General features: G+C 37.4%; 5 protein-coding genes across 5 annotated transcripts in view; 4 read left to right on the plus strand and 1 right to left on the minus strand.

Annotated features, from left to right (window-relative positions):
- The first annotated feature begins 1,741 nt into the window (after positions 1-1,741).
- LOC111921183 (tetratricopeptide repeat protein SKI3) lies at positions 1,742-8,254 on the plus strand. The gene is made up of 22 exons (XM_023916785.3): positions 1,742-1,989; positions 2,503-2,598; positions 2,679-2,885; positions 3,115-3,237; positions 3,379-3,462; positions 3,552-3,602; positions 3,681-3,773; positions 3,960-4,100; positions 4,170-4,250; positions 4,335-4,579; positions 4,659-4,830; positions 4,909-5,024; positions 5,101-5,158; positions 5,270-5,335; positions 5,428-5,634; positions 5,719-5,770; positions 5,871-6,244; positions 6,331-6,425; positions 6,552-6,788; positions 6,873-7,507; positions 7,592-7,795; positions 7,884-8,254. Exons 1-22 carry the CDS (start codon positions 1,987-1,989, stop codon positions 8,057-8,059), a joined length of 3,516 nt encoding a protein of 1,171 aa, XP_023772553.1. The 5' UTR covers positions 1,742-1,986; the 3' UTR covers positions 8,060-8,254.
- A 743-nt stretch (positions 8,255-8,997) lies between these two features.
- Positions 8,998-11,746, plus strand: LOC111921090 (histone deacetylase 19). The gene is made up of 7 exons (XM_023916702.3): positions 8,998-9,178; positions 9,641-10,616; positions 10,707-10,937; positions 11,028-11,095; positions 11,195-11,252; positions 11,325-11,393; positions 11,478-11,746. Exons 2-7 carry the CDS (start codon positions 9,648-9,650, stop codon positions 11,571-11,573), a joined length of 1,491 nt encoding a protein of 496 aa, XP_023772470.1. The 5' UTR covers positions 8,998-9,178; positions 9,641-9,647; the 3' UTR covers positions 11,574-11,746.
- Positions 11,747-31,585: 19,839 nt separating this feature from the next.
- Positions 31,586-35,598, plus strand: LOC111920927 (uncharacterized). Its single transcript, XM_023916525.3, has 6 exons — positions 31,586-32,643; positions 32,727-33,325; positions 33,420-34,451; positions 34,526-34,694; positions 34,853-35,010; positions 35,103-35,598. Exons 1-6 carry the CDS (start codon positions 31,872-31,874, stop codon positions 35,343-35,345), a joined length of 2,973 nt encoding a protein of 990 aa, XP_023772293.1. The 5' UTR covers positions 31,586-31,871; the 3' UTR covers positions 35,346-35,598.
- An 82-nt stretch (positions 35,599-35,680) lies between these two features.
- On the minus strand, positions 35,681-37,441 carry LOC111921014 (protein BOLA4, chloroplastic/mitochondrial). Its single transcript, XM_023916618.3, has 3 exons — positions 37,087-37,441; positions 36,707-36,774; positions 35,681-35,974 (listed from the first exon to the last, which is right to left on the minus strand). Exons 1-3 carry the CDS (start codon positions 37,342-37,344, stop codon positions 35,821-35,823), a joined length of 480 nt encoding a protein of 159 aa, XP_023772386.1. The 5' UTR covers positions 37,345-37,441; the 3' UTR covers positions 35,681-35,820.
- A 32,425-nt stretch (positions 37,442-69,866) lies between these two features.
- Positions 69,867-72,089, plus strand: part of LOC111920844 (dual specificity protein kinase YAK1 homolog) — a 7,727-nt gene continuing 5,504 nt past the window's right edge. The window contains exons 1-8 of the mRNA XM_023916448.3: positions 69,867-70,644; positions 70,785-70,984; positions 71,060-71,213; positions 71,295-71,404; positions 71,492-71,561; positions 71,648-71,730; positions 71,839-71,917; positions 71,991-72,089. The exon at positions 71,991-72,089 is cut by the window's right edge and continues 65 nt beyond it. Coding sequence (XP_023772216.1) covers positions 70,489-70,644; positions 70,785-70,984; positions 71,060-71,213; positions 71,295-71,404; positions 71,492-71,561; positions 71,648-71,730; positions 71,839-71,917; positions 71,991-72,089 — 951 coding nt within the window. The 5' untranslated portion in view covers positions 69,867-70,488. The remainder of the gene's footprint in view (positions 70,645-70,784; positions 70,985-71,059; positions 71,214-71,294; positions 71,405-71,491; positions 71,562-71,647; positions 71,731-71,838; positions 71,918-71,990) is intronic.

A 72,089-nucleotide genomic window follows, 5' to 3' on the forward strand; every position in this document is an offset into this window, starting at 1 on the left:
ACTTGGTCAACTATGGTCAAATTCAAAGTCAACAGTCAAGGTCAAAAGTCCATGCTGACCCAACTCGTCGAGTGCATCTACTGACTCGTCGAGTTCCTTTCAGAATTCAGAAAAACCACGAAAACCCAAGTCAACTCGTCGAGTCGTCAAGACAACTCGTCGAGTTTATATAGTGTCCAGAAGATCGAGGAAACCCTGGGCCAACTCGCCAAGTTGGCAGAGCAACTCGTTGAGTTTCCCTTGTCTTAACTCATTCAACCATCTCCTAAGTGAGTCTAATGATCCAAACTATAGATCTGGTCCCCTATGACTGAGATACCACGTAAAGTTGCTAACTTTACGTCCATGCATGACATCAAAGGGGCTAAAACACTAAATCATAGCTTAATAAGAGGCTTAGGGCATGAAGGAGGGCCAATACTTGATAAAGCTTGGAACTTTAGGCTCAACGAGCCACAAAACATCCAGATCTGAAGTGGCAAATTCAAACAATGCATCATTCCAGGAATGACTCCAATATGGACCAAGAATAACAATATCTTTCCATAGAAGTAGATCTAAGCAATAAGAGGCCAAGGTATCGACTTTATACCTCAAAATGGTTGCCACAACAGAGTAAACACTGGATCTACAACATCTCCCTTCAGCCAACTTCTTCAAGCTTCTTGTTCCTTCCAAAAGAGCACCAAAAATCACTATCTAAGCTCTTACACACACAATGAGGGCAAAAACACGAACTAGGGTTTTCTTTGGACAAGGAGGCGATGAGGGAGGCCAACAATGAGAGTTAAGGCCTTTAAATAAGGTGCAAACCCTAAAAATTAGGGTTTTCATGTTTAGCCTTCAACTCGTCGAGTTGGAGCCTTCTAACTCGTCGATTAGACATTGAAAGATACGCGTGCATTAAATACTCTACACAACAAATTGGAGCCTTCCAACTCGTCGAGTTGCCCTGAAAATATAAATAATAAGCTTTAAGTTCATACCTAAATATTGGGATGTTACAATTTTCATATATTAAATTGATTATTTAAAAGGCTGAACGGAGTTGTGTAACACCTACCGACTCCACATCATAAAAAATGGGGGGGGGGGTTGAAGTTCGGAAGAAGAAGAGAGGGAGAATAGAGGGGCTATTTGCCGAATGGGAAAGAAGGAAGGAGGAAGAATGGAGAAAGAAGAAAGATACTCAACACATTTCTACCAAGTTTGGGCTTCGAGCTTGGCATGCCGAGTTCCCGACCTAGTATTTACCGAGTCCACATCAGATCTGTCGAGGGTCGCCGAGTCCCACTCTGCCCATCCTAAAGCTATAGAAATAGGGTTGTAAACGAACTGAATGTTCGACAAACTGTTCAACGGGAAGTTCGTTTATTTAATAAATGAACAAACATGAACAAAAATTTCTGTCCGTTTAGTTAAACGAACGAACATGAATAATGGTGTCGTTCGTTCAATTATGTTCGTGAATATTCCTTTACGTTCGTTTATGTTTATTCATATAAGTTCATATGTTTATATATGCTTAATTATGTTTGATTATATTACTATATTATATGTTCATTGATGTTTATATATGTTCAATTATGTTTATTAATCTTTGTTGATTTACGTTTGTTCGTTTATATTCCGTTAGCATGTTCGTTTATTTGTTCAACTAACTTAAATGAATGAACATGAAGTAGCCCCGATTTATGTTCGTTTGGTTTGTGTATAGAAACACTTTCATAGTCCCGACCCGACCCGGAGCACATGAGGAACACCGGAAGTCTCAAACGGTCAAACATTCAAACTATCTCGTCCGCATCCTTCTCTGAAACTGCATTCTGCAGCTCCTCCGCTCGTCCCGGCCGGCCGCCACTTGCTGCAGTCGTATTTTCGTCTCTCCATCCCATCACATAGAAGTCTCTTTTTCTGTCTGGCTTCCTCGCATCCTCCTTATCGCACACTTGTATCGCACAGTGCGTTGCCCTAAGCGGATCCTGAATGGCAAGTGTCGAACTTTTGCTTCCAAAATTTCTTACTACTATTGACTAAATTTTCATTTATTATCACCAATTTACATAATCACCATAGTCTAAAAAGGAAGAGAAAGAGAATTGGGTTCTTCAAACTTTGAAACCCTAATAAAATTGCTGTAATTTCAGCTTACTTATTACTGTTAACTTAAGCGTTTTCTTATTGCTCGAAGGGTTTGATATCGTAAATTGTATAATTTGCATGGGTTCTTAATTGTCTTTGAAACTCGGAGCATTTTGTGCTCTTTAAATGACGGTTTACTAAGTGCATTATGCTCGTAATTGGTTTTTAACACTTATGGTAAAACCTTGTGTCAATAATCATTGAGTTGTAGGCATCAAATTAGCAATTGTGTATAGGTATTCCACCCGTCTGTCATTATGTATGAAGCAATATAAGCTTACGTTTATCAAGCGTGTTCTATTTCTCCGGGGATAATGATTATGTATCTCATATCTTATTTAATCTCAATTTTAATTTTAGGCTGAAGAAATGGACAGTCAAGAAGACCCTGTTTTCACACAGTTAACGGAAGCTGTTGCTGCCAACCCGGATGACCCTTCCCTCCATTTTAATCTTGTAACAAAATCTTTAACCTCTTCACTGAATATAACTTAAAATTCTAGGTTTCCTTTTAATAGGTTTTGTAATGAATTCAGGGTTTGTTCTTGTGGGAGGGGATTGGGTCAGAATCTAAGGAAAAGGCAGCAGAGCATTTTGTGATTGCAGCAAAGCTAAACCCACAAGATGCAAATGCTTTTAGGTATTTGGGTCATTATTATAGCAAAGTTTCAGTTGATACTCAGAGAGCTCTCAAGTGTTATCAGAGGGCTCTCACTCTTGATCCTCAAGATTCTGAATCTGGGGTTAGTCTTATTCTTAACTTCTCACCTATCTTTATACATTCGTTTAATTTCCTTTATTGTTTATTTATGTTTTCCTGTTGCAAGATTTTTCCAACCCATTCAAGTTTATTGATTTTGGACCTAATTGTTCATAAAGATTCCACTAAGCTTTATTTCAAAACTCAAAAGTGCAAAATTTTATACCCATATAGATGGTAAAGAATTCTATATTGTGTCCCATTGTTTGCAGGAATCAATGTGTGATTTGTTGGATAAAGAAGGAAAAGAGAGCTTGGAGGTTGCTGTTTGCCGTGAAGCTGCAGGGAAGTCGCCAAGGGCATTTTGGGCATTTCGTAGACTAGGTTTTCTACAGGTGTTTCATCATCTTCTTTGCTTATCTTTTTTTTTTTTTTTTTTTTTTTTTTTTTTTTTTTTTTTTTTTTTCCATTTCTGGCTTAAAATTTGGGCCCCAACTCCCACATGTTTTCCATTGACATTTAGGTACTTCTTGCAGGTCCATCAGAAGAAATGGTCTGAGGCAGTTCATAATCTTCAGCAGGCCATTAGAGGGTATCCTACATCTGCAGATTTATGGGAAGTATGTACTCTCTTCTCATAATTGTCTATTATACCCTTCTCTTGTTGGTATTACTCAAGATTGCTCCCTTATTTTTGTCTTTACTTTAGGCTTTAGGTCTTGCATATCAGCGATTGAGCATGTTCACAGCAGCTATTAAGGTACTTTTCCCCTACAAATGTTCATTTCTCCCTCATTTGATCACTTACATACATTTGACTTCTTTTTTCATTGCATAGTCATATGGTCGAGCTATTGAGTTGGAGGAGTCACGAGTTTTTGCAATGGTTGAGAGTGGATATGTCTTCTTGATGCTTGGTTCACATCGAAAGGTAATATTTTGCCACATGTAGTTGCAACTAACTAAGATTCCTTGTGTGATTCTGCTATTAGTTCAGTTAATTGTAGTTTGCTTCTCACTTACTCCCTTATACCTATAATCTTACTTAATTGATCATGTTTATAACTTATAACAATACATCTAATGTATATTTCACTAACTAGCTCTATGGGTGAAGGGAGTTGAGCAGTTTCAGCAAGCTTTACAGATATCACCTGAAAATGTAGCTGCACACTATGGACTTGGGTGTGGGCTTCTTGAGTTATCAAAGGAATGTATAAGTTCAGGTGCATTTAGATGGGGAGCTTCAATATTAGAGGTAAATTAATTCCAATACTTGTGTCAAAATTAATACAAAACATCTAAAAAACTCTTTATAAATTTTTAGGAGGCATCAAAAGTTGTTAAAACTGGTACTTTCTTGGCAAAAAATGTTTCATGCATGTGGAAGTTGCATGGTGATATTCAGGTATGCCCATATTTTTTTGATCTCGTTATGAAAGTTCTGTTATGTATGTGTGAACTTGGTATATGACATTTTTGCCCTTGCTAGCTTACATATGCGAATTGCATCCCATGGATTGATGAAGACCATGTGTTAGAAACAGAGAAAGCTTTGGCTGATTCCATTCTTTCATGGAAAAACGCGTGTTCTTCAGCTGCACTGAGTGCCAGGCGTTCATATCAACATGCTCTACATTTGGCTCCATGGCAAGCTAACATCTACACAGATATTGCCATCACTATAGATGTCATAAACTATTTTAAGGAGGAAAAGAAACATGATCCTATCCAAAAGTAAGTACTTTCACTTGTGATCTTGTAACCCAATTAAATCTTGTTTAGGTACAAATTTTCTTTTCCTTTTCATGTGCAGGCAATTACCTGAGAAAATGATTTTAGGTGGTTTATTACTTGAGAGTTCCAATAATGAATTCTGGGTTGCATTGGGATGCTTATCACATCATGTTGAGTTAAAGCAACATGCTTTTATCAGATCATTGCAGTTAGATGTATCATTAGCTGTTGCATGGGCATATCTTGGGAAGGTAGACCTTACATTGAGTAAATCTCCTAATTTTTTTTTATTGTCAATGAAGCTATGGCTAAATGTTGACTTTCTACAGCTTTATAGAAAACAAGGTGACAAGAAATTGGCACAAAATGCATTTGATCGTGCCAGGAGTATTGATCCTTCACTTGCATTACCATGGGCTGGCATGTCAGCAGATATGTCCATTAGGCAAGTTCATCTCTTTTTTCAAAACCAATAATAGCAATGTACTTTTCACCTTTATTTAAATAGTTTCTTTTCTCAGAGCACTTAAGGCAGATGAAGCTTATGATTGCTGTTTAAGAGCTGTTCAAATACTACCTGTACTCTCTCTCTCTCTCTCTCTCTCTCTCTCTCTCTCTCTCTCTCTCTCTCTCTCTGTGTCTCTCTCTAGTTTTGTGAAGAAGTGTTCTGAAAACACCATTTTTGTGCAGCTTCCAGAATTTCAGATGGGTCTTGCAAAGCTTGCTTTACTTTCTGGTGAACTTTCATCTTCAGAGGTACTTGTTATATGCAAGAAAAGGTTCATACTCATAGTCTTACAATGGGTCCCACATTCATAATTACACTTACATACCCTCATTTGTCACAGGTATTTGGACCCATAAGCCAGGCTTTGCATCATGCACCTCAGTATCCAGAATCTCACAATCTTCTAGGGCTTGTTTGTGAGGCAAGATGTGATTATCCATCTGCTATTACATCTTATAAGTTAGCACGTTATGCACTCAACACTTCTTCTCGTGACGCCTCAAAACTCCTTGATATATCAATTAATTTGGCAAGGTCACTCTGTAAGGTAATTATTTAATTTCCTTTCTTATATATTATATATTTTCACAATACATTTAAAATTTTATGCCTTTATTTTACATTGATGCAGGATGGTAAAGCTTATGAGGCAGTGCAAGAATGCGAAGAACTAAAGAAGAAAGGTTTGAATCTTCATGCATCTTTTTTATTTGCCCACTTTTTTTTTTTTTTTTTTTTTTTATATACATATGTTAAGGAAAAACAACTGTTTTTAAAAATCAGGTGTTCTGGATCGGGAAGGTTTGCATATATATGCTTTATCTTCATGGCAACTTGGGAAGAATGATCAGGCTTTGTCTGTGGTGAGGATTTTAGCTGCAGGTGTTAAATCATTGGAACCACAAAAGGCATCCACCTCCATAAGTTTTATATGTAGATTACTTTACTATATTTCTGGTCAAGAGGCAGTGATGACAAGCATTTTAAAAATGCCAAAAGATTTATTTAAAAGTTCAAAAGTTAGTTTTGTGGTATCTGCTATTCATGTTCTGGATCAAAGCAATCAGCTTGAGGCAGTTGTTTCAAGTAGCCGATCTTCCCTCATAAGTCATGAGGAAATTACTGGAATGCATTTTTTGATAGTATTAAGTAAATTGGTACGTTTTCCTAACCCATATTTTTTATTTATTTATTTAGCATGCCAAACTTGAATATGTGATGAATTTATAATTTGTTTTTGCAGGTGAAAAATGGTTCAGAGCATTGCTTGGGAATTCAGAGTGGAATTGATCACCTTAGAAAAATCCTCCATAAGTACCCCAACAGTTATTTTCTAAGGTAAATCTTGATTGATATAATCTATGTTCTGAATTATTCATCATTTCTAAACTTCTGATAATCAGTAATTTGATTAATTTCTATCTAATCTTGTGGAAATTTCTAACAAAAATTTGTTGCTAACAGGAATGTTCTTGGTTATCTCTTAATATCTAGTAAAGAACAAAAAGATGCACACTTGTCCACTAGATGCTTTACTGTAAGAAGCAGCCAATCAGAGTGTAGAAAAGAAAAAGGTCTAAAATGCGCACCTGAAATCCTTGGTGCAAGTACAGTTGCTTGCTACACCAACAATAAACACACCTTTCCCACCTGTAAAGACCAATCTACCCCTCAACATGGATCGCTCAAACTATTACAAAAGTACCACGCTTTCCATCTTTACCCTTTACGAAAATTTACTTCTAATCCATGAAAAAAAAGCTTATACAACTCTGATTTTTACAGGTGGTGGCATCAAGAACCATGGAATAAAAATGCAAGATACCTTTTAATCCTCAACTACATTCAAAAAGCACGTGAAGAGAGATACCCTCAACATATAAACACAGGACTCGAAAAGTTAATTACTTTAGCTCTTTCAGACGAATCCCTATCCTGCCCCTATCAAAAGTTCCAGCTGTCACTTTGTGCATCTGAAATAAGTTTACAAAGTGGGGACCACATGAACTGCATAAAACATGCTAAAAACGCTTCAAATCTTTCTATCCCAGATGACTATCTCTTCTTTGCACACTTGCAATTATGTCGGGCATATGCTGCAGAAAACAACCATGTCAGCTTACATGAAGAATACACAAAATGTATAAATTTGAGAACCGATTATCATATCGGTTTAATTTGCCTCAAATACATCGAATGTCAATATGGTCTACAAGGAGATGAGAATATAAATATAATCGAATTGAGATTTGAAGAATGTTCAAAAGATATAAAATATTCATGGAATGTATGGACAGCTGTATGGAAAATGGTCCAGGGGTTGATTGCGGTTTCAAATCGTGATTTTGTTGGTGCTGAAGAGTTTTTTGCATATGCGTGCTCGTTAAACGGTTCTGAGAGCTGTTTGTTTTTGTGTCATGGTATTTATTTATTTATTCCTTATTACTAATTATGTAAATTTTTTGATGGGATTATACATTTATACATATGACACTGGTTTACAGGTGCCATTTGTATGGAACTTGCAAGACAACAATGCAACTCAGATTTCTTGCTGCTTGCTGTTGGGAGTTTGAAGAAAGCTAGAGACAATTGTTACGCAAGTTTACCTATTTTGCAACTTTTATTAGGGCAAGCAGAAGCAAGTCTTGGATATAAAGGGCAATGGAGTCAATATCTTAAGTTTGAATGGTCATCTTGGCCTCCAGGTTCGAATTTTCATTATTTACTGGTTACTGAACGGTGTGCAAAAGACGTAAATGCCCTTGTCATTCTGATTGTTGAAAATATGTGCAGAGATGAGGCCGGGGGAGATTTTTCTTCATATGCATTTGGTTTCAAAACAGTTGCAAGAAGGTGGCTACTCTGCATCAAGAACAATACATGGAAAAAATCCATTGAGATGGATTCTACAAGCGATACATTTGAATCCATCTTGCTCAAGATATTGGAAAGCTTTACAGAATTCGTAAATACCTTACTTTACTTATGTTGTTCATGTCGGATTTTAGACAAGTGTGTTTGGTTAATGCATTTGTTCGAATGATTTACCACATGTAAAACCGAGTCTTTGGAATCTGAGTCTAGAGAAAACACGATAGTTGTTGATTATTAATATACATATTATTGGCGTTGCATGAAAGGGAGAATGGATAGCTTGGCATTGATTCTTGTTTGTTTGATTAGGTGAAAGTTAAATTTGCCGGATATGATTTTGTAGTGTTTAATAAAACTGATTCTGATTCTTTATTTTGTTTTTTCTACCTTTTTTATGGGATAACATAGTTAGGCTTGAAGAAATGGGGGGTAGCAAGCTGTAAGAAAATTGTTTGTTAGAAGGTAAATCTGTATTTATTTAATTGTGTGTATGATTGTTTGATTTGATCATTTTTTTTACAAATTCGAATAGACACATGTACAATGTCTAAATCTTAAACCTTATAACCCTAACATTTAATAAACTGTGTTGTTGGATAAAAGATACCAACTCAATAAAAGTTATGCAAAAAGTTAAAAGAATTAAGTTTTTTCAACCTAGAATGAGACTATACGTTTACCCTTCTACTTGTCAAAATTTGCAACTTAATCCAAGCACTTAAAGCCTTCGCTTTTAAGCTCTCAAATAACATCTATTTAAAAAAATACTTCACTCATTTAACTTTAGAAAATAGGCTCTTGAACACGTTCCATTATTATATTGAGGTGATTTAATGTTCTTTAAAAAGATTTAAATTATTAATAGAATTGGTTGTTTGCAAAATTGCAACAAACATTTCCTTTTTTAGAGTTTGGACTTGGACCTTTCTGATTTGCTTATAAATGACCCAATCCTGATAAAAAGTCCAAAGGTTGTGCGTCGGCCCATTTCTCCTGAACTGTCCGCTATGCCTATTACTACTCACATTCGGTCACAGTGGTAGCCATTAGCAAACTTGGAGAAATACTCATATTCAAGGAGAGCGTAGCCACCGGATCTTTCTCGATTGTTCCCATTCTCTTCGTCACCCTATTAATCCTTGCAGTTGCAGGTATTTGTTATGCAAACCTGTTCACTCGTTCAAAACTGGCCGGATTAACCACCGCGGTTGCAGGTGTTTCTCTTTTACACTTTTTTATTGTGATTTTGTTTTCGATTTCTGTATACAGTACTTCAGTACGTAGTTCGGTGTATGATTTACGTTAATAATTTGTTCCTTCTTAATTTTGATGTATTGTTTGTGTTATGAAAATCTCTCGGTTCGTGGCCTTCTCTAATTAGGGCCTGACTCGGATTTTTTTTTTCGAATTGCTATGTTCATTAAGTAGGGAAGGGAGGATAAATCTAGTCGTGTAAGTTGAGTGGTGAAATTAGGTCAGATTGTTTTCGTTTAATATTCTTACGCCTGATACAAATATACATTCAGTTTGAAATGAAGATCTAGAAGACGAAATATACAAACGTCGTTGTTTGAGCTTAATATGATGAGTGGAGATCTCTCTTTGTGTACTAAGCCAATTAGGTCAATACTCCAAAAGCTGTCCTAAATTTGCCTCTAATGTGCTATCTTTTTCAGATTTTAGATGGAAACTGGAGGCAATTCCTTAGCATCTGGGCCAGATGGAGTGAAGAGAAAGGTGTACTACTTCTATGACCCAGAGGTTGGAAATTACTATTATGGACAAGGTCACCCAATGAAGCCACACAGAATTCGCATGACACATGCTCTGTTAGCCCACTATGGTTTACTTCAAAACATGCATGTTGTAAAGCCTGTTCCAGCTAGAGACAAAGATCTTTGTAGGTTTCATGCTGATGACTATGTTTCTTTTCTAAGAGGCATAACCCCAGAAACACAGCAAGATCAATTAAGACAACTAAAAAGGTTCAATGTTGGTGAAGATTGCCCTGTGTTTGATGGTCTATACTCCTTCTGTCAAACCTATGCAGGTGGCTCTGTTGGAGGAGCAGTGAAGTTAAACCATGAGTATTGTGATATAGCAATAAACTGGGCAGGTGGACTTCATCATGCTAAAAAATGTGAAGCTTCTGGTTTTTGCTATGTCAATGACATTGTCTTGTCAATTCTTGAACTTCTGAAAGTGCACCAACGTGTGCTGTATGTAGATATTGACATTCATCATGGTGATGGTGTAGAGGAAGCTTTTTACACTACTGATAGAGTCATGACTGTTTCTTTCCACAAATTTGGTGATTATTTCCCGGGGACAGGGGATATAAGAGATATTGGGTATTCAAAGGGAAAGTATTACTCACTGAATGTCCCTCTAGATGATGGAATTGATGATGAAAGCTATCAGTCGTTGTTTAAGCCAATAATTGGTAAAGTTATGGAAGTGTTCAGACCTGGTGCTGTTGTGTTACAATGTGGTGCAGATTCTTTATCAGGAGATAGATTGGGTTGTTTTAATTTATCAATTAAAGGGCATGCTGAGTGTGTGAAGTATATGAGATCTTTCAATGTGCCTTTATTGTTACTTGGTGGTGGAGGGTATACAATACGCAATGTTGCTAGATGCTGGTGCTATGAGGTATTCTTGGTTTTTTTAATAACTATATGAATATTAAATGGTGTGATTAAATAAAGATTTATATAATGCAATCTTGATTTGGTTTTGTAGACAGGAGTTGCACTTGGGGTTGAGTTAGAAGATAAGATGCCTCAACATGAGTATTATGAGTACTTTGGTCCTGATTATACTCTTCATGTAGCTCCAAGTAATATGGAAAATAAGAACTCTCGCCAGCTGTTAGATGAAATTCGGTCAAAGCTTCTAGATAATCTCTCTAAACTACAGCATGCGCCAAGTGTCCAGTTTCAAGAGCGCCCACCTGATACAGAATTCCCAGAGGTTTGTTATTTGTTACAAAAAGTTCACTTTTTGAATTTGTATATCTCTAATCATGAGAAGCTAACAGCAGTCAAGTTTTCTCGTATTCAGGCAGATGAAGATCAAGAGGATGACGATCGAAGATCAGATGATTCTGATGTTGATGAAAACAACGAGGGGTAAAATCGTCTTTCCCCCAAACGTTATAAAGAAAAAAAAACAGTTTCTTCCTCAATTCTCCTCCCTGAATTCTGATATTCTTGTATTTGCCTTTGCAGAAAGCCTTTCATTGGACGTGTGAAAAGGGAACTCCATGATATTGAGTCCAAGGACATGGTATGTGCATAATAAGTTAAAGACTGTAGTGTTTCTTTTTTGGACTCATGGTTTCATTTTGTATAAATTCAGGATGATGTGAAAGAAGGTGAACGAGCTAATAGAGAGATGGATGCTTCATTTGCTGAAATATCCATAAAGGTTAGCAAACAAATGCCTTTCTATCTATTTTCATAAAAGAAAAAGGACAAGTGTTTTTAAGTGTTTGTTTGTATGTATTTTCAGGGTTCAAATTCAGTGTCAGCACCTGCAGATGTGAAACAAGAACAAGGAAACTCAAACAAGCCGGATCAGCCTTCTACTGCTGAGATGAATTTATAGTGTATGATGATATGTCAATGTCATGTTTTTTACTTTAATTTTTATGAATCTATTTTAAATTTGTGTTGAGGATTGGTGTATTATGTTGTACAAAACTGACTGGAACATGTGCACAAGGTTGTTTAGTTAAAAAGATGAGTAGATGAAATTAAATGACAAATGTTTTATTATCATTTTTTGGTATTGACTATCCTGATGAGGGTATGATTTACCTTTAAAATTATGACAAAATTACATGATTCGTTGTATGCTTGCAAAATGTATCATGTTGTCAAAAACACTATGCATGTGTTAGCCATTCTAAAAGAAATGTGCATGTGCAAATAAGGAGAAGTCCATATCCCTCCCCTTTCTTGCCCAATACTACTTATCAGCTAACCCTTCTTCTCCACCGCCTACCTGGCATTGATTCCGACACACATGCATCTTCTTCTTACCGCCTACATGCATCGATTCTGAGCCCTAAACTCAATTTAGATTTTGTGTATTTTTTATACCTTTTCATTTCTTGTTTCTTATTTGAATACATATGTTAATAAAGAAAGAATCGAACTCAATTTCATAATCTACATGAGAGAAAAGAAAAACAGAAACATTTTGTTCGTCGATGGTCAAAAAGGGGAAGGAGGAATAGGAAAGTCGTTCATCGCATGTTAGATAAAGCATAGTAATCAATGATTTGCTTTTGGTTGCAGTTCAATGAAGAACATGGATCTGAAGGAAAAGATATAAAATGCATTGGGGAACTTGTATGTTAGGTACTATGTTAGCTTTAGCTCGGTTGTATTTCTTTGTTCTAGCTACTTGCTAGAGTTCGTTTTTATTTATATCATACTAGTTGAACACCTATGCGTTATGCATGAAGAAAATTATATTGTGAAAAATATAAACATATATATATATATATATATATATATATATATATATATATATATATATATATATATATATATATATATATATATAATATGACAAAAGAGATGCTTATTAGAAGACTTGACATTTAAGACTTATATTATAATATTTATATTCAATTGTATAATTTTGATTATATTTAATAATATTTTATAAATTCCGATATACAAATCTCCGCGAAATGACATTTAAAGTTTCACGATTAATTGGCTTTAGATTCAACAAATTTTATGAATATGATTTTGGTCAAGATTGAAGATTTTGATAAAAATGAAATAAAATAATAGACCATAATCTGAGTTCAAAAACGTGCTAAAAAACGATTTACGAGGTTTGTAGCTATTCCAAACAAAGCAGAGCACGGTTCGTTTCAGGAAAATCAGGTAAATAATGATTTTATAACTTAAAATGAGTCTGACTTCTTCATACGGTCTCCATTTTGGATGTTATTTATATCCACGAAATTAGGAGAACGTAATCTATTCAAATTTCTTACCCATAACTCTCAACTACACTTAATGCAAAAAAAAAAAAAAAAAAAAAAAAAAAAAAAAAAACGTCGCAAATAAGTTTAATTTTTGGTGATTTTTGATTTAATCTTCAAAGATAGATGGTTTGAGCAGTTTGAGATGTTCTAAAAGTAATTATAAATATAATATCTTTAATATAGTTTATAAACATAAAATTACACACAAATTGGTCTTTAATACACAAAGGTTTGCGGTGGTTTGACCACTGAACTCTGACCAATTTTTATAAATTGCTATAATCTTAAACTCATTTTTGTCTTTTTGGTGGTATTTTTTAAGAAGAAGAAGGTGGTAGAAAGACTTTGGAGCTTGGAAGCAACTTGGATCTGGGATTCTGTCCTTACTAGCAACCTCCAGAAGGTAAAAAAACTCCTAACTTGATCATTTTATCTTATAGATCTAGCCATTTCTTCATTTAGGGTATTTTTGGTCCCAACTATGATGATTCTTGAGCATGACATGCTTTTAGTCGAATAAGTCATCCTTTCAGACCTAATGAGGGGTCTTGAGTCATAAAAATGTGGTCTTGATGCTTAGCTTTTCTCCATGCATGCTTTAGAAGGTCTTAAGGTGTTAAGAAGTTGGGATTTTGTGTATTAAGCACTTAATGGGCATGCAAAGTCATAAAGTTGGAAACTTTATGACTCTTAGTGGTATTTTGGCCTTGGATCTGACATTTGGAAGTGAGAGCTTAATGCATTAAGCTCTTGTTGAGGAAAAAGAGAGTATGCACGTACGTCATGCGTAACCCAGCGTACGCCACTCGAACGGGGTCAACCGCCCGACTCCAGTCAAAGCCTAAGTACATCCAGCGTAGGTGCTAAGTATGCCCCAAGCACTCAACTGAGTGGATCGAGTTGACCCGTTGACCTTGACCTTTGACCATAAGTTTTGACCAAATTGACCTAAGGCTATTTTAGGTATTTTGAGCCGATTAATTGAGATTAGGTCCTTGGTTTTGGTTACGTGATCGTTGAGCTGATTTTCGGGACCGAGATTTATTTAGCTTGCATTCAGACTGAGAGGTGAGTTTTTCTTACTGTACACGTGGGTCAAAGGCACCAATGCCGACCCACTAGATTATTTATCCTAATCGGGATAGTGATATGATAGTTGGTAGCCGTTTAATATATCCGTCTGATTATATGTATATGTTGGTTATGTGTTTATGTTTATTTGTTGCATATGTTAACATTTTGTGTTGGGTTGAGGCGGTTCTGCTTTATGTTGTAGGCCAAGACACCCGGGGACGACCAGATAGGCTGTAGGCCTTGCGATGCGGTCCAGTCAGGCAGGCGGCCCATGGAGCGGTCTGGATAGGCTGTAGGTCATGTGAGGCGGTCCAGTCATTCTGATGGCTCGTTGAGCGGTCCAGATAGACTGTAGGCCCCGCGAGGCGATCCAGTTAGGTTGGCTGATCATATAGTATGCTTATTTGTTATGTGGTGTGCTGGTACTTTGGGGGAACTCCCTAAGCTTTGACTTACAATTGAGGTGGTACTGCTTCGTGCGGTAGACCAACAAACCCGAGATGGTTAGGTTGAGGCAATATGCCAACAAACCTTGTATGGTTGGGTTGAGACAATATGCCAACAAACCCTAGATGGTTGGGTTGATGCCACGTGCCAATAGGGAAATCTGAAATCTCACATCTTAAACGAATCAACTTTGTTTATGTAAAAACTGGGACTTTTATGTATATGAAATTTATGGAAATTAATAGGGAAATCTCTAGAAAAGTCCTAATATTTTACCTTAATTTACAAAAAAAGTCCCAAACTAAAATTTGTTTACGAAAAAACATGAATTACCGGTAAAAATGACGACTTGACCCCTTGTTCCCGATTTACCAGTTTGATTAGTTACCTAGTTCCATTAAAGTCTTATTATTTTACCATAACTTATGAATAAGTCACAAACTAAAATTAAGTGATGGTTTGACAATTTTCTCCATGTAACATACATTTTACCGGTTTCATTGATGACGTTGACGCCTAGTCATTAAATGAGCTGAAAAGATATGAGTACGATGGTTTATCATAAAATTTGATATCCATCATATCGGCTCATTTAAGACTATGTATCCATGTCAACAATGAAACCGGTAAGATGTTTGTTACTGGAAAATATGCGAGAAATGAACTGATGAGATGAATATATTGGGTTACATAACATTAGATAGACAATTTAAAATTTCTTATAAACTTAAAAAATGACGAAATTGTTGCTAGTTTATATAATTAGTGTAGTCTTTGTTAGATACATTTATATTCCAAAAATATATAATACATTAGGATATAAAGTTTTATGTTAAACACAACATTATATAACCCAACATATACATCTCTTTAGCTCATTTAATGACTAGGTATCTTGGTAAACAATAAAACTGGTAAAATGTATGTTACAAAGAGAAAATAGTCAAATCACCATTTCATTTTAGTTTGAGACTTATTTGTAAATTATGATAAAATAATTGGACTTTAATGAAAATAGATAAGTAATAAAACCGGTAAACCGAGAAAAAATGGTCAAATCGTCATTTTACAAGTAATTCATGTTTTTTCTTAAACAATTTTTAATTTGAGACTTTTTTTATATATTAGATTAAAATATTAGGACTATTGTGGAGATTTCACTAATTATTAACCACCAAAGTAACAAATAGAGAAAAAAAGGCACAAATAACCTTCATATCACATTATCACTCCCCGAGTAGCTGTCATATTATCCACCGCTTCAAGATCACTATCATGTACCAATTCCTCTTTTGCTAATATCGCTCTTAAAATCTTCTCCATGTTTGTGGCATCCGGTAAATTCACCATCAACCTCACAACATGCATCACAAAACAACACCTCATATTAACTATATGACATGTCATTTACCCAAAATTCCCTTGGGACAAAATATTATTTACCTCCGAGGTATTGTCCTAATCACAGCCTCATCAAGATCAAATTGCCTATTGGTTTCACCGAGTAACAAGTACACGTTCTCTATCTTTTGTATTTGTATGCAAACCATCCCAATTTACCATCCCTTGGATTTTCACGTCTACCCAACATGTTGTCCACCTGCAAATTACAAATAATAAAACTTCAAACATAAATATCATGAATATGTATAAGAAAAACTAGTAATTATAAGATTTATATTACCAACCTCATCAACAAACATGACTCTGGGAACGATTTTACTAGCAATACTGAAAACGACTTTCACATACTTCTCCCATTTACCAAACCACTACAAACAAGCATCAAGGATATGTTAATTAAATTAAGAAAAAGTTACACAAATGGTTTATATGGTTGGCAAAAAAATACCGGTACAAGTCCTTATGCATATTTTTTTGACACATATGATCCTTGTGGTTTCCAAAACTTGCACGTGACAATTGATAACACGACACGACAAAAATACACGATACGAAATGAAATTGAAACAAAATTGAAATTTGAATTCGTGTTCGTGTCGTATTCGTGTCACGTGTAAAAAACACGACGTCGTGTCGTGTCGTGTTCGTGTTCAAAATTTGACACGAAACTGACACAATTTAACATTTTTTGTCGTGTTTTTCGTGTTTTTTGTGTTTTTTGTGTTATGTATGAATAAATATTAATTAAATACATTGATTTTTATTTCATGTTATCTTTATCGTGTCGTGTTTGTCGTTTTTTAATCGGTTCGTTTTCGTGTTAGTTAAAAAAAACCCGAGATCGTGTCGTATCGTGTTCATGTTACATAAAACTTTGTCGTGTCATGTCGTGTCCGACAAAAACATGTCACGATGACCCGATTTGTCACCCCTACTTATGGCTAACATCTTTAGTGGACTTTTTGCCAACCATAAAAACCATTTGTGTAACTTTGTCTTATATTCATTTCAACAAAACAATGAGATGTTCTTGTACCCAGTAAGAAAAAATAAGGATACCTTTAAAGTAATGGTTAGCATGGATATGTTGATAAAATTTGCACCTGCCTCAGTTGCAATGACTTTTGCTAGCAGTGTTTTACCAATGCCTGGTGGCCCAAAGAGCAAAATTTCTTTGCAAGACTGGAATAGAAAAAATATTTAAGTTTACTCATATTAGTAAAAAAATATTATATAGTCTGGTTTTACTATGTTTGCTAACTGTCATTTACAAAATAATATAGGCCTTTAGAGAGGTGGCATGACAAATTCTTTTAAAGCATCCTTCACTGTTTCTAAAGCTCCAATATCATCAAAAACTAACACCAATTTCAATTGGAGGAATATCTTCAAATAGGATATTCATTTTATCAAATTCATTTTCAATAGCCACATCCTGCAAGTAATGCCATTTTTAATAAATTCATATTTTTGGGTCCTATTTAATTATATTGTTTTAGACAACACAAGATGTGCTTATGAGTTTTGGTGTCATATTGGAAAGAATAAGGCTTTAGTTTTACCTTTAGCGTCGTTAAGAATGCCTCGAACCCATACTTGATGCTATAATATATAATATAAAGGGATGATTATGCGCCCATCCAACAACCTTGTCGGCATCTAATATAAGAAAAGAAGAAATTACTTACAAACTTAAAAGATAAAATTAAAACACAGTAAGTCATTAATAATCAAGGAAAAAATGAACTAACCTTCCTTTGTCACATTTTGGTCTTTTGTGCAGGTTGCTTCAAGATCTGAGCAACCAAGAACTATTTGATTAAGAACCTATAATCATGACATTGAATGAAAACATTGCTATAAATTGTTGGTGACTAAATTTATAGTATAATCAAAGGAATTATTAAGAATTTAAACTTCAACCGGGTTAACTTGTAGAACAGAACACATACCTAGGATGAATACTTCATGTGTCCCAATCTATAAGTATGAGCTTTCCACATTGAATTCAACTCCTAACATTATATTAGGAGGGAATTGGGTGTATCATCATTACAAAATTAAGTGGACTTTAATCCCATCCTGATAACAGACTTGTGCACTAAGTCTCTTGTCAGACCTTTAGTCAAGTGATCTGCTAAATTTTGTTGCGATTTCACAAACTCAACCGAAATCACACCGTTCATGATTAGTTCTCTAATCATACTATGTATAACAACTAGGTGTCTAGACTTGTCATTATAAACCTGGTTGTATGCCTTAGCCAAAGCGACTGCACTATCACAAAAAATAGAAATAGGTGCTATCGATTTAGACCACAAAGGAATCTCATAGACTAAATTCCTTAGCCACTCTACTTCATTACCACCAGCTGCTAACATAACAAACTCATATTCCATTGTTGAGTTTGTAATGTAAGATCGCTTCTTGGAAGCCCGAGAAATGGCACCTCCCCCTAGCAAGAATACCTAGCCAGAAGTAGAGGAATGGTCTTCCATGTTGGATATCCAACTTGCATCTAAATGACCTTCTAAAACCGAAGGATTCCCTAAATAACTCAAACCATAATCCATGGTTCCTTTGAGATACTTAAACACTCGATTCACTGCTTGCCAATGTTGAGCACTAGGATTACTTGTGTACCTACTCAACTTGCCCACAACAAAAGAAATATCAAGTCTGGTACTTGTCATGGCATACATCAAGCTACCAATAGCCTTAGAGTATTCCAATTGTGAAATGGGAATCCCATTATTTAGCATTAATTTCACACTTGGATCTATAAGAGTACTCACAGGAGAACAATTGGTAAATTAAACCGCTTGGGAATTTTCTCAATATAATGACTTTGAGTCATTACCAAACCTTTGTTCATCCTTTTAATTCTTATTCCAAGAATTACAACAACCCCTCCTAAATATTTCATGGAAAACTTAGATGATAACAATTTCTTTGTTTCATCTACTTGATTTTGGTGGGTACCAAAAATCAACATATCATCTACATATAAGCAAATGATCACTCCAGCTCTAGCAGCATCATCAAATCTACTATAAACACATTTGTCACATTGGTTTGTATTGAAACCATAAGACAAAATAACCTCATCATACTTTTGATTCCATTTTTTGGGCACTTGTTTTAGCCCATACAAAGATTTGAGAAGTTTACAAACGATATGCTCTTTATCGGGCATAATGAAACCTTCTGGTTGTTTCAGGTAAACTTCCTCGTCAAGATCACCATTTAAAAAAAGGCTATTTCACATCCATTTGGTGAATAACCAGATTGTGGATACTTTCCAAGGCAATCAACAATCTTAGAGTAGAAATACGTGCAACTGGAGCATACGTATCAAAATAGTCAACATGGGGTTTTTGTCTAAAACCTTGAATGACTAACCGGGCTTTGAATTTGTCAATAGTCCCATTAACATTCATTTTCTTTTTGAAAATCCATTTGCAACCAAGTGGTTTAGAACCTTGAGCTAAATCATACAACACCCATGTGTTATTCTCAAGGATTGATGACATTTCATCATCAACTACTTCCTTCCAAAAGGAACTATCGCAAGACTGCATGACCTCTTGATATGTCTTAGGATCATCTTAAATACTATAAGAGTATTCAAGATTAATTTCATCCCTTGAACCTTCCACCAAATAAAGTTGGAGGTCGAATTCAAATTTTTTTGCAATATGGCCTCTTTTGCTTCTACGAAGCTCTTGTGGTTCTTGCATATTACCAACATCTTGACTTTCTGAATTTTGCACTTTATTAGTACCAAAAGTCATCCTTATGCCTTTGAATCGATGAAAAAAACATCTCATCAAAAATTGCATCCCGTGATTCGATAATTGTGTTAATCAAAACCGAATCATTAGGTTTTATGACATAAAACCTATGTGCCTTGGAATGTTCAGCATATCCAATGAATATACAATCAATTACACATTCTCCCAAAATTTTCTTTTTGGGCTCGGTGAGTTTTACAACTGCCCGACATCCCTAAACTCGAAAAAAATCTCAAATTCGGTTTTTTCTTGAACCAAAGTTCATATGAGACTGTTTTGTTCCTTTTATTTGGAACCCTATTTAATATATAGCAGGCTGTTAACATGGCCTCTCCCCACAATCCATCACTCAATCCCAATTATGACAACATTAATTTTACTATTTCCTTTAAAACTCGATTTTTGCGTTCAGTAGTACCATTATGTTGGGGTGTGTAAGGTGTCATGGTCTCATGAATGATACCCACTGATTGGAAGTATATGGGATCCATATATTCACCTCCCCTATCAGTCCTAAGACATTTAACTGGATTGTCCAATTGTAATTCCATCTCGGTTTTGTATATTTTGAATTTTCTAAGGCTTCATGCTTAGAATGTAACAAGTACACATAGCAAAACCGAGTGCAGTCATCAATGAAGGTGACTACATACTTTTATTTCCAACAAAAGGAGTGGAGTGAAAATCACACTGGTCACTATGTACAAGTTCCAAAGCAGTTGAATTTATAGTGACATTAGGAAAGGGTTCTTTTGTCACTTTTGTAAGCACGCATATTTTACATTTATCAAAAGTCATAAAAGGATGGAATTAATCCATCTTTTGACATCTCATGCATCCTTTTAAAGTTAACATAACCTAATCTTACATGCCAAATCAGAGATTTATCAACATTAGCTAAGATGAACTTATTCGACTCAATAACTTGTTTAAAACCATCATAATTCAAACAACTAGAACTAACAAGATTCTTACGAATCTTAGGAACAAAAAAAACATCAAAAAGCCTAATTGTCTTTCCAAAAGTAAATTCAAGAAACACGACACCAACACCACAAATAGGAATGAAAGAATCGTTTCCCATTTTCAACACCACCCATCTTCAAGCGGAGTTAATGTTTCAAACATCCGTTTATCCTTGCACAATGTTTTAAAAACCGGTTTGAACCGACCGGTCGAACCGGTTGGACCGGGAATCGGGGGAGGAAGCAGTTCAACTATCACCGGTTTTACATTGATTTTTGAACCGGATTGAACCGACCGGTTTTCAGAAAAAAAAAAAACCGGTTGAACCGGTCAAAATAAACCGGTTGAACCGGTTAAACCAAATAAAAACACATGGACATGAACTATTTGCATAATAAACTTTGATGATTTTTTTTCAAATCTATTTAATTTTCTCAAAATAAAAATATATAGTAAATGTTATAAAGTTGTTTGTTGTGTTTGTATTCATCTAAAACTATATTTTGTTTCGATATTATACTTTATTTTCTTTTTGACGTATATGAATTGATGTAAAACACGAAAATTTATTGTTATGTGTTATTTTAATGTATTTGGATTGATATTTAACTTTTTTTGTATATTTTTAATGTTTTAACTTGTAAACGTCAAATTCATGATTTATATATGTATGTATGTGTAGGAAAATAGGAAAAAAAATGAAAATTATAGAAACCGGTTGACGCGCCGGTCGAACCGGTTAAACCGAGAACCGGTCACCATACCGGTTCAACAAAAAAACTGGTTTTTAAAACATTGTCCTTGCATACATGGTTCGTTACCCCGGAGTCGATCCACCAAGCAACATCATCATCTTGTACATAGAATGATTCAGGAATGAATGAAACATATTAAACATAATTCTGATTAGAATTATCAAAGTTAGTCAAAAACTGACCTCCTTTAACTTGGGACAAAGAACCATTCACCTTTCCATTGGCTCCACTGTTTCCAATACCATTGTTGGCTAAGTTCACACGACAATCACGCTTGCCCAACCTGATTGCACCTCCAATAAACCATATCCTTTTTCTTTTTGTTGGAGTTGCTTGGGACATGTTCTTGCTTACATTTTCCATATCCTTTGTGGTTCTGATTTCTTGGTTTGTTTTCAACCATATGAACCGAGGGCTGTCTAGATTCAACTTTCCCTTTGGATTTATCAGATTTGTCACTTTCCTTCGCACAAAGAGATTCTTCGATACGAATATGACTAGCAAGTTGAAGCAAAGACAGTTCCTCCTTTTGATGTTTTAAGTTATGTTTAAAATCCTTTCAGGATGGAGGAAGTTTGTCAATGATGCTTGACACAACAATACATTCATCCATATTCATACGGTGCAGTTACACTAACCATATATGCCAAGGAGTTCAATGTATTGTTCAGTGATTGACCTTGAATCGTCCATCTTAAAATTATTAAAATCACTGACCAGACACTTCTTATTAGAAGCGTCCTCAGTGATGCATTTCAATTCAAGAGTGTCCCATAACTCCTTGGCACACAAGGCTTCACTATGGATATCAACCAGAGCACCATACATACCGTTCAGAATGTGACCTTATGTAAGATATCAGTTAGACCCAATCTTGACTTAGATTAAGGGCCAGCCACACATACACACCAGCTGGGTCTAACTGATATCTTACATAAAGCACATAAAGCGCCAGCCACACATACACAATAGTTGGGTCGAACTGATATCTTACACAACATAATGTAAGATATCAGTTAGACCCAGCTGGTGCTTTATGTAAGATATCAGTTAGACCCAATTGTTGTGTATGTGTGGCTGTCCCTTAATCTAAGTCAAGATATCGGTTACGTAGCTGGCGCTTTATGTGCATTGAGAAATCGCGACACTCTTGCCTTATATGGTTCTAAGTCTTTTCTAAGGTAGTTTTCGGCCATAGTGCTTTATGTGCATTGAGATTTCAGTCCTAGGCTCATCCCAGGGTGTCTGTTCGGTCCTAGTAGTATTCTGGACTTAGTTTTCGGTCCTAGTTTGTCTCCATAATGTGTTTTCGGCCATAGTGGAGTTCTAGGCCGTAATTCATAAAGGTAATGTTTAATGTGTGCTATCTTGTTGCCTTGTCAATGTACATTCAATCATGGTTCCACAAAGCTTATTACACATATTATATCTATATATGTTAGCTTATAAGGCATTGTACTTATGGCTTTCAAATGTTTTAGGGTGGGTGGGATACTAGGCTAAATACTAATAAACAATATTTTAAATCCATGATTCCTATTCCAATTAATTTTCTAGTTTTGCCTCGATAAACTTGTTTACTTTTAAGAGGTTATCTTATATATGATTTCCAAAGTGTGTGTATACATCCATATACATGCACTTACGCCCTTTTGGTTTTCAAGGTTTTTATTGTAATAGGGTTACAATTTAGACCTTGCTTCATCCAAATCTTTTGGGTTGTCACATTGGAGTCGCACCAGGAACCAGGTCAATCCTAAACTCCACCTGCCTCTCTGGAGGCACTCCAGGCAATTCCTCCGGAAACACATCTGGGTACTCCCGTATAATCGGCACATCATCCATAGTAGCCTTACCCTTATCCTAGGTATTCATAATATAGGTGACATATCCGAAACAACCGTGATGAAGATAGCGTCTGACCTTAGTTGTTGAACATAGAATCGGCCCACGTTTGAGTACTCTCTCCATGAACTACTAAATCTCCCCCACTTAGAGTCCGAATAAATACAATCTGATGCTCGCAATCAATCATCGCCCCACTAGGGCTCAACCATTCCATCTCTACAATAACCTTGTTCCCGCACAAAGGAATAGGAACCAAATCGATCGGAAACTGCTCGTTGAACATCTCTAGAACACAACCCCGATGAACCCTCGATGCTCGAACGGATTGATCATCTACAATCTCAACCTCTAATGGACAATCTAGCTCCCCTGGAGCTCCATCAAACCTTTTGTTGAGCGCAAGGAACGATCCTACAGCAAACACATACTCATAAGCAGAGTAATCAACATAAATAAAGAGAAAAGGAGAAGATACATATCCATTACGACATCAGGTGTTGCGCGAGCCTCCTCGGACATCATCTGAAAAGCCCTGCTCCTCACCACAGGCGCATCCGCCATTAATAATTCGTAGAGTCGTTGGAGCGGGTGCTACCACTGGTCCTGCTACTACCAAACTCGAAAAATGGGCCATATTGTGGCCCCTCTTATTGCAGTGGAAGCAAATCAAATAAGATATTGGGTTGTGATGGTAGTGGTAGCAATGCAATCCCTACTAATATGACTTGTTTGACCACACCTGAAGCATCCAGAACCATCCACCCTTCACGCCACATCGTACATCTTGCCGCATTTGCCACTGTGGCCTCGACCCTGCTGGCCTCTCGATCTCGAATCAAATACCTTGGGCATTTTTCCCAAACCCCTTAACCTGATCCTGACCCGAGTTTCTCTTCCTCTCCATATCTAGATCAATCTCCCTCTCTCTGGATCTTGCAATCTTATCCTCTAGTTTCTTGCAACTGGATCGACTCACAAACTTCCAAATATCGCTCCTCAAAAACTCATGGTATCTCTCCTTCTTCATCTCCTCATGTATCACATACTGTGGAACCAATAAAGCCCTCTCGCCAAATATAGCGGTAATCTCAACCACCATCTCCCTCACCAACTGTTGCACCTTAATCACCGGTGCAAACTCAACTCTAAACCTCAACACAAAATCATCACATGTTTTCGAATCAATTTCCGCATAACCCACGAAGCGCCCAACCTCCTCCCACTAATCTCGTGCTCCGTCTTTCAGAAGACAGGAAGCAAGTCTGACCTTTTCCCCATTAGGAAAATTGCTAGTGCTGAAGGTATTAGAAATATCCATTAACCAACCGTTGCTCGCTATCGAGTCCTTCTCCCCGAAGTAATCTGGAGCTCCACGGGCCCAAAACTCCCTAAATTTCAACGTGTGAGATCCCATCAATGCCACCATCTTAGACCGAAAAGCGCTCAAGCGCACATCCAAAATTTCCAAAATACCCTCCTTGACTGTACCAAAGATCACAGGAATCTGGTCGAGTATGCAGCGTGTTGGGTCTAAAATTGGTTTATACTTTGCTTTACTAAGCATTTATTGTTTTATCATTTGGGCCGAAAACTAATATTGGTATTAATTGTAGCTTGGACCGAAAACCCATGAGTTTTCGGTCTAGCATTGGGTTTTCGGTCCGGCCTTGAGTTTGTGGCCCATGTATATATAGGTGTTAGGTGGGTGAGGTGATGAGATTTCTCCAGGTGCTTAAGTGTGTGTTCGTAAGGTGAGAGAGAAAGTTAGAGAAAAGAGTGTGTGTGTGTGTGTGTGTATGAATCTATGTGTAAGGAGCTTCATTCCAACATTGAATACATCATAGATTCAAGTTATTCTTCTTCTCCTTCTATTCTATTTTGATTTGAAATCATCCAATTGATTGGGATTCCACACCATCAATTGGATCTGATTGATACACAAGCAGATTTGGGGACTTACACAGCGGGTAATCTTAGACAAAATAAACTCCCACGTCTGATCATCCAACTGCCTAACTCCAGAACCCGATCCTGAACCCTCACCAACACTAGAACCACTAACTGGTCTACCTCGAAAAGTCACCATACTAAAAATAGACCATACAAACCATCAGAACACGCATAAATATATATTGAGGAGTCTCACACTCTACAAGCTTCCTGGTTTCATCGCAGCTCTCCTTGACTCGAGCAGATCCTCTGCTTCCAGTAGTACATGCCCATACTACCTTCCATATCTATCCGTACTTTCCTCAAGGATTGATTTGAATCCCCCTAGTCACTCCTTATCCAAACATACATCCTCCGCAAGACAAGGCTCCCAGCACTAAATATATTCCTAGGGCAATCACCACTCCACTCTCTGCCATCAGCTATAGAAGGAACTCCTACTAGCACCCTCTAACTAGCTCATGGATACAATTACATCTCACTGACACCAGATAATTCTTCGAGTGGAAGGTCTCACACTACAACGGTTGGACTCAAACAAGAGTTGCGCAATAGAGCTAAAACCTAACCTTATAAAATTATTTATTCTTTGTAATATGTAACTTAGCATATTCGCTTACTAGTTAGCTGAAGTTAGCGAGAACCCCTAAAAATCATAAAGCAAGCAACATTCAATCATTGAGTAATCGGAATCAAGCGTAATCTAAATATGACATTCTATCACTAACTGGTTAGTACTAGCATGCAAGTCTACAACCTCATATAGCAGACATACAAAGGCATCTCTCTTAGATCCTTAGCCCTAATCTAGCATGTGATTCAAAGATTCATAGAACAAGCATATCATAAAACATGTATGGGTATTTTAGGAAAACTTACTTGAGCTCAGTCGATTGCATGCACCACACCCCTTTTCTTTTATTAGAAACTCCTTATACAAAACATTTTCTTTTTGAAAATTCTACCAAACCCTTAGTTTGAGTTCAAACACACCCGAGAGTGTGCCCGAATCCCTCAAACTAAGGCTCTCATATCAACTTGTAACGTCCCAAAAATTAAGACAAAAAATTTCTATGTTTATATTAAATAAACCATCAACCCAATCAATATCATAAAACCATAGTGAAAATCAGAGTGTGTCAAATAATATCCAAGTACATCAGAGTCATAGAAAACACGGAACAATGTGGTGCGTGTAATGCAGTCATCCCGAGCTCTTCCCCTTGGAACCAGAAGTACCTGAAACATAAACTGAAAACCATAAGCACAAAGTTTAGTGAGTTCCCCAGAATACCACATACCATACATATAAAACATATAATGGGCCCCACCCGACATCGAACCCACTCGGAAAAGATATGTCAGTCATCAGGCCATGTATGGCATTAGGACCCCCCCGGTATACATATAAACATATAAACATATAATCATATAATCATATAAACACATGCAATAATCAAAAAGGTAAATACAATACAGGCAAGGTTCTAAAAGGCGTGAGGCATGGCGTGGCGGCAAGGCCAAACCTCAAGCTTAACGAGTTATGGCGAGCCATGATGTTTTTCAAGGCGTGATGTAAGGCGGCGATTTTGTATTCATTTATAATTATATTACCGCATAAATATAAATTTATATCAAATATACCTAGTTTTTAGAAGTGTTATATCAACAACTAATAACAGAAAGTTAATAAAAAACACAATACTTGTATGTCCGATTAGAAAAGGTATAAAAAATAGCAAAAAAACGTGTCTCAAACGAAAAAACACGCGCCATAACGCGCCATGGCACGCCATATCACGCCTTGCCACGCGCCATGCCTAACAGCAACGTTATGAAGCTTTTCGTAACGGCGACGCCGCGTCTCACGCCATGGCGCGCCTTTTAGAACACTGCATACATGATAGTCATCCCCCCCCCCCCCCCCCCAATATACATATCAATATCATACATGCAAGAGTCACAAAAACAACTAGCATCCTAAACATAATAAACCATGGGCTAGCATTGGTATTTCCGACCCGCTAAACATAGTGAGGAAACTCACCTCCAGCTGTTGAATCTCTCAATAAATTTCGGTCTGCTGGTCCAGAAAATCCCTGCGCTAACATCATCAAATAATATCAAATTAACTGTTGGATCTCGACCCATAATCAAGAATCTAATCTTCTTGCCCAATATCCGGGGTAAAAGACCATTCTACCCTTTTTCTTAGTTGGTACAAAACCAAGGCCCAACTCATTTGTTCAAAAGGCTCAAATTCCTAAATGCCATCCTAAGGCCCAATACGGCCCAACTTCTAAATTGGGCCCAAAAATCGTTATGGACCTAATCCCAAGAAAGTTCATAGTCTATAGATGGCCTAAAGTTAGATATCTAATGTCCCAACAAGGCACAAACCCTAAAAGCCCAAAATATATCCCAAACCCGAGGAAGTCAACCCAAAAGTCAAACAGCTGAGTGCGATGGGCCTACTCAGACTTACGCTTAGCGTACTCTTTTCGAGGCCAGTACGCTGCATACTCTGCAGACAGCCAACCCAACTCATTAAGCACTTATTCGGTTAACCCAACATGCCAAACTCTCATATCTGATTCTAGAAGGTGACTTAACACGTAAAGTTGGCAACTTTACACCAATGTATGACTTAATGGGACCCAACACTCAAAAAGAAGCTTAATAAGAGTCTTAACACTTTCATGGACCAATAAAACTTATAAAGATTAAATTTTTATGGACAAAGTTCCTCAATGGAACTAAGATCTTACATCCCAAGTTGCTAGAGTAGCTCATACCCCCCAAACAAAGCTTAAAGGATCCAAAAATGAATAAACAATGCCTTAAACTATATATAGCATAATGAATCATCAAGTAGGGAACATTATACCTCAAATAGCTTGCAAAATGATGATGATTTTGGATCTACAAGCTTAAGCTACCCCAAGGCAATCTCCAAGAGTTCTTCCTTCAAATCACCAAAACTCACTCACAAGCTCCAAAAATCACAAAAGGCACTAGGGTTTCGTTCTTAGGGTTTAGGGGAGTGGAGGCTGACCAAAAGATACCACCAAGACAACATAAGTTGTATGTCTAATAGTGAAAACATAGATACAATTAGGGTTGCATGCACACATAGGATCGTTTGTATAAAAACAATCAGTGGTATCAGAGCTTTTGGTTTTTGTTTTCAATTGGATTTGATACAAGAGTATGAACATGAAAAATTAAGGTTTATGGCTAATAAGCCCTAGGGCTTGGATTTTCGAAATTAGGGTTCCAAAACCCTAATTTTCGATTTTGTTAGGGTTAGTACGCCCAACGTACTCAGTCTGATGGCATTTCGATGTTGGGCCTTGGGTTTGGGCTTCGTTTTGGGCTTAAAAGGTTAGGGCTTAGTTGGGCCATCTGATTTTGGGAGTTTTGGGGCTAGGGAACATTATTGGGCCTTGGGCTAAGGCCCATGTGAAGGAATTGGGACCAATTGGGAATTGGGACATATTTTGGGCCTTGATGGATTGTGTAACTTTTGGGCCCATTGGATTGTAGTTATGGGATCCATTCTTGGACCAAGCTAGGTTAGGGTTAAAATGGTCTTTTTACCCCAAGTAGGGATTTTTGGTTATGATGTAGATCCCAAATGTTAATTAGTTTTTATTTGGCAATTAATAGCTCGGGGAGCTGCAGGACCAACAGTCAGGGATCATTTGTTTCATTCAGCTTTTCGAGGTGAGTTTTCCCCACTGGGTTTACCGGGTCGAAGGCACCAATATCGAACCATGTTTATGCTATGTTAGTATGCTAGCTGTCTGCGTGACTCTTGCATGTGTTATGTGATTATCGGGCTAGGACTTGATGTCGGGCAGGGATTGATGACCATCTATATGTTATGTATCTTTGTGATTATTGCATGTGTATGTGATTATTTTATATATGTTATATGTATGTTGGGCGGGGCCCGATGCTGGACGGGGTCCAATGCCGAGCGGGGCCCGAAGACAGGGCGGGGCACATTATATGTTTTTTGTATGTATGGTATGTGGTATTTTGGGGAACTCACTAAGCTTTGTGCTTACAATTTTTAGTTTATGTTTTAGGTACTTCTAGTTCCAAGGGGAAGAACTTAGGTTGACTACATCGCACACATCATATAGATTTTGTTTATGGGACATACTCTGATTTTTATGATGTTTGACATATTTATTCTAGTGGAATGTATGAATAATGTTTTGGAATACTGTTTTTACTTAAATCAAAAATGAAATTTTTGGGTCATAATTTTTGAATGTTTCACATATAACCATTTTGTGTGATTCATGTTGTTAAAAACATACATGACATTGGATGGGATTTACAAGACAACAAATATATGACCATTTGTGTGATTCATGATGTTAATCAATTGCTTTCAAATGTTTAACATTAAAAATATATGTTGGATTTGAATTTTATATGATGGTTTGTATTTTTTTTAATTTGGTTTTTATATGATGTTTTGTATTTTTTTCCTTTAATGATTTGTATTTTTTATAATTATTCAGTAAATCCATTCAAATCTACTCTAATAAATGAATACTTTTTTTGCCACTTGTCACAGTTATTTAATTTGTCAAATGTCATTTTATGGAATTAATTTTTTTTTCACATGTCATTTTATAAGTTTTTTCTATTTTTTTAAATTTCACATAATATTTTAATATTATAATTGCAATAAATATAATAATAAATGGATATCAATGTCATTAATGAACTTACCTATTAATTTCAAAATTCTCAAAATTAAAGCTCATTAGTTTTTTTTTTATTTAAATTATTTGTTTAAATTTAAAAGATAAAAAACATTTTCATTATAATAATTCATTAATTTTCTTATTTTCTTATAAATTCAAAGTTCTCAAATATTTAGACCTTTATATATATATATATATATATATATATATATATATATATATATATATATATATATATATATATATATATATATATATATATATATATATATATATATATAAACTCATGTAATATATGGATCTCAAAACTAGTACTTAATCAAACAAAACCATTTCATTCAACATCAATTAAAAATGTTAAAGATGATTCTTTTTATCATTTATCTAAAAACAAGTTTTTAAGAGGCAGATAATAGATTTTTATTCTGAGACAAAATTAAGCCTCTAATCGTTGTCAAAATCCCCTTTTTTTTTTTAACGACGGGCAAACTATTATTAAAATAAGAGAAACAACAGAAAGGCACAAGCAAGAAACTCGAGCCTAATTACAAAAAACAATCTAAAATAGGCGAGGAGTTCCAAGCATGCCAACTTAAAGAATTACAATTGGACCTCTTTTTAATCCAATTAAAAGTAATTAAGCTAATATCATCAGTCGTAAACATGATCGTCCGCCTCCCATTTCTGAAAATCCAAGCGTTCCTCGCCTTCCAAATCAACCAAAGAGTGGTGTAAACTAAAGATAACATCAGCTTCCTCACATTTTTACTTCCGGTAGTTGATTTGAGAAGCTCCATCAAGTCATCAGAAGAGTTCGGCAGCCTAACAAGAGTAGACCATCTCGACAACTAATTCCAAAGAACCACAACAAAACTAGGACAGAAGAAGAAAACATGATCTACACACTCCTCAAGAAAGAAGGGACAAAGGTAGGAAGACAAATCAATACCACGCCTTTGAAGGTTCAAAAATGTGGGAATCCTGTTTTGAATTAACCTCCTAACAAAACAATTGACTTTTAACGGGATCCAATTGACCCACTTAAAAGACTCCATGATGCCGCCCCTATTGGAATACTTTGTTAACAGGCTTCTAATGTTGCTAACAGAGAAGACATCACCCCCAGCATCTCCCCAAATCCATATGTCATCTCCGGTAGCAAACCGAAAATCAGCCAATTGATCCAATAAAGTAAAAACTATTGGGTTTCCCTTCCCTTTTTGATATACCTTGACCAATCCCATGAGTGATTCAAGATTTGACTACTAATAGTGATTACTCTCTCATCCACACAACAATCTTTCTTATTCTCAATAGCATAAATACTAGGAAAAACATCTTTGAAGGCAATATTACCGCACCGACGATCCTTCAAAAGAAAGTAATATTTGCTATTTGTAATTACTCTCAGTTTAATTAAATTAGCATCTTCCAAAGTCCAAAGTCCAAATGCCTCTTGGTTACGCGTGGAGGGTGATTTGGGCTTCCAGATTCCAAGTTGTTCACTGGCCTTTTGGAGGAAAATGGAAATGGAAATGAGAGGAGAGCAAAAAGACACGTCGACTAGACGTATACACAAACAAAAACAAGACACAAATGTCGCTAATCAACCACACAGTCACAGTCTACCCAACTTGTGACTTGTGATCCCGCTCAAGCCAGGGAGGAGATTTTGTATTTCTTCCATTTTTATGTCCAGGGTCGTCTCTAAAATAAGAGGAGCCCGTTACATTTACAAGAATCTTTATCTTCCTCTAAAATTCTGAATCAAAGAGAAAGGAGATTCCTTTGCCACGTGGCTTCCACCTTCCACCTTGCACCTTCCTATTCAAGGAGTGGAGGAGGCTCAGCTTGCTGCTTACTTAAATATTCTCCTATACGACAACTGGCCATGCCGGAACTGCCGGAGGTATAAGTCGAACACGATCTAGATGGTGATGCAGGTAAGCGGTTGTGGTGTGGGAAGTGTGAGTGTAACAGCAAATAGAATTGTGGGTATTGAAAGATGGAGGATGGAAGCGTCGCCAACCCTCCTCCGATTCCGTCACTTTGACTTGAATATTTCCTCATTCTCATCTTCTTCCTATCATGGATGCTCCCCTTCGCAATCGTCTTGGACCTTTCCGTTACGATTCAACATCCGGAACAGTTCCGATAAGAAAACCGCCGTCAGTGTCAGCACCGTTAAGAGAGGACGACGCACCGGCAACAACAACAAGAAGAAGAATCGTACGGAAATCACCGGTGAACCTGTGGTGACTGATAATTACTCAGAAATCAGAGGAAAGCAGGAAGACAGAGCCGAAGATAGACCATTCAGCGTGCGTAGTTTATCCCAAAACGGTGATCCTCTTGGCAGGAAAGATTTGGGGAAATCTGTGGTTAAGTGGATAAGCCAGGGGATGAAAGCAATGGCCACCGATTTTGGGGAGGCGGAGTTGCAGGGAGAGTTTTCCGAGGTCAGACAGCGAATGGGTCCAGGTCTCACCTTCGTTATACAAGCTCAGCCTTACCTCGGCGCCGTTCCAATGCCCTCCGGCCTTGAATCTGTATGCTTGAAAGCCTGCACACACTACCCTACACTCTTCGATCATTTCCAGAGAGAGCTAAGGGATGCCCTTCAACAACTTCAGCACAAATCCTTAATTGAAGACTGGCAAAAAACCGAATCATGGAAATTGCTCAAGGAACTTGCAAAATCAGGTTCTTTTTACTCTTTCTTTATTCTATACCATTCGATAATCAAATCCTAAACAATCTTATAAAGTTTTTATAATCACTTTCAGCTCAACATAAAGCCATTGCAAGGAAAGCATCACTACCAAAAGCTGTTCATGGTGTTTTGGGCATGGAATTGGAGAAAGTTAAAGCAATTCAAAACAGGATTGATGATTTCACAGAAAGAATGGCTAACCTCCTTCGTGTTGAAAGGGATGCTGAGCTGGAATTCACCCAACAGGAGCTAGATGCTGCTCCTGCTCCTGCAACTACAACTTCTGATTCAAATAAACCGATTGAATTCCTTGTAAGCCATGGACAAGCAGAACAAGAACTATGTGATACAATATGCAATTTGGTTGCAGTGAGTACTTATACAGGATTAGGTGGGATGCATTTGGTGTTGTTTAAAGTGGAGGGAAATCACAGGTTGCCACCTACAACACTGTCTCCTGGAGACATGGTGTGTGTGAGGACATGCGATAGCAGGGGTGCAGCTGGAGCAACTTCTGGTATGCAAGGATTTGTGAATAATTTGGGGGAAGATGGATGTAGTATCACTTTGGCTTTAGAATCCAGACATGGTGATCCCACTTTTTCAAAGCTATTTGGTAAAACTGTGCGCATAGATCGGATCTATGGATTGGCTGATACAGTTACATATGAGGTACTTGTTAATTACTATCAACTATTGTTATTAATACAAAATACGATGCTATAAATATAATTTATTTACCATTCTTTTTTCATCTTCATTTCAGCGCAATTGTGAAGCTCTAATGATGCTACAGAAAAAAGGTCTACACAAAAACAACCCTTCAATTGCAGTTGTAGCAACACTTTTCGGGGACAAAGATGACATCAAATGGCTGGAAGACAGCAATTTCACCGACTTAAGTGAAACAGAACTGTCCGGAATCAAATACATAGAAAATTACGATAACGCCCAAAGAAAAGCAATTGCGTTAGGTTTGAACCAGAAACGTCCTGTGTTAATCATCCAAGGTCCACCTGGCACTGGAAAAACCGGTCTGTTGAAGGAATTAATAGTCCGTGCTGTTCAACAGGGTGAAAGGGTGTTAGTAACAGCACCTACAAATGCTGCTGTTGATAACATGGTTGAGAAATTATCAGATGTGGGGATCAACATAGTAAGAGTTGGTAATCCTGCGAGAATATCTCCGGTTGTTGCTTCGAAATCTTTAGTTGAGATTGTGAATGTGAAGCTTTCGAAATTTCGATCTGAACTTGAACGGAAGAAGTCGGATCTCAGAAAAGATCTGAGACAATGTCTGAAAGACGATTCATTAGCAGCTGGAATCCGACAGCTGTTGAAACAATTAGGGAAGGCGTATAAGAAAAAAGAAAAAGAAATGGTGAAGGAGATTTTGGTCAATGCACATGTTGTGTTGACCACAAACAGTGGGGCAGCTGACCCGTTGATCAGACGTCTTGATGCTTTTGATCTTGTGGTTATAGATGAAGCAGGACAAGCTATTGAGCCGTGTTGCTGGATTCCAATATTGCAGGGGAAAAGATGTATTCTTGCTGGTGATCAGTGCCAGCTGGCACCTGTGATTCTTTCTAGAAAGGCGTTAGAAGGTGGACTTGGGATTTCTCTTCTAGAAAGATCCATAGGTTTACATGAAGGTGTTCTTGCCACTAAGTTAACAACACAATACAGAATGAATGATGCGATTTCAAGCTGGGCTTCAAAGGAAATGTATGGAGGATTGTTGACATCTTCACCTACAGTTTCTTCTCATCTTCTTGTTGATTCTCCTTTCGTTCAGGTTTAATTTATTTTTTTTAACATTAAGATTTTTCGCCAAAAATGTAAATTTTACATGTTCTTGTATTATTTCAGCCAACATGGATAACACAATGCCCACTACTACTCCTTGATACACGGAAGCCTTATGGAAGTTTATCACCTGGTTGTGAGGAGCATTTGGATCTAGCTGGCACCGGCTCCTTTTACAATGAAGGAGAGGCGGATATTGTTGTTCAACATGTTCTTTCATTAATATATGCTGGTATGTGGATATTTGGAGCAATTAATATATATATATATATATATATATATATATATATATATATATATATATATATATATATATATATATATATATATATATGTTTTCAGGGGTAGTTTGGTCATTTTACATTGTATTGGTAATGGTACACAACACAGGTGTGAGTCCAGCAGCAATTGCGGTGCAGTCGCCATATGTTGCTCAAGTGCAGTTACTAAGGGACAGTCTGGATGAGATTCCATTGGCTAATGGTGTTGAGGTGGCAACTATTGATAGCTTTCAAGGGAGGGAAGCTGATGCAGTAATCATATCCATGGTATATATCATATATGTTTAATCTTGAATAGTTTCTTGAAATTTTTTTTTATGGTGTATAAAAAGACTCTTTAACATTTTTATCTTGTTTAGGTTCGATCAAATACTCTGGGGGCTGTTGGGTTTTTGGGGGATAGTAGAAGGATGAATGTTGCAATAACAAGAGCAAGGAAACACGTGGCAGTTGTATGTGACAGCTCAACAATATGTCATAATACGTTTCTGGCAAGGTTGCTGCGTCATATCAGGTATTCTGGTAGAGTGAAACATGCAGAGCCAGGTGGATTTGGTGGATCTGGACTTGGGATGAATCCTATGCTGCCATCTATAAGTTGATTCTGATGCAATCTTCCAATACTTTGTGTACATCTTTCTTTCTTTTGGGAGATTGGTTTTATTCTTGTATAAGGTTATATTCATATCTGTATATAAGAAACATAGATACTGTCAAATGTAAATTGCATTAAAACTTCCATAATTTGTGTTTTCATTCAATATAAGAAGTTTGTTTTTTATCTGATGGAATGAAATAGACCAATCTTGGTTGAGTTGTTCATTCCATTAGAATGAATATAAGCGATTTGATTCCTTTCCTTTTGTTCATTTTCATATAAAGATTAAAGGTTCATTTCATTTGATTCCATTTCCTTTACTTCCATGCAACAAGAAAATAATAGTTGAGCTATTTTCGTAGTGTTCAGTGAAGAATGTTGAAAAGATTCTACATTTATGATCCAATGATTACAAAAGAAGCAAATAAAAGTGAATTTATCAGACCAGATGTATAAGATCATTCATATAAAAGAAGACTTCATTTCCCTGATGCTGCTTCCTCAGGGGTCTTGGTTGTCATTTGGTCAACTGCATGCACCACGTTTTGAAGTTCCTCCCATATGGCTTTGTATACCATCCGCTGTCTATTCACAGCAGACTTTCCCTCAAAAGCTGAAGACACAACATCAATGCTGCAAAAGAAAACAGAATAAGGTTTCAAATTGAAAGAATCATTTGTATATTTTTGCATTCACTTAGAAATGTTAACAATAATAGCAACATAAGTTAACTATTGATGTTCAATCAACATCATTGAACTTAGAGATGGTATATGAAAGCTCAGAGACTAGAGGTAATGAACATGAGGAATTTGCACAATGATTAGTACAAAATGGGTAAAAATGGCATGCACAAGTTGAGGTCAAAGAAGTACATAAAATAAAAAATAAGCAAAGCTTTAGGCTTTTGTTATAAGACTCGCTAGAAGATAATCTCCTGTGATTCTTAAGGCAGAGAATCAACTATATAATCGGGAAAGAGAGTAGTTTCATCCAACACTACAAAAATAAAGGAGATACGTATAATCCATTTGATGAAAGTAAAGTAATATAATTAAGGAAGAAAGAAAGTTTCATATGGTGTTTACTGAAATAGTGAAACAAGTGATAGGGTACCAAGTGACATACATGCATCATACAAAGTACAAACAGCTTTTTTTCATGCCAAACACTACCCTAATCTGTGATGGTATTCCAAGAAAGATCTCTCTGAAATAACAAATCAGTCTGTTTCATTACAAGATGGAAAGAGCAGTCTTTCATGTTCATAATTTTAGCCAAACAACTACTTAGTTGAACATAGATGCATAATCAGACACATAAATTCAACCCATCTTTTGAGTGAAAATTCGAATGCAAACTCACCTAACATGCCGCCCATCACCATAAGCATCATTAACTGTTACTAACTCCGCATTCAATTCTTCTTTAATCTGTCCAAAATAAAATGCATAGTTAGCCATGTCCAATAAGGTTCTCTTAGATTTCTGACAGCCCCTTGTAACATATCGCAAAATAAAGGATTTTTCATCTAGTTCTCAACTCGTTTCTTATTGAACAAATTCAAAGATTTCATATATGATCCATGGGGGTAATAGATTAAAGATATTAATAATCGAATGGAAGACACACAAGTAGCATGATAATTAATACCTTCAAACTTTAAAATGAACCAAAAAAAACACGGTAAAAACCAGGTTTTCAATTCGTATCCAGTAATTTCATAAGCTTAGAAATTATCAAACCTTGTTCTGCATCGACTGCATCAATGGCGAATCGATAGGTCCAGAAGCGTTTGAGGGAGACGTAACCCGGGTACTGATGCTCCGACGACCCACCATGTGAAGCTTGGGCATGATAAGCTGTTGACGACCTAACTTCTCCACTGGAACAATTAGGCGAACAAGAGCTTGAGACTTGTAATGGCGCAGACTGTGGCATCTGAAGAGATGGGTACCGTAGGCACACAAGGCCGTGATATTGGGGCGGGTGAGCATCGCCATCGTCGTAGTAGCTTGTGGCAACCTGCTCTGTTGACTGTTGAGTATACGATAATAGGGTAGCAAAAGAAGGCCACGCAACCTTCCCCACGATATCAAGTTGAGAAATTACCCTTTGTTCAAAGTGTTACAAATGTTTTGTAGTTTTCGTCCATGAATAGTAATTTATGGCCACTTTTAGTCCTTCAGCATCAAAAATGTGAACATTCAGTCCTTAAACTGATTTTTTAGATGTCATCGTGTTCTGTTTCGTTTTCCAAATATCCTCGCGATTCGATTCTTTGTTTGATTCAGTCCAATTGAAAACATGACGATTTTTCTTTCTAAACTTTAATGGTCATTTATATTATAATAGAGGTTATTCGATTAATCCATTGAAAATAAATATTATATTTTATTATATTATTTTGAATACTTTTAGTATTCAATAATACTTTAAGAGTGAGCATCACATATATCCATTGAAATATCCCAAAGTAGAAACTTATGATTTCCAGAATTTTGTAACCCATGCCTATGCTGGTTCAACCAAACAAAAGAGAACAACGATATAAGGGACGTTGCTTCCCATTTATTTATGTTTCTTAAACAATATGTGATAATAAAATATTAACTTACTTTTATAAATATTTGATTTTTCTTTAATTGTGTCATTTAAGTGATATGAAATAGGAAACATGATAAAAAAAAAAACTCATCAGATATAAACAATTTTGATCCACATCGTTGTATTAAACAAACTTAAAAGAAATTTTTATTCTATAAATAAAGGATAAGTTTCATAATATAATTAATTATAACGTGGTTGAGTTCTAAAAATCCATATCAAAATATCTATCTTGAGCTAAATAGTTGGCAAATATAATATTATTTGACTAGTTTATAACTCGTAGGACCACGGTTATATAAATAATTAAACATTCATATTAAAAATTCAAAATTATTAATCAATTATTTTAAATAAATTTTTAATTAAGAGATATTTTTAGTTATATAAAATTATAATCTTTAATTTAAATAAATACGTGACCATATAATATGTATTAAATTTATATTAATTTTCATTCTAATGTTATTAATTTAATGTAATTAAAGTGGAAATTTAAAATTTAAAATTTAAAATGAAAAATCAATAGGTTGACAAGTTGTATGAAATTAATTAGAAAGCCTCATAGAAGAATAAACTTATTTTTTATTAAAATATAGAGATTTTCTTGCAATTTAATTCCATTAATATATCACATAAGGTAATTGAATTATAAGTTACCAAAATATAACTATTTAGGGACGAGTGAGTCCTTTTATTCCAAGACACTCAAATTAGTATCACATCAGTTTTTTTTCCCTTTTTTTTCATCTTTTTCAACTCACAACACATGAAAACTTTATTTTTTTTCAATCCACTCAATTTTTAATTTTAAAATAAATACACATAAATTAAAATCATTCGATATTAATTAACAAAAACATTAAAAACATACTAACACAATTTAGTACAAGTTAAAGCATGGATATATATATATATATATATATATATATATATATATATATATATATATAGAGAGAGAGAGAGAGAGAGAGAGAAAAGATGAAGAAACGGTTCTACCAACTCGTTGAAAAAGAACAAATATTTGAACCATTTAACCCATTTGTTGAAGGAATGATATCTTGAATGTACGATTCCCTTACAATTGAAATGATGTTACAACCGAAAAAATAAAAGGTTTTGTATTCAATAATTAATTTATGAACATATCATATATGATATATGGTATAAAATTGCACATGATAGAGACAAGTTATCTCACATCATCATGTTAAATAAAGGTCTTTCTTTTCAAAATTAAAATAAATAATTCAAAGTAAAATTAATTATGTAATTCATTCGTATGTTTATCCTTATAAACTTTTTAAAATATTAAAGTTCTAAGAAATATATATTTAATGTTATATTATTTTAAATGAAATTGATGTAGCGAGGTGATTATGAGTTGATCTTTGATTTCCTTTAACAAATCACACATGGTTGTCTATTCAGGCAACATGATGTTGTTTAGAACGTTTACGGTGTGGTTGTAATTTTCAACAATCTGAAAACACACACGCATTATGTTTTACGATTTCGATTATAAATTACACTATGAACACCCTTAAAAGTTTTTATTTTTACCCTAAAAGTGTTTTTTTTTTTTTTGGAAATATTTGAATATTAATGAAAGCCTTAAATTATAGTGAAATACATACATAACCCTTCAAGTTTGTTCAAATTTGCATATTTTATCTATTTATATATAATATATTCTTTAACATTAATGGTATAAGGTGAAGATTTTTTCCTAACATTATCCATCACATAAAAATGATGGTTAACAATTTTCGTTCACTTCAACATAAAAGGTTTGAGAAAATTGAATAAAAAGAAAAAAAAAATCTTAGGTTAGAGGTTAAGAACGTTACATATTTTAGTGTTATTTTTTTGTTATATCAGTGAGCTTAAAGCCAGTATTGTTTGTAATTGTGAGTGTTAGTTTGATTTTACTATACTAACAATAAAATAAAGATAATAAAAAAATAGACAATGAAACCCAAGTGTGGAGGTTATTGAGATCATGCGGTTCGAATATATACTAATTACTAAAGTTGGGAAAAGAATACACCAATTGTTTTAAGTCATTATATTTATATAAGTTTGATTTTTAGCACGGCTTTGATAGGATGTTGCATTGTTATCCACACAATTCTATACGTAAGTACTTTATATAATAATTATTAAAAAATAATAAAATATATGACAAACTATTTAACAATGTTAGCAAAAGAAAAAAAAAAATAGAAAATGATTGATCCCACGTCACCAACCTTTGGGAAAATATGAACGAGTTTGTTTTATATAAAATGAAAAGAATGAAGAGAATATGCAATACAAGATTATGATAGTGACTTAGAAAAAATAAATAATGATTATGGGTGCTACATTTGTTGTATTTGAATTTTGAACTACCTTAACATTAATATGACAACAATGATAATTTTGATAGACCATTGTAATTTAACATGAACTAGTTCGTTTATTTTATTTCATTTGTCAAACATGTAAGTTGTATTAAAAATGCAAAAAATTTATACCTAAATAAAGACGTTACAATAATAAATATCATGCATTACAAATATTACATTATTCTTTAATAATGTTGTGAAATTAAGAGGTTTTTGTGTACTGTATTAATGAGTTTTTGGATAAATACATGTTCCGACCTTTTTAGTCTCTTTTGTCTAACTCCGTTATTTTCACTAGACTTCATACTTTAACCTACTCCTCAAGTTAGTAGTAGTATTTTAGTGGTTTCTTGAAGAAATAATACCCTGTCGATATTTAGAAAAAGGTAAATTATACCAATTGTCCTTGTGCACATATCCAAAAGTGTGTTTAGTCTCTATTTTCAAAAACTAACTCGCACCGTCACTCGTTTCTTTTAAATTTGCATGTTTCATCCCTATTGACATAAAACGACTATTTTGTCCTTAATAATTTCCTTTTTTTTTTCTTATTTATATATAATTTTTTATTAAAAGATAAGAATAAAATAAATACCCCACTCCTCCCCTTTCCATTTCCATTTCCCATAACCTTCCGCCTTCGTCTCCTTCTTTCCCACTCGATCCCGACGCCAACGAAAACCCCATCACTGCCACCTTCACCAACTTTGTCATCATCACTATCATCTCTAACCCTTAAAACGTGCAACAAATTCGACCATAGCCACCATATTCTTCACATATTACCCACCCTACGAGGAATCCATCGAAACAAAATCAAAATCAAAATTGATCGGGACATCCATGGTGGTGATTTTGCCAGATTTGTTAAGGTTATACCTGTTGGGGTTACTTTCTTCATAGAGCTTCAACAAAAGAATATACTCAACTGACCATAACTCTATTTGATTTGCCAAATTGCACGACAAAAAATTGAGTTTTAAAATTCCGTATATACGAAGCCCTAATTTATTCTCGATATGATGTGATGAACTATCAGGGTTCTTTAACAGTAGAGGGAAATCCATGATGGTGATTTTTCCAGATTGGTAAACTCATATATGCTTAAAGGCTAAACTAATACAAGTGTATGCTTCCAGAAAAAATCATCGAAACAAAATCAAACCTAAACAACCTGAAACTCAAAATCAAAATCGATTTAGGAAGGACAGAGAAGGGGGAACGAGGGAATGGAGATAAGATGCTCAATTAAACAATTGGTAAGGGAAGTTGTCGGAGAATAAAATTTCACCCGTTTCCTCCGATCTCCTATTTCCCTCTCATCGGAAACATAAATTTGTGATGGTGTGTTCGTGGTGTTGCTAGAAGGGTGTTCATCAGATGGAGTGTGGAGGTGGGAAAAGATGATCTTGACACCGGAACCTTCATCCTTTCCATAGACCTGAATGTTGGAAACTACCTCCATATATGTTGGAAATTGTTGATCTAAATGTTGTTGAAATATTGGAGGTTGAGGGTTTGATGTGTCGTCGGAATACGTGGGTGTGAGGGTGACGTTTAATGAGAGAACTTATAAATAAGGGGAAGGACCATTTTTTCTAAATATGATTTATAATTAATAATACTAAATAAAAAAAAATTGGAAAATAAATAAATAAAGGGAATTATGGTCATTTCAGATCTAGTATGGACTAAATTCGCAACAAAACCACATATTAGGGACGGAGTGTGCAACTCTTAAACAAACGAAGGACGGTCCGAATTAATTTTTAAAGATAGAGACTAAACACACTTTCTAACATGTGCATGATGACCATTGGTGTAATTTACCCTTTAGAAAATTATATATATATATATATATATATATATATATATATATATATATATATATATATATATATATATATATATATATATATATATATATGGAATGGTACATTTTACCTAAATGTCTCTTGGTGTAATTTGTCTGCAATTGTATACTTATCAATACTAAACTTTTGAATTGTTGAAAGATTTAATGTTTATTTTTATAACATCATGTTTTTAGGGCTAGAAGTTTTTGGCTTTTTGGTAAAAAAAAAACTTTATGGGTTTATAATAAAATAAATTTAAGTGAAATAAATAAATAAATAAAAGTAAATCATTTAGGATAATAATGATTATAAACTTTCTTACTAATTTACAAATTGAAATGGGCTAGAGTTTTGGCAATAAATTTAGACTTTTGTCGAAACGGACCAAAAGTGTCATGTAACATCCCAAAAATCTCAATAAATTTTAATTTTTCAAAAACAATCATCATACATCATATATACTTATAAAGCTAGTATTTTTTCTTGAATCTCATGCATTTGAAACTCCCTTTTTTAACTTCATCAAACCACAATCATTTGAAACCCCATTTTTTAACTAATGCAACTCAAAAGTTTTCTTAATTATGATTTAACACTCAAAAGTTTTATAACTTATATTATGTTTAATTAGTATTTAGTGAAAAGTTTAGTATAAAGAGGCCAATATTTTGTGTCTTTTGTGTTATATAAAATCTTACATGTAAGAAATATTTGAAGATATTGTGATTCAAAAGTTTTCATGTAGTTGAAGCATTCACGATCCAAATATGATGATTTGAAGAAATGGGTTATGTCGATCCAAATATGATGATTTGAAGAAATGAGTTATGTTGCATCGATGGTGTAACAGCCCGGAATTTAAGGTATTGTTATATTTATGTTTTGGGTGTTTTAAGAGGGGACTCGGCGAGTTGGAGCCTAGACTCGCCGAGTAGGATCGCAGATCTGGTCGCGGGTTCGCGACTGGACTCGACGAGTCCGGATATGGACTCGGCAAGTCTGTGCTGTTTAGCGAAAACCCTAACCGTTCAGGTTTGGGACGTATATGAGGGACTTTATGGCCGTCATTGTCCACCCTAGTCCTCTGAGAGAAACCCTAAATCGATTGTGAGTGCCTGGAGCAAGGTTGAAGACCATTGTTGATTTTGGAAGTGTTGTTTTGCAAGGAAGAAGAAGCTTTGGTTAAGGGAACAACAAGGGAAGCCACGTTCTATAGATTGGGGACACAGAGAGCACGTTATTCAGGTAATATTTCGAGTTACATTCCTCTATGTTGATGTGTATATGGATTTAGGGTTTATTGGACCCTTTTGTGGCTAGATTGAGTATTACCTTAGTCCCACAAGCGATTGGAACTCTGTATTGGGACCTTTGGAGGTCCAGAATGTCCCATGCCTGAGCATTTCGGGAATCAATGGAGGTTTTGGATTGGAATCCTTATGCCTTAGGTCAAAATGTAAATTATGAGTCATGGGGTGTATTATGAGCACCAAAATGAGGGCCTTACGTGATGAATCAGTCTAGGAAGGCCAGACCTAGGAATGGTCCGAGCAGTTCTGACCTTAGAAAGCAGTTTGAGCGGTTGCATGGCATAGACTCGCCGAGTCCGATGAACAGACTCGGCGAGTAGCTTGAAGATTAACTGGGACTCGTCGAGTTGTTCTTCAGACTCGGCGAGTTGAGTCGGGGTGGCCCCGCGATTCTTCCAGGAGAAACTCGTCGAGTCAAGGAGGATACTCGACGAGTAGAAAGGGAATCTTAGAGAACTGGTGAGGACGTCTAGACTCGCCGAGTCGCCCTAGCACTCGCCGAGTCAGGTCAGGTTGACCGTTGACCGTTGACCAGGGTTGACCTATGTTTGACCTCTTAGGGATAGTCAAACTTAGAAGATAAAAGTGTTAATGAGAGATGTATGATATTATAGGGAGATTATAGCTCGGCGGATCGAGTACGAGTGACTCCGGGATTTGCTAGCTTTCGACATTCACGAGGTGAGTCTTCTCACTATACTGTACCCGGAAGGGTTTGACTGTGTGACCGGAAGGCCGGATATGATAGGTGTTATGTGTGTTCTATGTGCTATGTATGATATATTTGATATGGGCCGGAAGGCATTATGTTATGGGCCGGAAGGCGAATATGTTATGGGCCGGAAGGCGTTGTGTTATGGACCGGAAGGTCGGCGTGGGTAGGACCGAAAGGTTTACCCAGCAGGGACGGAAGTCCCCTGAGACACATGGACCGGAAGGTCAGGGCCTGGAAAGGCGTATGTGCGTAAGTTGTATATTGGGGAACTCACTAAGCATTTATGCTTACAACTGTTATGTATGTGTTTCAGGTACTAGCGAGGACCGTGGGAAGGCGCCGGCGTGATCTGTATACACTGAAAGATGTTTTGTGATCTTGGGATTTAGATGATTTGTATTTTGACATGACACTTGAAATGTTTATGCCTTGTTTTGGAATAAAATACTATATTTTGAAATGAAAAATTTGTTTGAAAATTTACGGTGTTACAGATGGTAATTGTAATATGACTTTTTCTTTCAACCAAAACAAATGAAACGTTTCTATTATTTCTTTATATTCAGTTTCTCATTTAATCTTTATATGTGATTTATGTTTATTACTCAATCTTGAATGTGACTCTCCAAACATCAATGTTTTGCTTGGAATATCTTTCTGATTCTTCTTTTTCAAGAAAAATGTTCTGATTGCAAGTTAGTGAAGAATTGTCATCAAGTTTCTATGGTTCAATGGTGTTAATTAAAGAAAAAAGATTCACAAAATGGATATAGGTTATTTTGTTTGAGAAAAGTTGACGAATGTTAGTTATTTCTTTTGATTTAGATGTATGTTTATGTAACATCTTTATTTATATACTAGTTGTGAGACCCGTATATTATACGGGTTAATTAAAACAAAATGTTAATATAAACGATTAGATGAAAATTTTATTTGAATTTGAAATTTAAAATAACTGAAAATTATGAGAAAAAAACATGCAAAAAATAAATTAATTAAAATTATGTGTTTAGTTATTAGATTTGTATACCAAATGGGTAAATTATAACAAAATGTTAAACACAAAGGTTTAAACTTTAAATTTATTTGAAATTGAAATTAAAATTTAGAATTTGAAATTTGAAATTAATAGTCATTATGGTAGGTTTAATTTATGAAAACTAAATTAATGATATATTGGAAATGAAAAATGAAGTAAATGACAAGTGCAAAATAAATATATCTCAAAATTATGATAAAATGACATGTGGCCAATTGAGTGTGAGAATGATAAGTGGCAAAATCATTCTTATTTATTAGGGTAGATTCAACTACTCAATGCTCTTATTTATTTGATTGTATTTTTTCTATTTTGATTATGTTTATTTTCTATTGTATTTTTGTTGGGTTATCCTACACAACATATTTAAAAGATAACATAATTTTGAACATTTGATATGTAATTATGATAGACTTATCATGATATGTTCTTCATATGAAAATAATTTATCCATATTACTAACATAAGAATTACATATGACATTTACAAATATATATATATATATATATATATATATATATATATATATATATATATATATATATATATATTATGTGATTTGTTTAACATGTATATGCACCTATGTATGTTATAAATTTATAATTAAATATCTTTATGTTTAATGATTGAAGGGATTAAAATGACGCTTCAAAACCAATTATTTACACGAATATAATAAGAATAATAATAATAATAATAATAATAATAATAAATATATATTTCCAAGTACCGCATTCATTTGAAACTCATACTACAGCTCAAGAGTTTTCTAATTTATGTATATTTATTAGTTACAACTCAAGAGTTTTTAACTTATGATTGTTAATTAGTAATCACTAATAACTTTTTATTTTCCTTTCTTTTATAAGGTTGTAAAGTTTTGCTCATTAAAAACATTAATGTATTTGAAGAGATTTGTGATTTAAATATGAAGAGTTAATATAAATGTTATAATAGATGTTTTAGTGTTTTTATGTTATTAAAAGTTATAGTATTTATTTTTCATATTTTTTATTATTCGTTGTATATATACTTTTTTAATACAAATGTTATAATAGATGTTTTCCTATTTTTATGTTACTAAAATTACAGTTCATATTTTTGTTCACACGTTTTGTTACCCATTATATTATCATTCATTTTATATATAATTTACATAATATTAAACGGTTTATAAAATAATCAAATAATTGTATATATAACAATAACTTAAAAATTAAACTATAATGTTTAATAAAACTAATATGTTAACTATATGTTTGCTTTATTACTAACATTTTGTTTCAAAGTAGAAATATTAAATAATAATTTGGTAAAAGTTATTATTTTAACTATATAATTTTATTATCGCGCAACGCGCAGAGATTCGCCTAGTATCTTATAAAGCTAACATTTTTCCTTGAACATCATGCATTTGAAACTCCCATGCATTTTTCCTTTCACCACATTCATTTGAAACTCCCATGACTTTTCAATTTATTTCTAATAATAATTATAAGTAGGTTCATAAGGTTAAATAAATATCAAACCTAAAGTCCAATCATATATAAACTAAATTTCAATATTAAAATAATATCTTACTTCTACTTACAAAGTTATGTTTGTAACGCCGAAAATTTCAAAACAATTTTTCATTTAAAAATAGTCATTTAATTCTTAAAATACTTTGCTTAAAATCTCATTCATAATCGAATTACAAAACGTAACTCCATTTTCACTTGCATAATAAACCAGGATCCTCAAAACATGACTCTTTCTCTGGTGTGTACAATCGAGCCGGTGCCGTCTCGTGATCCTGAGAGAAACCTGAAACACATAATACAAAACACTGTAAGCACGACGCTTAGTGAGTTCCCCAAAATACCACACATACACATATTAGCCACTCGAGGCTATAACTCTGTGGGTCCGTGGACCCTACTCTATGAACCCTCTGGTTCTAACTTTGTGAATCTTCCGGTTCTAACTCTGTAAACATGCACAACATAAATCACATAGAAATAATGCAGTACAACACATAGCATACAAATACTCTGTCACATAACTTTGGTTACCTACTCAAGGTAAAGTATAGTGAGAAGACTCGCCTCGCGTATCTTGATAACTCGCAAATCCCAGAAATCACTCGCGCTCGATCCTCCGAGCTATAATCCTCCTATAACACAATATATCTCTAATTAACACTTTCACAACTAAGGTTGACTACCCCTATCAAGTCAACACTGGTCAAATCTGGTCAATGGTCAGCGACGAAGATGTATAGAGATCGTCGACTCGATTATTGGTGGCCCTGCATGAAGCGGGATGTCGCTTGGTATGTTGAGAGGTGCCTGACCTGCAGATCTAAAGCATCAACACAAAAAGAGGCCAATTACTCCATGAATCTGTAACGACCCGTTTCCGGTACGATGATTCCATAGTATTTATTTAGAAGTTGCAAGAGGGACTCGGCGAGTTCATAGCCTGACTCGCCGAGTAGGGACGGGGTTTTAGAGCACGTGTTAGTCGGCGACTCGGCGAGTCCATATTCGGGACTCGGCGAGTCTGCCTGCCTGGAAGAAACCCTAAATCCCCGGGTTGTTCACTATTTAAACCACCTTATAGCCCCCAATCTCGCCTCCTTCACCCTCAGAAAGCTGTGAGAAAACCCTAATCCATCCTTGAGTGATCTAAGTGTTCTTGTGTTAAATTTTGAAGGCTTGAAGAAGGAGAAGAAGAAAGGAGCAAGAAGAAGAGGTGTAGAGCAAAGATCCAAGGGCAAATCAGAGTTCTTTGAGGTATTCTTCGGATTCCCTCCTGTTTTATGCTTTTAACCTCCATTAGAACTCTTCTAGATCTAGTTTGATGCTTTCCTCAAGCCTTATGATTGTATGGATACCCTATTATGTCGAGATATCCTTAGATCTGTTCATTTGGGAGTTGTAGAGCCCAGATCTATTGCCTTTATGGAGCTATTTTGCATGATAACCCTAGATCTACTCTTTTAAGTGCCTTTTTAGCCTTTATCTCCTTTTTCATGTGTATGTACATGTAAAGTTGGAAACTTTTCGTGGTGAATCAGCTTATTGGACTCAGATCTATCATTTGCATGCAATGGATTCAAGCAGAAACGTGTTTAGAGTAGATGCATGGATGTGACTCGGCGAGTCGGAAGAACGACTCGGCGAGTCAAGTCGCGAGTCCCGTTTTTCCCCTTTTTGAGTGTTGTCGAGTGGAAGACGTGAGTAGTAGAGTGGACTCAGTGAGTGGGAGAGCAGACTTAGTAATGGAGGGACTCGACGAGTTGTTCATATAACTCGGCGAGTCCAAGGAAATCTTCTTAAGCTCAAGAACAGCTCGTCGAGTTGTTCATATGACTCGGCGAGTCGGATGAAGATTGTCTGAGTTTTTGGATCGAGAGAGTACTCGTCGAGTCGATGCCATACTCGACGAGTAGCTACGAGTGAGGTTGTGAAATGAGATTAGAGACTCGGCGAGTTGGCGGCCCAACTCGGCGAGTCAGGTCAACTGTGGGTTGACTTTGACCGGGAGAGTTGACTTTGACCAAGGGTAAAAGATTCATTTTACCCCAGTGCAGTGTTTAGTATTTGATTGAATGTGTTTATGGCCTTGTAGTCGGGGAGATACCGGAGCAGCAGCAGTTAGCTTTCAGAGCCATTCACACAGCAGCCAGTTCATGAGGTGAGTTTCCTTCCAGTAGTAACGGGTCTAAGGCCACAATGCCGGCCCATTTAGCTAGCAGTCAGCTTCGGACCTCGGTCCGATGTAGTAGTTAGTATGTTTGACGCCTTCGTGGTTCAGGCAGGGTTATGTGTTTATGCTAGATGATATGTTTATGCTATGTTCAGTCAGCTACGGACTTCGATCCGATGTAGGGGACAAGGTCCCAGTCAGCTTCGGACTTCGGTCCGATGTCAGCTTCGGACTCCGGTCCGATGTAGGGGATGTAGGTCCTAGTCAGCTTCGGACTTCGGTCCGATGTTTCAGTCAGCTTCGGACTTCGGTCCGATGTCCTGGTCAGCTTCGGACTCGGTTCGATGTAGGGGACGAAGGTCCCAGACAGCTTCGGATTTCGGTCCGATGTTCTAGTCAGCTTCGGACTTTGGTCCGATGTAGGGGGCAAGGCCCCGGTTAGCCGGACTTCGGTCTGATGCAGTAGGCAAGGCCCAGTATGTGTTTTATATGTTATTGTGTGGTATGTGGTAGTTTGGGGGAGCTCACTAAGCTTCGTGCTTACAGTTTCAGTTTTGGTTTCAGGTACTTCCGCAAGCAAGGGGAAGAGCTCGGGATGATGGCATCGCACACACCACAGCTATAGTTTTTATCCTGGGAGTTGATCAGCTATCTTAGATATGTTTTGATACAGTCGTGACACCGTTTGCTCATTTGTATTTTAGCATGGTTTTGAGATTTGCAACACATGGTTTTATTATGATATACTCTGTTTTATGATTTTTGGTTATATTAAAAATGAAATTTTCGGGTCGTTTCAAGTTGGTATCAGAGCCCTGGTTTGAGGGATTCAGGTACACCTCCGAGTGCATCCGAACTCAAACTAAGGGAAAGATAAAAAGATTTTCACAAAAAAAAATGTTTTCGAATGAGATTTTGAAAAGCACTTAGAAAGAAAAGAAATTTTAAACAAGATAAGGGTGTGGTGCATGCGATCAGCCGAGCTCAAGTAAGTACTCCCAAATTACCAATACAAGTTTTATTATTATGATTAATTGTTCCAGCTTTAGTAGAACAGCATGCTAGTATAGGACTAAGGATCTAGGAGGATGCCTTATGTGCCTGCTTTATGTGTTACAGCTTTATGAGAATTGCATGCTAGTATTGAGTAGACAGCAGTAGGATAGCCTGTTTAGGTTATGCCTGGTAGCGCGAGCTTAGCATTGTATGCTAGAGTAGCTTCTCGTTATGAGAATAGTTTTGCCTGAGTATGTTTCCCTTATCCGAATGCTGCTTGCTTTGTGCTTTGTGGGACTCTGAGTGGTGGGAGTTAGCCATTAGGTGAATACGTCACATCACATGTGATCAGGGTTGAATAATCTCAGAGTGCTGGATTTGGCCCTATTGCGCAGCTCTTGTCTGAGTCCAACCGTTGTAGGGACGAGTCTTTTACTCGAAGGATTATCTGAGCCTCATTGCATGTGATGGTATTCAGGTGGTGGCTAGTCAGCATTACAAGGAGGCCTTCGGCAGCTGAGGACTGGTATGAGTGGAGTCAGCGATTTCCCTAGGGCAAGCCTAGGATGAGAGTAGAAGAGATCAGTAGTAGTAGAAGTGACTTGGTGGAGTCAAGGCGGTTCTTGAGGAAAGTACGGATAGATGTGGAAGGTAGTATGGGCCCGTACTACTGAAAGCAGAGGATCCGTACTCGAATCAAGGAAGGCCGAGACAAGACCAAGAAGCTAGTAGTAGTATCAATGATCCCTTGAGATATTTCAGTTTTCTGATATTGCTATGATGTGTTTCAGTATGGTGGTTTTGCGTCCGAGGACAGCAGCCGGCAGTGGAGGTGCCGGGGAGGGATCAGGATCAGGCTCGGGGAACGAGCCCATGGATGAGCAGACCAGAGAGTTTCTTTCTTCAGAGATTACTCGTATCATTTTAGAGCAGACTCCTGTGATCTTCAGTTCGATCAAGGAGGGTATCCTAGAGCTGATGGATGAGAGATTGGGCACCTTTCGTGCCGAGGTGGCGGCCATGATGGGGTCGCGCACACTTACTTTCAGGGAGTTCAGGGCATGTGGAGCTCCAGACTATCATGGGGTGCGGGACCCCATAGCGAGTACTAGATGGTTGGCAGATGTGGCCAACGCATTCCGCACTAGCAAGTGTCCCGAGGGGGACAAGGTCAGATTGGCGTCCTGTCTTCTGAAGGACAGGGCACGGGATTGGTGGGAGGAGGTCGGACATACTATAGGAGATGATGCAGCATTGGATGCCATGACCTGGGTTGATTTCTCTACCAGGTTCAGGGCGGAGTTTGCACCAGTTATTGAGGTGCAGCAGCTAGCCAGAGAATTTCAGGACCTCACCCAGACTATAGAGACCGTGGCGGAGATCACCGCCAAGTTCAGGGAGAGGGCTCTTTTTGTTCCTCAGTATGCGGCCGATGAGGAAATGAAGAAGGCCCGTTATCATGAGATGTTGCGGAGCGATATCCGCCAGTTTGTGATCCGGTCCAGCTGTAAAACGTTGGATGACATGATTGCTAGGGCTCGGGAGAGGGAGATTGATCTCGAGATGGAGAAGAAGAGGAAACCGGAGGCAGTTTCGGGTTCAGGCAGTTCGGGCAAAAAGCCCAAGGTTTCTGATCACAGGTCCAGGTCCCAGCCGAGCCACAGTCGATGTGGCAGGTGTGGGAAGATGCACGATGGGGTGTGCAAGGCAGGGAGTTCCGGCTGCTTCAAGTGCGGTCGGACTAGGCATTTGAGTAGGGATTGTACGGCCCCTGCTACTGCTGTTGCAGCATCAGATCTGATTTGCTTTCAGTGCAATCAGAGGGGACATAAAAAGTCTCAGTGTCCGAGTTTAGCTGCAGTAGGGAAGGTGGTTGCACCTGCCCCTGCTACCTTGAGGATTACAGATGGCCGGCAGGGCCGAGCTGAGGCGCCTGTGGCGAAGAGTAGAGCGTTTCAGATGACAGCAGAGGAGGCGCGAGCGACTCCTGATGTGGTGACGGGTATGTATCTTCCCTTCATCTCTTTATTTTATTGATTGATTATTGCTTATGATTGTATGTTTTATATAGGGTCTTTCTCTGTGAACGGCATTTCTGCTATGGTATTATTCGATTCGGGGGCTACCCGATCATTCGTATCGCTTGCACTTAGCAAGAGATTTAGCAGAGATCTAGGGGAGGTAGATTGTCCATTAGAGGTTGAGATAGCAGATGACAGGACCGTGAGGGTCGGCAGAGTGCATAGAGGGTGTTCTCTTCAGTTGTTTGATGAGTAGTTTTCGGTGGACCTGGTTCCTATTCCCCTGCGAGGGAATAAGGTTATTGTGGGCATGGATTGGCTAAGCCCCATTGGGGCGGTGATTGATTGTGAGCTTCAGCTAGTGAGGGTTCGCACTCCCAGTGGGGGAGAGTTAGTGATTCAGGGCGAGAGGCCACAACGCAGACCGACCTTTTGTTCCGCCGCAAGGGCGAGGCGCTATTTTCAGCAGGGTTGCGCTGGTTATGTAGCTTATGTCTTGGATGCCTGGGAGAAGGGCAAGACGACAGTGGATGATGTTCCGATAGTGCGAGACTTTCCGGATGTATTTCCCGAGGATTTACCGGGGATACCTCCTGAGAGGCAGGTTGAGTTTAGGATCGATCTGATTCCTGGTGCGGCTCTGATAGCCAAAGCACCGTATCTCCTAGCTCCCCCTGAGATGCAGGAGTTGTCTACGCAGCTGCGAGAGCTGCTAGACAAGGGTTTCATTCGGCCGAGCAGTTCGCCTTGGAGAGCGCCGATCCTGTTTGTGAGGAAGAAGGATGGATCGCATCGTATGTGTATAGATTACCGGGAGTTGAATAAGGTGACGGTGAAGAACCGTTACCCACTTCCGAAGATAGATGATTTGTTTGACCAGCTTCAGGGAGCGTCTTGGTTCTCCAAGATCGATCTACGCTCCGGGTATCATCAGATGCAGGTTAGGGATGAGGATGTGCAGAAGACTGCTTTCAGAACCAGGTATGGTCATTATGAGTTTGTGGTGACGCCATTTGGGCTCACCAATGCCCCAGCCGCGTTCATGGATCTCATGAATCGCGTGTGCAGGCCGATGCTGGATCGGTCAGTGATAGTATTCATAGATGATATCTTGGTATATTTCAAGACGCAGGAGTAGCACGAGGAGCACCTGAGGGAGGTGCTAGAAGTTTTGAGAAGGGAGAAACTTTTCGCAAAGTTCTCCAAGTGTGAGTTCTGGTTGCGCGAGGTGCAGTTCCTTGGTCACCTCGTCAACCAGAAGGGTATTTTGGTGGATCCGGCCAAGATAGAGGCCGTGATGCAGTGGGAAGTTCCGAAGTCTCCATCTGAGATTCGGAGCTTCCTAGGGTTGGCAGGGTATTACCGGAGGTTCATTCAGGATTTCTCCAAGATAGCAGTGCCGCTCACCCGACTGACCAAGAAGTCGGTGGTATTTCGTTGGGGGCCTGAGCAGCAGGCAGCGTTCGAGACCCTCAGGCAGAGATTATGCGAGGCTCCGATCCTTACCTTGCCAGAGGGAGTAGAGGACTTCGTAGTCTACTGTGATGCCTCAATCACAGGTATGGGAGCAGTGTTGATGCAGCGAGGCCATGTGATAGCTTACGCCTCGAGACAGTTGAAGCCTCATGAGGCTAATTATCCTACCCATGATTTAGAGCTGGGGGTGGTTGTGTTTGCCCTCAAGATTTGGAGGCATTATCTTTATGGGGTCCGTTGTACTATCTACACGGATCACAAGAGTTTGAGATACCTTATGGATCATCCGAGTCTGAACATGAGACAGAGGAGGTGGTTGGATGTGCTGAAGGATTATGATTGTGAGATCCTTTACCATCCAGGGAAGGCCAACGTGGTGGCCGACGCCCTAAGCCGCAAGGTGTCGGCAGCCCCTATCAGATATTTGTGTTTGAGGATGACAGTGATTACTCCGTTGTTGGAACGGATCAGGGAGGCTCAGGTTGAGGGCCTCAAGGAGGAAAGGCAGAAGTGTGAGAGGATAGTGGGCCGAGCATCTTCGTTTGATTATGACAGTCGGGGATTGCTGACACTTCATGGGATAGTGTGGGTACCGTACTGGGGAGGAGTACGGCAGGTGTTGATGGATGAGGCTCATAAGTCTCGATTTTCCATTCACCCAGGGGCGACGAAGATGTATAGAGATCTTCGACTCGATTATTGGTGGCCCTGCATGAAGCGGGATGTCGCTTGGTATGTTGAGAGGTGCCTGACCTGCAGATCTAAAGCATCAACACAAAAAGAGGCCAATTACTCCATGAATCTGTAACGACCCGTTTCCGGTACGATGATTCCATAGTATTTATTTAGAAGTTGCAAGAGGGACTCGGCGAGTTCATAGCCTGACTCGCCGAGTAGGGACGGGGTTTTAGAGCACGTGTTAGTCGGCGACTCGGCGAGTCCATATTCGGGACTCGGCGAGTCTGCCTGCCTGGAAGAAACCCTAAATCCCCGGGTTGTTCACTATTTAAACCACCTTATAGCCCCCAATCTCGCCTCCTTCACCCTCAGAAAGCTGTGAGAAAACCCTAATCCATCCTTGAGTGATCTAAGTGTTCTTGTGTTAAATTTTGAAGGCTTGAAGAAGGAGAAGAAGAAAGGAGCAAGAAGAAGAGGTGTAGAGCAAAGATCCAAGGGCAAATCAGAGTTCTTTGAGGTATTCTTCGGATTCCCTCCTGTTTTATGCTTTTAACCTCCATTAGAACTCTTCTAGATCTAGTTTGATGCTTTCCTCAAGCCTTATGATTGTATGGATACCCTATTATGTCGAGATATCCTTAGATCTGTTCATTTGGGAGTTGTAGAGCCCAGATCTATTGCCTTTATGGAGCTATTTTGCATGATAACCCTAGATCTACTCTTTTAAGTGCCTTTTTAGCCTTTATCTCCTTTTTCATGTGTATGTACATGTAAAGTTGGAAACTTTTCGTGGTGAATCAGCTTATTGGACTCAGATCTATCATTTGCATGCAATGGATTCAAGCAGAAACGTGTTTAGAGTAGATGCATGGATGTGACTCGGCGAGTCGGAAGAACGACTCGGCGAGTCAAGTCGCGAGTCCCGTTTTTCCCCTTTTTGAGTGTTGTCGAGTGGAAGACGTGAGTAGTAGAGTGGACTCAGTGAGTGGGAGAGCAGACTTAGTAATGGAGGGACTCGACGAGTTGTTCATATAACTCGGCGAGTCCAAGGAAATCTTCTTAAGCTCAAGAACAGCTCGTCGAGTTGTTCATATGACTCGGCGAGTCGGATGAAGATTGTCTGAGTTTTTGGATCGAGAGAGTACTCGTCGAGTCGATGCCATACTCGATGAGTAGCTACGAGTGAGGTTGTGAAATGAGATTAGAGACTCGGCGAGTTGGCGGCCCAACTCGGCGAGTCAGGTCAACTGTGGGTTGACTTTGACCGGGAGAGTTGACTTTGACCAAGGGTAAAAGATTCATTTTACCCCAGTGCAGTGTTTAGTATTTGATTGAATGTGTTTATGGCCTTGTAGTCGGGGAGATACCGGAGCAGCAGCAGTTAGCTTTCAGAGCCATTCACACAGCAGCCAGTTCATGAGGTGAGTTTCCTTCCAGTAGTAACGGGTCTAAGGCCACAATGCCGGCCCATTTAGCTAGCAGTCAGCTTCGGACCTCGGTCCGATGTAGTAGTTAGTATGTTTGACGCCTTCGTGGTTCAGGCAGGGTTATGTGTTTATGCTAGATGATATGTTTATGCTATGTTCAGTCAGCTACGGACTTCGATCCGATGTAGGGGACAAGGTCCCAGTCAGCTTCGGACTTCGGTCCGATGTCAGCTTCGGACTCCGGTCCGATGTAGGGGATGTAGGTCCTAGTCAGCTTCGGACTTCGGTCCGATGTTTCAGTCAGCTTCGGACTTCGGTCTGATGTCCTGGTCAGCTTCGGACTCTGTTCGATGTAGGGGACGAAGGTCCCAGACAGCTTCGGATTTCGGTCCGATGTTCTAGTCAGCTTCGGACTTTGGTCCGATGTAGGGGGCAAGGCCCCGGTTAGCCGGACTTCGGTCTGATGCAGTGGGCAAGGCCCAGTATGTGCTTTATATGTTATTGTGTGGTATGTGGTAGTTTGGGGGAGCTCACTAAGCTTCGTGCTTACAGTTTCAGTTTTGGTTTCAGGTACTTCCGCAAGCAAGGGGAAGAGCTCGGGATGATGGCATCGCACACACCACAGCTACAGTTTTTATCCTGGGAGTTGATTAGCTATCTTAGATATGTTTTGATACAGTCGTGACACCGTTTTCTCATTTGTATTTTAGCATGGTTTTGAGATTTGCAACACATGGTTTTATTATGATATACTCTGTTTTATGATTTTTGGTTATATTAAAAATGAAATTTTCGGGTCGTATTTTTGGGTCGTTTCAGAATCATTCCACAAAAGAATCCCTAACTCTAAGATTTACACCAAGGGCTGAGAAAGGAACGAATGGTTACCTCAAATGAATTCTCTGGACTCAGGAATCACTGGATTAGCACCTCCTTTGGTCTCCTCTTGCCTTGATCCTCTTCTATATGCAAAATCACCCACAAGTAATCAAGGATCTTCCTCTTTTCTCTCACAAAACGCTCAAGGACTCTTTTAGGGTTCTCTCTGGGGTTGGTGGCCGCAAATGACGACCATAAGCCCCTTTAAATAGGTCTCATACCCTGAAATTTAGGGTTTCATTAAACAGTGTGGACTCGCCGAGTCCACCTTTTGGACTCGCCGAGTCCGGACGCGAACCCTTTCCCAAACCGCGATCATACTCGGCGAGTTTGAGCTCCAACTCGCCGAGTCTCCTCACAAAACACCAAAATTAAGAAGAATAAATAATACCTGGGAATCCGGGCTGTTACAATTCTCCCCCACTAGAACTAGACTTCGCCCTCGAAGTCTCGCTCTGCAAATAACTCCGGATGCTGCTCACGCATCTCAAGCTCCGGCTCCCAAGTCATCTTGGACCCCTTACGATGCCGCCACTGAACCAAAACCAAGGGTATCTCCTTTTTCCTCAAAACCTTGATTTTCCGATCTCTGATTGCCACTGGTCTCTCAACATAATTTAGGCTCGCATCCACCTGAATATACTCTAATGGAACCACTGCCGACTCATCGGCTATACATTTCCTTAGTTGCGACACATGAAAAGTGTCGTGAATCTGCCCCAACTCTGCTGGCAAATCCAAACGATAGGCTACCCGGCCTACCCTCGCGATCACTCGGAATGGACCAATATATCGGGGCCCCAACTTGCCCCTCTTCTTGAATCGAATCACTCCTTTCCAAGGAGAGACCTTCAGGAGTACAAGGTCACCGACCAAAAATTCGAGCTCGGACCGGCGCCTGTCCGCATAACTCTTCTGGCGACTCTGAGCGGTCAACAACCTCTGCTTGACCTGCTATATCTGCTCTGACGTCTGAAGCACAATCTCTGTACTTCCCATCACACGTTGCTCTACCTCTCCCCAGCAAATGGGGTCCAATACCCCCTTCCCTACAATAGCTCAAAGGGCGGCATACTGATGCACTAATGATGGCTGTTGTTGTAGGAAAACTCTGCCAAGGGCAAATACGGGCCACAATTTCCCCCCGAAATCTAATACACATGCCCGAAACATATCCTCGAGAGTCTGAGTCGCTCGCTCTCTCTGAAGTGTCCACAGACATCACCATGGTAAACTCTAGCTCATTTCTATTATTCATCTTTGATACCGAGCACCAGGTCAGCTTTTGGCCCCACAGTTGAACCCCCAAAGGTCACACATAACATGATCCAAAACATTTCACTAACTTCCTCCCCGTGACCACTATCACAGCCCAGTGACACGCAAGTCACGAAATTCCCTTTTCCTCATAAAAAATACAATCCAATCGAAGATTGACTCAGCTCTAACCTCTGGCGTCTGCTGCATATATTCTCCCGCGCGCCTCGCTGACCCTCCCGACAGAGACGGAGACCCCAGTCTCGCCCCGGTTTAACCACTAGGATTCCAAAAACTCAACACTAGGGCTACTCAAGCCTAAAGCTCTTCTGCATCATGCACTTATCGGAGAACACTCCATCATCACACTCTCTTGCCATCTAGTGGGTACTATGTCTTCCCACAACATTACGACAACCTCTGACTAGTGAGTACTACGGGTCCCCGTAGTATCACAACGCCAACTAACTAGTGAGTACTACGGCTCTCCGTAGTACCACGACTCCCTCCCTCTGACTTGTGAGTACTACGACTCCCCGTAGCATCACAACACCCTCTGACTGGTAAATACTACGGCTCCTCGTAGCATCATGACTCTCTCTCTCTCTGACTTGTGAGTACTACGGCTCCCCGTAGCATCACAACACCCTCTGACTGGCGAACACTACGGCTCCCCGTAGCATCACTACTCTCTCTCTGACTTGTGAGTACTACGGCTCCCCGTAGCATCACCCTATACTCTCATTCTCATTACAACGCCACACTATGTTCACTAACTCATGCACCGAAGTCTATCATAGATAGTTGCACACACACTTGCCCCGATATGCATTACAGACTCTGGCGGCAACCGCCATAACACATAACCTACCTCTGCGGAGATCCACTTCCTTAAATAATCCCTATTGATGACAATACATGAAGGGCTCCCACTGGAACCGTGGATACATGATACATCACTAGTCATCTTAAACCCAAGACTCTAAATATCTCTGAAATCGGGACGCTATACGCGGAAACCACAGAACACCCTAACAGAACATCACAATGTCCTGACTCTACCACTGATTCCCTTACTCCCAGCACCATACACATACAACAAATCATTTCCTCTGAATCCCATAATAATTTCCTATTTTACTCAATACGCAACTTCAGTGCAGCCAAACACTCAATTATAATACAATGAAGGCGCTAACCCTTCAGAACACACTGATGATCCTCCGAAACCCTTTCCACTACTGCTCAAAATCTAAGCAAGAATACACATCCCAGTCCGGGAGTTGGCTACTCGACAATCTTCTACCCATGTCTCAACCCAGAAGTTCTCAACTGCCCATACCATCATTACGAGTCTTCCACTTGAAATGACTCTGACCACCACCAGATTCCTGACCATTGACCACCCGCCGTGGAGACACCCATCCTTCTTTCAGACATATACCACATGCATTATCTCGCCCTGCACCTTTCCTTGATCACCAATGACCCTGATCTCATGAATTCAATCCGCAGGTTTCTGCATCCAACCCCTAACCGCTCTTGCACAAATCTCTGGTTCTCTCAATAAACCACCCGGTTCTCCCCCACTTAGGGTTCGAACCATCACTATCTAACACATCAACAACCTCACGAACTATTTTCACCAACAATAATGCACCTGCCCCTGGAAAGTGCTACGCAACACCCGATAATCCCCTTTAAGGTAATCAATCGATCTCATAACTCTGAACCTCAGATGAAATCCTCAAGAACTTCTCGTCACGACTGCCTCTAGTCGTTCCAAGTCTCGTACCAATCCAATACCAAACAACTCAACTGTCCAATAACATCACTGACTCATAGACTGGACCACGAAATCATCATATTCCCCCACTTCGACTCATCAACCGACGTTCCAACACATGGATCATCCCAAGAACAGGGACCCATTCCCATATTCAATACCCAACATAGATAGAAAAACCATTGCACTGATTAACTCAACTGGACTCTCCATTAATACCTCTACAATACGCCCTACTATACTCAAATAGGTGTAACGTGGTCCTCGACTATCTCAGTCCCAACTGACTATCTGCTCATGGTAAATCACTGTCTCGCAGCACACATGTTACCTGATACCCTGATGAAAAATCATCATCAATGACAACCTGCAGGGTTTTACCCCCAAACCCGAAACATAAACATCAGGCCTCTCATGTTCCGCACACGAACATAAATAGCACCACTCAGGTCATAGAAGGTGACATCTCCTTTATCGACTGATTGCTCAACTCATACCAAAATTCTCCCCTCCCTCTAACTCCTTACCAAAATACTCTGATATGCTCTCGACCTCCCTCTCGAGGGACACCTCTTCGAACTCAATCATGGCCCACATGCCTAAAACCCATAGCGTCCAATCTCTACCTCATCAATCGTGACCGGATAACATGAGAATCACAAGCATCATTCACTACGAACCATGGTACTCATCCCATGACATCTCTTCTCAATATGCTTTGGTGTATGGTACCCGAACCATAGCATCACTCCTCCATCTGCTCCGATGTATGGTACTCGAACCATAACATCATTCCTTCATCCGCTCCGATTTATGGTACTCGAACCATAACATCACTTCTCAATCCGCTCCGATGTATGGTACTCAAACCATAACATCACTCCTCAATCCGCTCCGATGTATGGTACTCGAACCATAACATCACTCCTCAATCTGCTCTGATGTATGGTACTCGAACCATAACATCACTTCTCAATCCGCTCTGATGTATGGTACTCGAACCATAACATCACTCCTCAATCTGCTCCGATGTATAGTACTCAAACCATAACATCACTCCTCAGTACGCTTCGATGTATGGTACTCGAACCATAACATCACTCCTCCATCCGCTCATTAGAACATTCAGAATACTCCCTGTATCAAGTATGGGTCCTCTGCTTTCAGTAGTACGGGCCCATACTACCTGCCACATCTACCCATACTTTCCACACGGACTATCCCGGAGCTCCTAAGTAGCTGCTCGACCTTCTCGTTCACCAATTCCGTCGCGCGCTCGCTCCCCAGCGAAATTCTCTACTCTGCCAGCGCACTCATCTTGCTAAGGTTACTCCCTAGGCTCTTCCTAGATTCCCACACTTCTCTGCCATCAGCTGCTGAAGAGCTCCTAATGATGCCAGCCATCTACCTCCTGAATATCGTCATATTCACTTGGTAACTGACTCCCATCATCGAGAGTTCCACAAAGCACGAAGCAAGCAGCATTCGAGCATCGAAGAATATATATGACTCACTCTGGGTGATAACTCTGCTTGCTCTGCTCATCCTCGAAAGTACCACCGAACTCTGCAACTCTTCCCCTTGCGGGTTCTAACTATTCTTTCTCAAAGTACCACGGTACTTATCTAGGTATCTCCCCTAGATTACTCTTCTACTCAAATCCCCTAAAGGATTCCAACTAAATATTCTCACTCATCACATACTCAAAAGCACATCGCATATAACAGCAATCCCTAGGCTAAGGCATCACAAATCAGGCCACTCTAGTCCTAAGATATGAAATACCTAGCCTGTCTCTAGCATGCAATAATATCTCATAAAGTGCATCATAAATATCTCATGACACAAAAGTAAGGGTATTTTGGGAAATCACCGTTCGAGCTCTGGCTGATTGTACACACTGCTCTTTCTCGCTTTCTCTTTGAACTCTTATTCACTTTAGAAAATTTTTCTTTGAAAACTTTTCTTACTTCCTCAGTTTGAGTCCAGATTTACCCGAAGGCGCATCCGAATCCCTCAAACCAAGGCTCTGATACCAACTTGGAACGCCAGAAATTTCAAAACAATTTTTCATTTAAAAACAGTCGTTTAATTCTTAAAATACTTTGCTTAAAATCTCACTCATAATCGAATTACAAAACATAACTCCATTTTCACTTGCATAATAAACCAGGATCCTCAAAACATGACTCTTTCTCTGGTGTGTACAATCGAGCCAGTGCCGTCTCATGATCCTGAGAGAAACCTGAAACACATAACACAAAACACTGTAAGCACGACGCTTAGTGAGTTCCCCAAAATACCACACATACACATATTAGCCACTCGAGGCTATAACTCTGTGGGTCCGTGGACCCTACTCTATGAACCCTCTGGTTCTAACTCCGTGAACCTTCCGGTTCTAATTCTGTAAACATGCACAACATAAATCACATAGAAATAATGCAGTACAACACATAACATACAAATACTCTGTCACATAACTCTAGTTACCTACTCAAGGTAAAGTATAGTGAGAAGACTCACCTCGCGTATCTCGATAACTCGCAAATCCCGGAAATCACTCGCGCTCGATCCTCCGAGCTATAATCCTCCTATAACACAATATATCTCTAATTAACACTTTCACAACTAAGGTTAACTACCCCTATCAAGTCAACACTGGTCAACGGTCAACGGTCAACTTTGACCAGACTCGGCGAGTGCACTAGAGCGACTCGGCGAGTCTATACGTGTTCACTGACTCCCTAGGATCCTCTCTTGACATGTCGAGTACTTCCCTGACTCGACGAGTTCCACCTGGCATGAATCGCGGGGCCACCACGACTCAACTCGCCGAGTCTCAAGAACAACTCGGCGAGTTCCAGCTTGACTCAGTCCACCTGTCAACCCTCTCTGACTCTCCCTGACTCACTGAGTCAACCCTTAACTCGGTAAGACTACTCACTGAGTGGTTATGGACAATCTTCATGCTACTCGCCGAGTCTGTTCTTCGAACTCGGCGAGTCTAAGCCATGCATGAACTCAAACTCACTCCTGAGGTCAGATCCGTTCTAGTAACTCATAGATCCAGTCCTTCCAAGCACATTTATCACGTAAAGTTACAATCTTGGTGCTCATGCAAAGGTCCAAAGGCTTTATTTGATGATGTGGTCTCTAGAATGCTAGTCTAAGCTCATGGCCTCCATTAACACTCATAAATCTTGAGGAAAAGAGTCTCTGGACCTCTTTGGGTCCAGATCTAAAGCATCAACACAAAAAGAGGCCAATTACTCCATGAATCATTCCACAAAGAAGCCCTAACTCTAAGATTTACACCAAGGGCTGAGAAAGGAACGAATGGTTACCTCAAATGAAGTCTCTGGACTCAGGATTCACTGGATTAGCACCTCCTTTGGTCTCCTCTTGCCTTGATCCTCTTCTATATGCAAAATCACCCACAAGTAATCAAGGATCTTCCTCTTTTCTCTCACAAAACGCTCAAGGACTCTTTTAGGGTTCTCTCTGGGGTTGGTGGCCGCAAATGACGGCCATAAGCCCCTTTAAATAGGTCTCATACCCTGAAATTTAGGGTTTCATTAAACAGTGTGGACTCGCCGAGTCCGGACGCGAACCCTTTCCCAAACCGCGATCATACTCGGCGAGTTTGAGCTCCAACTCGCCGAGTCTCCTCACAAAACACCAAAATTAAGAAGAATAAATAATACCTGGGAATCCGGGCTGTTACAATGTTTTTAACTTTTAACATATTATACTTAATTTATTAGTTTTAATATATTGTTCGATGTAAACGATTATCATTTTAAAGATACAATTTTGGAACAATTTGTATAAAATAGTTAAATTATTAATTTAAATATAATATTACATGGTTAACTTAAGTATATATTTTAGTTTACCTTAAACAACCCAAAAAATATTTTTTTAAATAGCTAAAAGTGATAAATTGTAGTGTCTTTGTAATAATAATTATAAATTGGTTAATAAGGTTAAATAAATATCAAACCTAAAGTGTAATTATAAATAAACTAACTTCCAATTTTAAAATAATATATTTACTTCTACTTATAAAGTTATGTTTTTAACTTTTAACATATTATACTTAATTTATTAGATTTAAATTTTTTTAATGTAAACCATTATCAGTTTAAAGGTATAACTTTTGGACAGTTTAAACAACATAGTTATATTGTTACTTTAAATATAACATTAGAGTGTGAACTAAAATATAAACTTTAGTTTCACTTAAAAAACCAAATAATATTTTGTAAATAGTTAAAAGTGATAAATTATAGTGAAAAATGCAAAAACTAAATTGTAATCTCAAGTTAACTAAAATATTTCCTAAAGATATTTTTATAATCATTAAATGTTTTCAAATAAGTAGCGTAAAATAACTTACAATAACAATAGTTAAAAAGAACTAAATATAAATGATTATATTGTTACCTTTAAAATCAAAAAACAATGTTTGATGTTTTAAATAATTATAATGACATAAATTAAAACACTAAGCAAATAAATTTTAAAAAATTAATTAACAATAACAATAACTATAAATAACATTAAACCATATATTATATTTAATTTTATTCATTTTGTAACTCGCGGATAGAAGTCATTCAAACGGTTAAGATAATGTTGTTATAATAGATGTATGTATTATCATATAATTCAAATTAACCAATGTATTATATCAGTTTAGTATACGAATTATTATATCAAAGTTAACAACAACATTATTGTTATATTTAAAAAAACATATATTTATAAAGACTTCAACTATCTAGGTGTTTCTGCGCAACGCGCGTGTATTCGCCTAGTTTTAACCATAAAGTTTTTACAAAACCATTGTTTCAAAAGTATAATCATAATCAGAGTTTTCCCCAATATCCAATATCATACACACAGGAAGATGTGCACGATCACGTCTTTGCTTTCCCGCGATCATCTGAAGTACCTAAAACAATAAACTGAAACTATAAGCCAAAGCTTAGCGAGTCCCCCCAAAGTACCACCACACAACACATAACATATACAATCCTGCATGTTGGGTCCACAACCTCTCGATTAGATTACCCTGACCCACAACCTCCCAGTTGGATTTCCCTACATATCATATACTAGGTTCACAACCTCCCGGTTTGATTAACTTGGCCCACAACCTCCTGGTTGGAATACCCAGGCCCACAACCTCCCGGCTGGATTGCCCCGGTCTGTTAATTGCTAACACAAAGTAGTAGTCTCAACCCCAACATAACATGTCAACATATAATAGATAACAAACATATTCAACAGAGAGATAACCATGCACCTAGTAATCACAGGTAGTCCTACAGATCTACCAGCCTAACGAATAACAATAACCATCATAAAATCATACAGATCTACCACATACTCAACATATCATCAATCAGTATATATATATATATATATATATATATATATATATATATATATATATATAAGGATATCAATCCAATGGGCCGGCCTTGGTGCCTTCGCCCACAAGTACAGTGAGGAAAACTCACCTCTTGGTCTGAAAAGATCGTTAAACAGGACATTGCTCTAAATATCATATCTAACGGTCACATATTCATCAAATAGTGATGTAACGCCCGGTTCTTGGTATGTATTTTAAATCAATTTATTCATTTTCTAATAGGAACTCGACGAGTTGGAGGCCCCAAACTCGTCGACTAGGAACACAATATGGATGCGGAAATTAAAGACTATTCGACGAGTCGAGGGACTCAACTCGAGAGTAGGGTTGCCAGAATGAAACCCTAATTTTCAGGGTTTAGCACCCTATTTAAACACCTTAACCTTCAAAGGCTGGCCTAATTTGCAGCCTCCATCGTCCCAAACCCAAGCTAAGAAACCCTAATCCACTTTTGGAGAGTTTTGAGCCATTTTGTGCATTATTTGTGATTTTGAAGCTTGTGAAGGAAGGAGAAGTTTGGGGATTCAAGAGGAAGCTAGTAAATCCAGAGTTTGAATTGCATTTCTGACTCATTTGAGATATAAAGTTGATACCTTGTATTTCTATTACTTAGATCTTCATTTAGGGTAGTATGTTGTCACTTTTAGGCCATATTGAAGTCATTGTCGGGATTTGAGTATATCATGAAGTTGTGACTTCAGATCTAGGCACTCATGAGCTTATGAGGCTTAAAGTTGCCAGCTTTATCAAGCCTTGGCCCTTCCCCATGCCCTAGATCTCTTATATAGCTTAGTTTTGGTGTTTCTAACTTCATGACACCATGCATGGACATAAAGTTAGCAACTTTACATGGTAACTTAGTCCTAGGGGACCAGATCTATGGTTTGGAAGCATTGAACTCGATTGGAAACGACTGAATAGGTGTAGACTAAGGGAACTCGACGAGTTGTTCATGCAACTCGGCAAGTTGGATCGTGATCCCCAACATTTTCCGATTCCTAAGCAAACTTAGTGAGTCTAGGAGATGACTCGTCGAGTTGGTTAAGGTTTTTCGAGTTTTGAAGATTAAAGAACTCGAAGAGTTCAAGGAAGGACTCGGTGAGTTGTAGCGAAATGTCCTGATTCTATTATAGGAAGGAACTCGACGAGTTCATGAAAGAACTCGACGAGTTGGGTTGTGATTTCAGGGTTTATGATTTATGGAACTTGGCGAGTTGAGTCAACCCAGAACGTTGACTTTGACCAGAAGGTTGACTTTGACTTGGACCTTGACATGAGTTGACCCTTAAATGGGTAAGTATGAAAGGGTAATCAAAGGAGATGTTTATGTGTAGGAGTTTAAGAGGAGTCGATTCTAGAGTCGAGGACAGTTCAGTTACTTCACGACATTTAAGGTGAGTTACCTTCCAGTAGAAGTCGGTCGAAGGCACCAATGTCGGCCCAATATTAGTTAATTATAGTTGAGATGATTGTCTTTGTGATAATTGTCTGGTGTGCCACTATCTGTTATGCTTTATGTGCTAGTATGCTATGGTATTATGTGATAGTGGTAGGAGGGGTGGGTTAGACCCCGTAACCGGTTGAGATAAACCGGAGGGTAGGTCGAGCACTCGGATATACCTGATAGTATGTTATGCTATGTTATTATGTGTTAATGGTAGGGGTGAAATAGTCCCCGTAACCGGTTGAAATAAACCATAGGGTAGGTTGGGCACCCAGATATGCCTGGCAGGGTAGGTCGAGCACCCAAATATGCTTGACAGGGGTAGGTCATCAGGCACCCCGGTATGCCTGACAAGCATACATTGAGCACCCATATATGCTCAACAGGGTAGGTCGGACACCCAAATATGTCTGGCAATATGTTTATTGTATGGTATGTGGTATGATGGGGGAACTCACTAAGCTTTGTGCTTATGGTTTTTAGTTTTGGTTTTAGGTACTTCTTCTTCGAATGGAAAGGAGCTAACATGACTGCAGCGCATCACACCACTATTTTTCGCACTATGATGTTCTTAGGATTTGTACTATGACATTATTATGACTTGTTTTGAGACATATGACTTATGGGTTTTTATGATATGATATAACTTAATGATGTATTCAATAATCTGTTTTATTAATTATTAAACTAAAAATGAAATTTTTGGTCTTAGATTTTGGGACGTTACAAGTGACCAATTACAATTCAAAATACCTAAAATACCATTAGGTCAAAATTGGTCAAACCTTGTTCAAAGTCAAAATCAATCCACACTCAAAAGTCCTGCAATTCACTAGTCACGTCGTGACCCCTAATGGTCACATCGTAACCTAATATGTCCAAAACAGTCAATGAATGTCATCCTCACTTCGTGACACCCCTTGTGCTCACGTCGTGTGAACGCTCTGATTAGAAGTTCTTAATAAAACTCTTAATCTCTTTTTGGCCAAGCAACCAAATCCTCCATAGTGTCATGTTTACTCTAGAATATCATAAAAATCATGGCTTTTTGGACATGCATGTCCCAAACGCTATCTAGGGCACAAAAGGAGAAAATGGCCCCAAAACTCATACAAGAGTCATAAAACTTAACCATATTCTAAATCTAGCATATATATCATTCATTATATACTTATAAAGGAAGCATTTTTCCTTTCACCACATTCATTTTTCCTTTCACCACATTCATTTGAAACTCCTATGACTTTTCAATTTCTTTTTAATAATGATTATAAGTTGGTTAATAAGGTTAAATAAATATAAAACCTAAAGTGTAATCATATATATAAACTAAATTTCAATATTAAAAGAATATATTTTCTTCTATGTATAAAGTTATGTTTTTAGCTTTTAACATATTATACTTAATTTATTAGGTCTAATATGTTGTTGTATGTAAACCATTATCATTTTAAAGCTACAACTTTTGAAAAATTTGTATAAATACTTAAATTGTTAATTTAAATATAACCTTACACGATCAACTTAAATATAAATTTTAGTTCAACTTAAACAACCTAAATAATATTTTGTAAATGGTTAAAAGTGATAGATTGTAGTGTCTTTCTAATGATGATTATAAGTTGGTTAATAAGGTTAAATAAGTATCAAACCTAAAGTGTAATCATAAATAAACTAAATTTCAATATTAACATAATATTTTTACTTCTACTTATAAAGTTATTTCTTTAACTTTTAACATAGTATACTTAATTTGTTTCATTTAATATGTTGTTGAATACAAACCATTATCAGTTTAAAGCTACAACTTTTGAATCGTTTTGAGAAAATACTTAAATTGTTAATTTAAATATAAAATTATAGGGGTAACTTCAATATAAATTTCAGTTCAATTAAAGAACTCAAAAAATATCTTATGAATAGTTAAAAGTGATAAATTGTAGTGCTAAATGCAAAAACTAAATTGTATTATCAATTTAACTAAAATATTTCCTAAAAATATTTTTATAATAGTTAAAAGTTTTCAAATAAGCTGCTTGAAATAACTTATAATAACAATAGTTAAAAATAACCCTATATAAATGATTATATTGTTACCTTTACAATAAAAAAAATTGTATGATGTTTTAAATAATTACAATGATAGAAATTAAAGGTAATAATATAATCATTTATATAGGGTTATTTTTAACTATTGTTATTATAAGTTATTTTAAGCTGATTATTTGAAAACTTTTAAAGATTATGAAAACTTTTAACAATAACAACAACTATAGATAAAATTAAACCGTATATTATATTTAATTTTATTCATGAGTAACCAGCGGATAAAGGTCATTCAAAAGATTGAGATTATGCAGTTTTTATAGATTTATATATATATTATCATATAATTCAAAATAGTCAATATACTATATCAACTTAGTATACGAATTATTATATCAAATTTAACAACAACATTATTGTTATTAAAAAAAAACATATATTTGTAAAGATTTCAGGTATATAGATGCTTATGTGCAACGTGCATGCATTCGCCGAGTGTGTGTGTGTGTATATATATATATATATATATATATATATATATATATATATATATATATATATATATATATATATATATATACCCTAATAAATAAGAATGATTTTGTCACATGTCATTCTCTCATTCAAGTGGCCACATGTCATTTTGTCATAATTTTAAGAGATATTTATTTTCCACTTCTTATTTACTTTATTTTTCATTTCCAATATTTCATTAATTTAGTTTCCATAAATTAGACCTGCCATAATGACTATTAATTTTAAATTTTAAATTTTAAATTTTAAATTTCAATTTCAATTTAAAAATAAATTTACAGTTTAAACATTTGTGTTTAACATTTTGTTAGAATTAAACCGTTTAATACACGAATCTGCTAACTAAACACATAATTTTAATTAATTTATTTTTGCATGTTTTTCTTCTCATAATTTTTAAATTCAAATAAATTTTCTATTTAATTGTTCCTATTTAACATTTTGTTTTAAACCCGTATAACATATGAGTGTTACAACTAGTTCATTTATAAAAAAAAGATTGGTTTTAGATAAGTTAAGCATCCTTGTTGGGTATTAAATGTAATTTCATCGAATTTGAGTTTACATTCGGATTTATCCTTATTTTAAAGTTATTATAATTAAAGAAAATCATGAAAGTATTGATTTGGTAATAAATTGGTTTTTAGATAAGCATCATTACTTGGTATTAAATGTAATTTCATCGAATTTGAGTTTAAATTCGGATTTATCCTTATTTTATTTGGAAGATAAGTATCACGTATCGAAGGTTTGTCTATTATGTATTTGTTAGAAAGTAAACCCCAATTAAACACCGTCATCGTTAAATACATAATTGGTAAAGTAGAGGGTTCAGATTGTGTAACCGACAAAAGTATAAGGCTGTTTCTTGCAATTGTTTCAAAGATGTAATCCAGTAATATACCGGAGATTATCATTATACGTTCGACAGCGGCGGTGCTCGTGACTCGTGAGCGAAGACAGATAAAACTCAAAAACCTTTTTTTTTTTTTTTTCCTTTTCTTTTAATTGGAGGTGCCGACGATGTCTTTGTGAAATCAATCTTTTAATCTTTTTCTAGAAACCCAAATACACACACATTTGATTTTCGCAAGATTGTTCCTTTCCGTCCTTTGTTGGTACCCCTTTGAATCTATTCTCGATCCTCTATCCGATATTAGTAATCACAATAGTTTCTTTCTTGAATTTCCCGATCATCCTCTCCGATTATCAATCTATTTCCTCCGGCTTGTGTCTGGATTTCGAAAAAAGAAGGGAACCAATTTGATTATCAAAGAAAGTGTGGTTCTTGTTCCTGTTCTTGTTATTTGACGACTGATTTCGGGTTATTACTTTGATGGATCTGAAACTGCTGCTTTGTTTATGACCGCTGTGGGGTTTTAGCAATGATAATGGGATTGCAGTCTTCCGGTAAATTACTTCAATTTGCTGGAAGATTAAGACATTCGACGACGGGGCAGCAGCAATCGAACCTCCGCTGATGCTTTAATTATTTATGATATTCATTCAATTTCTAGAATATTCCGGTGGTGGATTGTGGCGTAGCACTGATGGATGAGGTCAACACTACTTGCACCGTGACAGCAGATGATAGCTTATCATCCGCTTCAGCATCAGTTCCATGGAGTCCTAGACAGCTTGTTTTCCGACCTTATGCGCCAAGTGATGCAAAGTCACAGAATTTGCGTGTTCTCGTTAAACGACCTGTGAGTTCCTTCTTTTTACCCATCAAAATCAAAATCTTTCCTTCGCACTGTGTATCAGATGATGATTATGTGAATTAAAGTCATTGACAATTGACAGTTGACGAAGGAGACTGACTGTTATATTCTCTATTATTTTGCAGTTGGTATCAAGATTAACCAAGGATATAGTTGACACATACAGAATATGCAACCCACAGTTCAATTATTCAGATGAATTAAACCCAAAAAGGTTTCTGACAACCCCATCTGCTGGAGTACTCAATGATGGCTATGATAATGAAAATTCAGACCTTATTCTTACTGTGAACTTTGCCTTGGTTAATTTAGACACTCACAGAAGGTTAATTGCTTACTATTTGTATTGAAAAGAAAAGGATCATCTCAGTCTCAGATATAATTTTTTAATGATTTTCAGATATATTGTAAAAGACATACTCGGGCAAGGGACATTCGGGCAGGTTGCTAAATGTTGGGTTGCTGAGCTGGACCGTTTTGTTGCAGTGAAGGTTATAAAAAATCAACCTGCTTACTATCAACAGGCATTGGTTGAAGTTTCCATACTGACAACAGTAAGTGTTCTTCTGGTTGTGGCTAGGGTTTGAACTTTGAATTAGAAATTTAGAATGCTAATTTTCTTTTTACTTTTTCAGTTAAATAAAAAGTTTGACCCTGAGGATAAGCATCATATTGTTCGTATTTATGATTACTTTGTATACCAGCGACATCTTTGCATTGCTTTTGAACTGCTTGATTCGAATCTGTAAGTTCTTTTGTGTCATACACATCATCTTCATCTTCTATGGGCTACTCATTGATCTGAACCTTTTGTATTCTGGTTTTATATCAGGTATGAGCTTATAAAGCTAAATCACTTTCGGGGATTATCATTGAGCATTGTGCAACTATTCTCAAAGCAGGTTTAAAATTGTTTTGGAGTGCCCCTGTAGTTTAATATTTCTCTTCCATCTGTTCCTCATTCAATAATCGATCATTTTTGTGCTAGATTTTATACGGTTTAGCTCTGATGAAAGATGCTGCTATTATCCATTGTGATTTAAAACCTGAGAACATTCTCTTATGCACCAGGTGAGTTGCTCCTCTTCCTCTTTCAATAATTGATCATTTTTGTACTACATTTTATATGAATTTTGAGCTTATTTTCTCCCACTATTTCTGTTTATTGTTTGTTACCAGTGTGAAACCAGCAGCGATCAAAATTATTGACTTCGGATCAGCATGCATGGAAGATCACACTGTTTACTCTTATATCCAGGTTTTTATAAACTTGCTTGCTTAAATATTGTTAGGTTGATGAACACTGTTCTGAATGATACCTTTTTTTGCAGAGTCGATACTACAGATCACCTGAAGTTCTTCTTGGATATCAGTATACAACTGCCATTGACATGTGGTCATTTGGATGCATAGTTGCTGAACTATTTCTT

The sequence above is a fragment of the Lactuca sativa genome, chromosome 9 (genome assembly GCF_002870075.4).
Source record: "Lactuca sativa cultivar Salinas chromosome 9, Lsat_Salinas_v11, whole genome shotgun sequence".
NCBI classification, from domain to species: Eukaryota; Viridiplantae; Streptophyta; class Magnoliopsida; order Asterales; family Asteraceae; genus Lactuca; species Lactuca sativa.

What these genes read in the sequence shown, in the direction of transcription:
- LOC111921183 (XM_023916785.3), top strand. An exon ending in TGCTTGGTTCACATCGAAAG is followed by an intron (nt 3,774 to 3,959) that starts GTAATATTTTGC and finishes CTATGGGTGAAG; the next exon opens with GGAGTTGAGCAGTTTCAGCA. An exon ending in CCCAACAGTTATTTTCTAAG is followed by an intron (nt 6,426 to 6,551) that starts GTAAATCTTGAT and finishes TGTTGCTAACAG; the next exon opens with GAATGTTCTTGGTTATCTCT.
- LOC111921090 (XM_023916702.3), top strand. Translation starts at nt 9,648, where the DNA reads ATGGAAACTGGAGGCAATTCCTTAGCATCTGGGCCAGATGGAGTGAAG. An exon ending in CTAGATGCTGGTGCTATGAG is followed by an intron (nt 10,617 to 10,706) that starts GTATTCTTGGTT and finishes TTGGTTTTGTAG; the next exon opens with ACAGGAGTTGCACTTGGGGT. An exon ending in TTGCTGAAATATCCATAAAG is followed by an intron (nt 11,394 to 11,477) that starts GTTAGCAAACAA and finishes ATGTATTTTCAG; the next exon opens with GGTTCAAATTCAGTGTCAGC.
- LOC111920927 (XM_023916525.3), top strand. Translation starts at nt 31,872, where the DNA reads ATGGTGATGCAGGTAAGCGGTTGTGGTGTGGGAAGTGTGAGTGTAACA. An exon ending in CTGATACAGTTACATATGAG is followed by an intron (nt 33,326 to 33,419) that starts GTACTTGTTAAT and finishes TCTTCATTTCAG; the next exon opens with CGCAATTGTGAAGCTCTAAT. An exon ending in TCTTTCATTAATATATGCTG is followed by an intron (nt 34,695 to 34,852) that starts GTATGTGGATAT and finishes TACACAACACAG; the next exon opens with GTGTGAGTCCAGCAGCAATT.
- LOC111921014 (XM_023916618.3), bottom strand. Translation starts at nt 37,344, where the DNA reads ATGGCGATGCTCACCCGCCCCAATATCACGGCCTTGTGTGCCTACGGT. An exon ending in TGCAGTCGATGCAGAACAAG is followed by an intron (nt 36,775 to 37,086) that starts GTTTGATAATTT and finishes TATTTTGGACAG; the next exon opens with ATTAAAGAAGAATTGAATGC. An exon ending in GGTGATGGGCGGCATGTTAG is followed by an intron (nt 35,975 to 36,706) that starts GTGAGTTTGCAT and finishes TTTCTTTTGCAG; the next exon opens with CATTGATGTTGTGTCTTCAG.